Source organism: Ranitomeya imitator, chromosome 1 (genome assembly GCF_032444005.1).
Source record: "Ranitomeya imitator isolate aRanImi1 chromosome 1, aRanImi1.pri, whole genome shotgun sequence".
Classification (NCBI taxonomy): Eukaryota; Metazoa; Chordata; class Amphibia; order Anura; family Dendrobatidae; genus Ranitomeya; species Ranitomeya imitator.
This window is the reverse complement of record NC_091282.1, coordinates 427019761-427091849: the sequence shown is the minus strand read 5'-3', so window position 1 is coordinate 427091849 and position 72089 is coordinate 427019761. Positions and strand designations below refer to the sequence as shown.

The 72089-nt window shown below is 42.8% G+C and overlaps 1 protein-coding gene and 1 long non-coding RNA gene across 2 annotated transcripts; one reads left to right on the top strand and one right to left on the bottom strand.

Annotated features, from left to right (window-relative positions):
* Positions 1 to 15430: 15430 nt before the first annotated feature.
* Positions 15431 to 57364, top strand: LOC138675258 (annexin A1-like). Its single transcript, XM_069763323.1, has 13 exons — positions 15431 to 15568; positions 20199 to 20279; positions 20432 to 20519; positions 21684 to 21778; positions 23755 to 23868; positions 24370 to 24460; positions 27439 to 27518; positions 27844 to 27900; positions 32016 to 32109; positions 42185 to 42280; positions 47496 to 47554; positions 51353 to 51475; positions 57110 to 57364. Exons 2-13 carry the CDS (start codon positions 20214 to 20216, stop codon positions 57164 to 57166), a joined length of 1020 nt encoding a protein of 339 aa, XP_069619424.1. The 5' UTR covers positions 15431 to 15568; positions 20199 to 20213; the 3' UTR covers positions 57167 to 57364.
* LOC138675262 (uncharacterized) lies at positions 37777 to 38436 on the bottom strand. The gene is made up of 4 exons (XR_011320654.1): positions 38319 to 38436; positions 38178 to 38230; positions 38045 to 38104; positions 37777 to 37905 (listed from the first exon to the last, which is right to left on the bottom strand). It is a non-coding gene; the product is annotated as an uncharacterized lncRNA (long non-coding RNA).
* Positions 57365 to 72089: the final 14725 nt, after the last annotated feature.

Here is a 72089-nt window from a genome sequence, read left to right as displayed (position 1 = left end):
TATTATGGGGGGTAACAATAAGGAGGTACTGTTAGTCATCAGAGCAGCACTATGACCCTTTTCTTCTTCATCTACCACAATGGATAAGTGGAGGAAAAATTATTGGGGAATATGCCCCAGAAACGACCAGCCATAGATATCTAAGACAGGTCCTGGCTGGAAGAAGTCAAAGTGGTCTATGCTGGATGAAGAAAAAAAGGTGAAAATAACTTGCTTTTATTATAGATGTCACCGGTGAATCACTGGACTCAACTGTACACTTATATTACACTTTCACTATACACTATATATTATCTACAAAACTGTGCATAATGTTACAGGTGATCACTGCCTGTTTTGCATACTTATACTATATACACTATCTACCGAGTGGAGAACTTTTATCCCCATTAGAATGCAGCAACATGTTTGACTGCTGCTCCATTAATTTCCACTGGGACTGCTATGCTCTATGCTCAGCTTTATCCAGCAGCCCCATAGGCAATGAATGAAGTGGCAGTCAGGCAGACATGGAAGATGACAAAAAAACAGTAGATGCTTGTTCTGCATGGGAAACCTTGACACCATAGTTTGGGCCCATCTTAATCTTTGCTATACTTTCTTTGTATGGCACTGCTTACACTTTAGCTGTTTTTATTAAGAACTTTACCACTATTACTAAGATACCGTTACAGATTTATTCATAAGTAGCTGAAGAGCTCGGCGTTGCCTGGGCATAGTAAATATCTGTGGTTAGTTATAGCACCTCACTTCTCTTATTTTCCCATCACGCCTCTCATTTTCCCAATCACATCTTTCATTTTCCCCCTCACATCTCTCATTTTCTCCCTCACACCTCTCATTTTCTCCCTCCCTCCTCTCATTCCCCCCTAACACTCGTCATTTCGACCTCACATCTGTCATTTTCCGATCACTCCACTATTTCCCTCACTCCTCTCATTTTGCACTTACACCTTTTCATTTTCACCTCACACCTCTCATTTTCATCTCAGTATATACATGTTTGTCATCTCCCTTGTATATAGTATACACCTGTATGTCATCTCCTGTATATAGTATATACCTGTATGTCATCTCCCCTGTATATAGTATATACCTGCTGTGTGTCATCTCCCCTATATATAGTATATACCTGTATGTCATCTCCTCCTATATATAGTATATACCTGTATGTCATCTCCTCCTATATATAGAATATACCTGTATGTCATCTCCTTCTCTATATAGTATATATCTGTGTGTCATCTCTCCTGTATATAGTATATATCTGTGTGTCATCTCCCCTGTATATAGTATATACCTGTGTGTCATCTCCTACTGTATTAGACCTTGTTCACACGTTATTTGCTCAGTATTTTTACCTCAGTATTTGTAACCTAAATTGGCAGCCTGATAAATCCCCAGCCAACGGGAAGCCCTAACCCTGGCAGTATATATTAGCTCACATATACACATAATAGACAGGTCATGTGACTGACAGCTGCCGTATTTCCTATATGGTACATTTGTTGCTCTTGTAGTTTGTCTGCTTATTAATCTGATTATTATTTTTGAAGGATAATACCAGACTTGTGTGTGTTTTAGGGCGAGTTTCGTTAGTCAGGTTGTGTGTGTTGAGTTGCATGTGGCGACATGCATGTAGCGACTTTTGTGAGATGAGTTTTGTGTGGCAACATGCGTGTAGCAACTTTTTGTGTGTCGAGTTGCATGTGACAGGTTAGTGTAGCAAGTTGTGTGCAGCAAGTTTTGCGCATGGCGAGTTTTGCGCATGGCGAGTTTTATGTGTGGTGCCTTTTGAGTATGTGCAAGTTTTGTGTGAGGCAAATTTGCATGTGTTGCAACTTTTGTGCATGTGGCAATTTTTCCGCGTGTGCAAGTTTTGCGTGTGGCGAGTTTTCCATAAGGTGAGTTTTGCACTTGTGGCGAGTTTTACGTGAGCCTAGTTTTTGCATGTGGCGAGCTTTGCGCGTGGCGAGTTTTGAGCGGCGACTTTTGTGTTTCGACTTTTATGTGGCGAGGTTGATGTATGTGTGGTGAAATGTGTGCTGAGGGTAATATGTGTTCAAGCCCGTGGTAGTGTGTGGCGCATTTTGTGTGTGTGTTCATATCCCCGTGTGTGTTGAGTATCACATGTCGGGGCCCCACCTTAGCAACTGTACAGTATATACTCTTTGGCGCCATCGCTCTCATTCTTTAAGTCCCCCTTGTTCACATCTGGCAGCTGTCAATTTGCCTCCAACACTTTTACTTTCACTTTTCCCCATTATGTAGATAGGGGCAAAATTGTTTGGTGAATTGGAAAGCGCGGGGTTAAAATTTCACCTCACACCATAGCCTATGACGCTCTCAGGGTCCAGACGTGTGACTGTGCAAAATTTTGTGGCTGTAGCTGCGACGCCTCCAACACTTTTCCTTTCACTTTTTTCCCCATTATGTAGATAGGGGCAAAATTGTTTGGTGAATTGGAAAGCGCGGGGTTAAAATTTCGCCTCACAACATAGCCTATGACGCTCTCGGGGTCCAGACGTGTGACTGTGCAAAATTTTGTGGCTGTAGCTGCGACGGTGCAGATGCCAATCCCGGACATACACACACACACACACACACACACACACACACACACACACACACATACACACATTCAGCTTTATATACAGTATTAGATCTGCCAATACTAAACATTACCTTGATCTTTTAATAAATGTGATTTCACAATTTATTAGTACAACCCCTGGCAAAAATTATGGAATCATCGACCTTGGAGGATGTTCATCCAGTTGTTTTATTTTGTAGAAAAAAAGCAGGTCACAGACATGGCACAAAACTAAAGTCATTTAAAAAGGCGACTTTCTGGCTTTAAGAAACACTAAAAGAAATCAAGTACAAAAATGTGGAAGTCAGTAATGGTTACTTTTTTTAAACAAGTGTAGGGAAAAAATTATGGAATCACTCAATTCTGAGGAAAAAAATTATTGAATCACCCTGTAAATTTTCATACCCAAAATAACACCTGCATCAAATTGTATCTGCTCGTTAGTCTGCATCTAAAAAGGAGTGATCACACCTTGGAGAGCTGTTGCACCAAGTGGAATGACATGAATCATGGCTCCAACACGAGAGATGTCAATTGAAACAAAGGAGAGGATTATCAAACTCTTAAAAGAGGGCAAATCATTACGCAATGTTGCAAAAGATGTTGGTTGTTCACAGTCAGCTGTGTCTAATATCTGGACCAAATACAAACAACAGGGAAAGGTTGTTAAAGGCAAACATACTGGTAGACCAAGGAAAACATCAAAGCGTCAAAACTGGAAACTTATAGCAATATGTCTCCAAAACAGGAAATGCACAACAAAACAAATGAGGAACGAATGGGTGAAAACTGGAGTCAACGTCTGTGACCGAACTGTAAGAAACTGTCTAAAGGGAATGGGATATACATACAGAAAAGCTAAACGAAAGCCATCATTAACTCCTAAACAGAAAAAAGCAAGGTTACAATGGGCTAAGGAAAAGCAATCGTGGACTGTGGATGACTGGATGAAAGTCATATTCAGTGATGAATCGCGAATCTGCATTGGGCAAGGTGATGATGCTGCAACCTTGGTTTGGTGCCGTTCCAATGAGATTTATAAAGATGACTGCCTGAAGAGAACATGCAAATTTCCAGTCATTGATGATATGGGACTGCATGTCAGGTAAAGGCACTGGGGAGATGGCTGTCATTACATCTTCAATAAATGCACAAGTTTATGTTGATATTTTGGACACTTTTCTTACCCCATCAATTGAAAGGATGTTTGGGGATGATGAAATCATTTTTCAAGATGATAATGTATCCTGCCATAGAGCAAAAACTGTGAAAACATTCCTTGAAAAAAGACACATATGGTCAATGTCATGGCCTGCAAATAGTCCGGATCTCAATCCAATTGAAAATCTTTGGTGGAAGTTGAAGAAAATGGTCCATGACAAGGCTCCAACCTGCAAAGCTGATCTGGAAACAGCAATCAGAGAAAGTTGGAGCCAGATTGATGAAGAGTACTGTTTGACACTCATTAAGTCCATGCCTCAGAGACTGCAAGCTGTTAGAAAAGCCAGAGGTGGTGCAACAAAATACTAGTGATGTGTTGGAGTGTTTTTTTGTTTGCTTGTTTTTCATGATTCCATAATTTTTTCCTCAGAATTGAGTGATTCCATATTTTTTTCCCTATGCTTGGTTAAAAAAAGTAACCATTACTGACTACCACATTTTTTGTTCTTGATTTTTTTTTAGTGTTTCTTAGAGCCAGAAAGTTGCCATTTGAAATGACTTTAGTTTTGTGCCATGTCTTTGATCTGCTTTCTTTCTACAAAATTAAACAACTGAATGAACATCCTCCAAGGCCGGTGATTCCATAATTTTTGCCAGGGGTTGTACATGATGCTGCACTAAAATTACCCCTTAGACTTCAGTCCAGAGCCTCTCACTTAGCCAAATCAGTTCTCATGCTTCGCACTGACGAGGGCCAACAGTCTGAAACACCATGTCTGCGAATTGAGATACTGATTTGGCATTTTATCCTAAGTCATATTGCAAGACTCGTTAAAGGGTTGATTGTGACTTGTAGGATCACTGCAGGTGGCGCTATAGGGTTCAATTCCACTTTTTCGCTGAAGAGGCAATTTGCACACTAAAATTCATAACTTACGAGAGGCTAGAAATTCTAAAGGAATTTTACCTTTTATTGTAGAGATCTCTGATTTTTCTGCAATGCTTGCTTTTGAACAAGTCGCAGCCTGAATCAGACATACCAACATTTTCTCATAAATGGTGAAGATGTTTTGAAAGGGATGTAACTAACCTTATGTAAACACAGAGACAATGTACGTAGCATTTTTAGAACTTAGTAACTTGGAGTTACAGGTCAGCAATACAACCTCTGGCAGCTTCAGTGGGCTAGTGAATTCTTCAAGTCTAACCTGATTCTCTACTTTTTGTACAGTGCCTTGGAAAAGTATTCATACCCCATGAATGTTTGCACATTTTTTTTATCATTACTTCCACAGACTTAAATGTATTTTATAGGGATTTTATGTGATATACCAACACAAAGTAGAAAGTATTTGTGAAGTGTAAAGGAAATGATACATGGTTTTCTAATTAGTGTAAAAATATCAACCTGAAAATTGTGCTGTGCATTTGTATTCGGCTCTCTGGAGTTAATACTTTGCAGGATAACCTTTTTCTACAAGTATTTTGGGAATGTCTCTACCAGCTTTGTACATCTATGGGCTGATTTTTTTTGCAAATTCTTCTCTACAAACCAGCTGTAGCTCAGTGAGATTGGGTGGAGACTTCTGTGAAAAACAATTTCCAAGTCTTGCCACAGATTCTCAATGGGACTTAGGTCTGGACTGAGACTGGGCCGTTTATACATAGGAATATGCTTTTATCTAAAACATTCCTTTCCATTGTAGCTCTGGCAGTATGTTTAGGGTAATTGTCCTTCTAGAAGGTGAACTTATGCCTCAGTCTCAAGTCTTTTGCAGCCTCTAACATATTTTCTCTAGGAATTCCTTGTATTTAACCTGAGCTGTAGATCTCTGCAGCTCTTCCAGAGTGACCATGGGCCTTTTGGCTGCTTTGCTAATTAGTGCTCTCCATGCTTGGGATGTCAGTTTAGGTGGTAGTCTGCAGCCATGCCATACTCCTTCCATTTTGGATGATGGATTGAACAGTGCTCTGTGACCTATCTGGAGCAAGGACTACTTTTTTTTTATAACCTCACCCTGCTTTTCTCTTCTCCACAATTTAAACTCTGATATGTCTGGTTTGTTCCTTGGTTTTCATGATGCTGTTTGATCCCTAATGTTCTCAAACAAACCTCTGAAGTCTTCACACAACAGCTTTAGTTATACTGAGGATAAATTATGCACATATGGGATCATTTTACTAATTATGTGACTTCTAAAGGCAATTGGTCACTCAGGATGTTATTTAGGGGTATCAGACTACAGGGGTCTGAATGAAAATGCATAGCACAATGTTCAGATTTAGGTGTTTAAAATAATTATAAAACCATGTATCATTTCCCATATCACATAAAATCCTCCAAAAATGCATTTAAGTTTGTGGAAGTAACGGTGAAAAAGTGCAAAAGTTGATGGGGTGTGAATACTTTTTCAAGTTACTATACATAATATGACGCACCCACCAGGGCCCTGGGGTTACTGGAATTGGACCAGACAGTTCTAAGGGAGAGGTCACGGGGCCGTAATCCGTTTTCATGGCCCTGGCCGTGTCTAAAAATGGAGGATAATTATGTGGTGGTTGGTCGTGACGCCACCCGTGGTGTTTGGCAACGGGGGGTCGACGCTGTGGTTTAGGTCCACTGGGGCTCCAGGGCAAATATATTTGATTGTTCGGACGGTGGTGAACTTTGAAGTGCAGAGAATAAGTGAAGGACACAGAGAGGTGCAGTTTTCTTTACCTTTTACTTGAAAGTAGATGCAATCAGGGGTACCAATTACAGATGACGGATTGAGTCTGGCTTGCCTGGAGGCTTTCAGGGGATCCACCCTGCCAGGTTGGGGACTTTCTTTCTGCGGTCTCCTTTAGGGTCCATGCTGCTTGTAGCTAAGCTGTGGCCCTCTCCTGTGTGATTGAGTCACCCACCAGGGCAATGGAGATACTCGGTACCAGGTCCGGTCGTACTTAAAGGGGATGTCAACTCCTGGGTTGCGACATGATGATTTCTAACCAGTATGGCAGACAGCATGAGCCTATTTCACGGGCACAGTCCTTTTCACTGTCAGCCCCGAGCTTGGTCTGCTACCGTTTAAACCTATAATGCTACAGTCCAGGTTCTCATATTTATATATCTAGAACTATACAGCATGATGGAAGCAACAAAATTTGAAAAAGTAATAAACTTTATTTAAATATTTCAAACGATAATATCATGTTATCAATAAATATGTGAGAATCGCAAAAGACAGAAAAACAGAAGACAAAAACAACCAAAGTAGCAAACTCCAGGATAGAACCCACACCACGCTGAATTATATAATGTATAAGAGGCCTCAATCTGAAATTCTATATACAGTATATATACACACATAGATGCAGCCATGGCTTTTAAGTCATTATAGACTTGGTATAGAGATTTAAACAAGGTATAAATGGACTAGGGTAATAAACTATATTCAGAAAGAGTGACTACCTAGTTCAAACTCTATCCCAAAAGAGTAAATAGATTTTGAATTTAGCATATTAACTTACTATACCTGTAGCCATGGTTGATCTATAGAGGGTGGGTAAGTCCTGCTGCTGTGCAGCCAGGCGCCTCGACGCGCGTTTCACCCAATGAGCTTTGTCAGGCGCCTCCTGCAATTCTACTCTGCCAATCTTGATTGTCACCTCATTATATCCCATCTGAGGCAAGGGCTGACCATTGCTGGCTAGGATGACAAGGTCTTTATCTGGGCTGTGAGCAATGTGTAAATCAACCCAGTAACGCTTAAAGAGGACATATGACATCATTGTCACCTGGGAGCCGATATCCAGTAAGGCATTCATTGGGAAGCCATCAATCACAACGGGCAGGACTGTCTCAAAAGGGGTCTGGGGAAAGGATGCTGCCTCCTGCTGGTATGTAATTGCTGGTCACCTAGAGGGCTCTGTACTGCTAGGATTCCGTTCATGCAGCACCCGGATAACCCTGTCCTTAAAGTGTGCAAAGTCCAGTTCAAGATTTTGTAGGGCCATTAGATGCAGCTGTGTCCTTTGATTGATAGACTTGAGTCCCTCTTTAAACTGCTCCATTAGTAATCTATCTTCAACTTACACGCTGTCAGGGTCAACCTGCTTTATGTCCCGCAGCGCCTCCTGAAGATTAAGAGTCCCGTATACTGTCTTGCACCCAAAGAATCTCATTTTTATCTCTGCTGCTGTGTGGGTGTCCTTCAGTCTGGCCAAGATTTGTTTGACATTTCCTCTATTGGGGTCCGGCCAGGACTTTACTTCCCTCTGGGCTGCACCAGTTAACTGGCCAATGAGGATACTGACATTTTGACTTTCTGACAGGGAGTACACTTTGAACAAGCTACATAGTCGTTCCTTGAAATCACTCAGGGTGTGCAACTCCCCTGAGTAGTGTGGTAACCAGGCCGCTCCTGGTATATATGGCATTGATAACGGCATTATGGGTACAGCGGCTGCCGCTGAATCTCCACCCAAGTTGGGCATTTTCTTCCCCCCTCAGTGAACCTCAGCCAAGCTCCGTTTTCCTTTACCGTTGTCAGCAGCTGCCCTCCGACGGGTTGGATTGAGCTCCTCCTGGTCTCCAAGTCAGGACTTCCTGCTTTTCACTCTTTCACAATCGAGCGCAGCTCCAGCTTCACTTCGCCCAATGACGTCATGATGACATGCTTCATGTTCTTTTTCAGGCTTTTCCCACGACGGCACGCCCCTCTTTGCTTGCGCGCACTGTGTGACACAGTTATAGCTGTGATTTGAAAGCTCATTAAAGTCTCTGGCAGACAATTTATGTCTGGCTCCGAAAATCCTGTTCATGACGCCAAAATGAAGCATCCGCCAGGGCCGTGGGGTACCCAGAATGGGACCGGACTGTTCTATGGGGGAGGTCACGGCGCCGTGTTCCGTTTCCGTGGGCCTGGCTGTGTCATAAAATGGAGGACAATTATGTGGTGTTTGGTCATGACACCACCAATGGTGTTTGCCAATGGGGGGCAGACACGGCAGTTTAGGTCCACTGGGGCTGATGGTGACGCAGAAAAGATGGTTCAGCTCCCTACAAAGTAGAGAGGGGCCCCAGGGCAAATATATTTGATTGTTCAGATGGTGGTGAACGTTGAGGTGCAGAGAATAAGTAAAGGACACAGAGAGGTGAAGTTTTCTTTACCTTTTACTTGAAAGTAGATGCAATCTGGGGTACCAATTACAGATGACGGATTGAGTCTGGCTTGCCTGGAGGCTTTCAGAGGATCCACCCTGCCAGGTGGGGTTAGGAATTTTCCTTCTATGCTCTCTTTTAGGGTTCACTGTTGCTTGTAGCAAATCTGCGGCCCTCACCTGCTTGATGATTTCTAACCTGTATGGCAGACAGCGTGAGCCTATTTCATGAGCACTGTCCTTTTCACTGTCAGCCCCATGCTCTTGGTCTGCTACCGTGCCTTCAGCTGTTTGGTGTGGCCAGGGAACTTGCAGTCCCCTGCCCTCCAGATTCGTCTGTCAGAGCATACAGCACCCGCCCTGCCAAGGACTCTGGCATCCCTCTTTATCAGCACTCCGCTCTGGGGTCAGCTATACACAGTTTTTATTCCCTTGAGCTCTTGTCTCTGCTCCTGTCCCTTCCCTCTCCACAGACCAACTGCTAATTCTCGTCTCTCATTGTCTTGTCACCAGCTCCAGCTGGCTCTCATTTCCATGACAGCTCCCCTGTTTACTCTCTCAGCTGACTTCTTTCTGACTCACTAACACCACCCGCTGGCCAGAATTCATAAGGAAGCTCCCCTTTCTGGCCTGGAGCAGGATTTGACATGTACACTGTGCTACCTGGCATGGGGACCTTCCTTCTTGCCTCCAGGCATGACATCACCCTTTAGACGGAGGCGATGTCATTGTGGCAACCGGACTCTGGGGTGCCACAAATACCCTTGTAATGTGCTGACTAACTGTAATAAATAGCAGTTCTATTACTGTACAAGTTATAATGTAGTAACAAGATTTCTTAACATTGTATGAAAAATTAACTTGTGTTGGTGCCATTCCACGCCTCTAATTTCCAAATCTATTTTGTTGAAGTATGAGAAGAAACTATCACATGGAAATGGGGGGAATATTTAAAGGGAATCTGCCACCAGGTTTTGCCACTTAATTTGAGAGCAGCATAATGAAGAGACAGAGACTAGTAAACCTGCTGCCATATCATCCGCTATACTAATTATCCTGCCCCCACCACTGATTGACAAATGTTTGTGCATGGGCAGAAAGCTGCCAGTCATGTGGGCGGAGTTATATATAGCTCAGCATTCAGAGAACTGGTGGAGTTGCAACAAACAGCTCAGTTATTGATACCTCGCTGGAATCAGGATCTCTACCCCTACATTATGCTGCTCTGAAATAGAGTAGAAAAAACCTGCTAAGACTCCCTTTAAGGATTATGCATATGACAAGATCACATTCAAAGCCATAGTTTCAGTGCTGCAAGGCGCAAGTACTAACCACTGGATCACTGTATAAGCCTAATTGTGGTTGTCTGCTTTCAGAACTGAGGTTTCAGAGCTACTCCCAATGCTTAACCACTGAAACACTTACTTCTTTGGCAATCAGGGGTCATTTCTATCATGCTAGAAATACAAATCTTACATACATATATATATATATATATATATATATGTGTATATATATATATATATATATATATATATATATGTACACACACACACACATGTACAGTTGAAGCCAGAAGTTTACATACACTGTATAAAAAGACACATGCATGTTTTTCTTAGCATCTGATATCTTAATATCCATTTTAGGTCAATTGGGATTACCATAATTATTAATATTTGCCAGATGCCAGAATAATAAGAGAGAGAGATAATGTTTAAAGGCATTTTTATTACTTACTGCAAGTTAAAAGTTTGCATTCACTAAGATTACTTTGGCTTTAAACAATTCTGGACTGCCGATGTGATGATGTCATATGCTTGGAAGCTTCTGATTTTTCAGTTTTTTTTGGGGGGCAATATCTAAGTTACCATATATACTTGTGTATAAGCCGAGTTTTTCAGCACTTTTTTTGTGCTGAAAATGCCCCACTCAGCTTATACCCGAGTCATGGTCCCAGAAAGCCGGTGGGGGAGGGGAAACAGAAGGTCAGAGGCCGGAGCTGGCGGCTGTGGCTAAAGCCTGTGCTGCTGCTGTAATAGCGCAAAGTGCCAGCCGCAGCTGTCGGCTTCCAGCACTCATCATACTCACCTACTGACGCGCCCTCAGTGCTGGCACTGCATCTCCGTTCCGGCTGCCGGCGCCTGCAGCTCTTCCAGCTGAGCGATCACGTGACACCGCTCATTAAAGTAATGAATATGCATGCCTCTCCACTTCAACGGTCATGGCGTGCATATTCATTACCTTAATGAGCGGGGTCACTTGATTGCTCTGCAGGAAGAGCTGCTGGAAGCATAAACAAGATGAAGTGCCACCAAGGGTGCGCACGCAGGTAAATAGTATGTTTTTTTTAACAGGAATAATACATAGGGATAAAGGATAAAGCCATGCACACCAGGACAGGGACTTGGGAGCCATGCATACCAGCACAGAGACTTGGGAGCCATGCATGCCAGGACAGGGACTGGGGAGCCATGCACACCAGGACAGGGACTGGGGAGCCATGCACACCAGGACAGGGACTGGGGAGCCATGCACACCAGGACATGGACTTGGGAGCCATGCATACCAGGACAGGGACTTGGGAGCCATTCATGCCAGGACAGGGAGCTATGCACACCAGGACAGAAACTGGGGAGCCATGGACACCAGGACAGGGACTGGGGAGCCATGCATACAATGACAGGGACTGGGGAGCCATGCATACAAGGGCAGGGATGGGGAGCCATAAATACCATGATAGGGATGAGGGCACAATGCATACCCGGCTTATACACGAGTCAATAAGCTTACACAGTTTTCCTTGGTGAAAGTAGGTGCCTCGGCTTATACTCAGGTCGGCTTATACTTGAGTATATACAGTAATTAGAGACGCACCTGTGGATGTATTTTAATGCACACCTGAAACACACTGCTTCTTTGTGTAGCCGAAAGCATGTTGCGGGATGCAGTGACAGGCAGGAGAGAGAGCAAGGGTTAACAAACTTAACAATTTACTTAAACAGGGTATTAACTCCTCGCAGAGAGATAAACGGTTAAAGAATAGGTAGAAGAAACAACAAGAACGAAATATTGGCAGTCCAGTTATTAAATTTATTGTGTTCTTAATGCTCCTCTACCACAGATGATCCTGCAGGGGTTGTAGCACCGGTGACGGCCAGTAAGAGGTCCACAGAGGAAGTCCTTTGAACAATGATCCATCTTCTGGAGGCAGCGGTCAGTCTCCAGTACCTTCTGCTGAGCTCCTACTCCATCAACTTGTGAGGCCAGAGCAAACCAGGCCGCAGCACTCTCAGGATGGAGAATGGGCTGTCTTCCAGCAGATGGCAGGGTAGGCCGCAAACGAATGTCCAATACTCGACCGTCTCTCCTCCGCATGTGTGCAGTACTCACAGTCTCTGGGTGTGCGACACCTCTCTCTTTCTCGGCCCTGCTGGTCATCACGGAAGCTGACAGCTACAGGCTATCACAGCATCGGTGCTCAGTGGGCAGAACACACTGCTCACCCTGCTGCACGCTGTCTGTTTACGCCAAACCCCCGCCACTACATGCACTTTTTCTTTTATAGCACCCCTCCTACCCGGGTCATGAGGTCGGTACGGTCCCTCATTACTTCCCCCAGGCAACATGGGAGACAGCTTCAACAATTCCAGACCCGGCTCGATACAGGTACCCGCAGCTCGGTCATCCTCCTTACATAAGATCATGGGAAAGTCTCAAGTAATCAGCCAAGATATTAGGAAGAGAATTGTGGACTTGCATAAGTATGGCTCATCCTTGGGTACAATTTCAAGATACCTGAAGGTGCCTGGTTTAACTTTACAAACAATTATATGCAAATACAAAAAAGATGGGAATGTCCAGCCATCATACCGCTCAGGAAGGAGACGGGTTCTGTGTCCCAGAGATGAACGTGCTTTGGTCCGACATGTGCATATCATCCCAAGGAAAAAAGCAAAAGACCTTTCGAAGATGATGGCAGAAGCTGGTAAGATTGTGTCAATATCCAAAGAGAAACGGGTACTGTATTAACATGGGCTGAAATGCCACTCTGCCAGGAAGAAGCCATTACTCCAAAAGAAACATAAAAAGGCAGATTAATGCTTGCAAATGCACACAGGAACAAAGACTTACATTTTTGGAGACGTCTTGTGGTCTGATGAAACTAAAATTGAACTTTTTGGGTATAATGGCTATCATTACGTTTGGAGGAAAAAGGGAGAAGCTTGGAAGCCTATGAACACCATCCTGACTGTGAAACATGGGGGTGGCAGTGAGTCGCCCGCCTGGGCAGTGGGGTACTCAGTACCGGTTCCGGTTGCACTTAAAGTGGATGTCACAGTGACTGCGACTGGGCGCTCACTTAAAAGGGGAAAGTTCTTTTAATGGGAATTTGGTAATAAAGTCTATTCGTGATGCCACCTGTGGTTCTTGGTCAGAGGGGACCGACGCTGCTTAAATGGGTCCTCTGGGGTGATGCTGTTGCAGCAAGATTGTTACACTTCCCACAGGTGAAGCGGGGTCCCCAGGGCTCCCAAGGTGTATGGGCAAGGATGGTTTATGCCAGCAAATAAGTGGAGGGCACAGAGTTGTAAAGACTTTATCTGGTTTATTGACAGTAGCAGTCCATAATCCAAGGCATGGTCCGGCCGGCCTGGAGGCAATAGAGAATCCCTCCCCCAGATGAGGTCCATAAGCCTTCCTACTAGTGCTAATATGCCGGGTCCCTGCCTGTAGCTTGCTGGCAAAATCCTCTCTCTCCTGTTCTGAGACAGGTACCTGTATGGTGGGCAGCTTGAGCCATTTTATAGGGTTTCTATCAAGACCTGGGCTCTTCAGGTGATGCTTCGCCTCCAGGCGTGGTATGGGCAAATAACATAGAGTGCTATGCCCTCCGGTTCTGCTATGTGTCCTAGAGCACAACACAGCCTCGGGCTCCCGGTGCCTGGTTCCTGCACTTCGGCTCTGAGGGCGCCCGATCACAGTTCCTCTCTAAGCCCCTTGCTTTCTCCACTGTGCCTATTTCCTCAATAGCTCCACTACATTCAACCCCTCGGGTTCACATCCTTCCCTGGAGCTGCAACTCAGCCCTGGCTGCATGGCTCCGCTGTCTGCTCTCTGTTCCAGACTTCCTTCTCTCTCCTCTCCCTCCAACAGACTGCTCTCTTTGGTCTCCCTGGACCAACTGACTAACTCCTCCTCCAAGAATATATCTATCTAAGGGAAGCTCCCCTGAATCCGAGTCATGAGCTTCCCCTTCTGGCCTGGAGTTAGAATATGTTGTGTGTAGGTGCATTACCTGGTAAAGAGAATCCTCCTTGCCTCCAAGCTTGATATTGCCCTACCCAAAAGGAAGGCAACATCACTGTGACAACCGGTTACCTGGGGTGTTACACTAGCATCATGTTGTGGGGTTGTTTTGCTTCAGGAGGAACTGTTGCACTTCACAAAATAGAAAGCATCATGAGAAAAGTAGATTATGTGGCAATACTGAAGCAACATCTCAAGACATCAGCCAGGAAGTTAAAGGGAACCTGTCACCTGAATTTGGCGGGACTGGTTTTGGGTCATATGGGCGGAGTTTTCGGGTGTTTGATTCACCCTTTCCTTAACCGCTGGCTGCATGCTGGCTGCAATATTGGATTGAAGTTCATTCTCTGTCCTCCATAGTACACGCCTGCACAAGGCAAGATTACTTTGCGCAGGCGTGTACTATGGAGGACAGAGAATGAACTTCAATCCAATATTGCAGCCAGCATGCAGCCAGCGGGTAAGGAAAGGGTGAATCAAACACCCAAAAACTCCGCCCATATGACCCAAAACCAGTCCCGCCAAATTCAGGTGACAGAGTCCCTTTAAAGCTTGGGCTGAAATGGGTCTTCCAAATGGACAATGACCCAAAGCATATTGCCAAAATGGTAACAAAGTGGCTAAAGGATAACAAAGTCAATGTTTTTGGAGTGGCCATCACAAAGCCTTCATCTCAATCCTACTGAAAATGTATGGGTAAAGCTGAAAAGGCAAATGCGCGCAAGGCGACCTACAAACCTGGATCAGTTACACCAGTTTTATCTGGAGGAATGGGCCCAAATTCCGACCAACTATTGTGAGAAGCTTGTGGAAGGATATCCCAAACGTTTGACCAAAGTCATTCAGTTTAAGGGCAATGGTACCAAATACTAATGAATTATATGTAAACTTTAGACTTTGCAGTATGTAATAAAAATGCCTTAAAACATTCTGTCTCTCATTATTCTGGCATTTGGCAAATATTAATAATTATGGTAATCCTGATTGACCTAAAACAGGAAAGGTTTATTTTGATTTCATGTCAGATATTAAGGAAAACATGCATATGTGTCTTTTTATATAGTGTATGTAAACTTCTGGTTTCAACTGAACATATATAAAGTCTTCCACATGTGAACAACTGTATAAAGTGTTTCTAAACCACAGTTAAGTTTGCCAGAGGCAAGGGTGGCATGATGTATTTGGATTTGAGGGAGGTCTTTACATGTCATCTTCACAACCAGCAGCCAATCCTGGTGTTACAGAAAATATCCTTGAGTTGCTAGGTGTGGTTTTGAAACGTCCTTATAAAAATCAGAAGCCCAAGGCTGCATTCTTCTGCTTAGCATTTGTGAGTCGGCTCTGCAGACAGTCTCTTCATCCGTAAGTTTTTACTTTGTTTTTCTTTTTATACATCTTTTCTGCTTTTCTTATCTTTCTTTTCTTTTCTTCTAGAGCTAAAAACAGAGTAAGAGCAAAGCTATCTGCGTGTGTTAAACATGTTGTAATGATCTGTGAGACGCACTAGAAGAGTATAACGAGTAGGAATTTAGAATAGTTTAGTACAGTTCATTTCCTATTTCTGTGGTTTCATTCTTAACCATGGAAACATATTGGGAAGGAAATCCAAACTGTGAGTCACACGTAACCTCCGGCCTTAAACTGTACAAAAACATTTTAATGCTTTATTTCCAGGCATTCTCTAAATCTGTATAATTAGTCTGTATATAAAGCTGTATGCCTGCATGTATTGAGTTAATGCTATAAAAGCAAACTTTAAAAGGAGACTTTCTTCTATTCTTATGAAACTGGTTTTTCAAGTTCAGGACAACTTTCGTCATGTCTGCATTTGTAATAAGGGTATGGCTAGGAGTGTTTTTCATCCTAAGGCTGGGTTCACATTGCGTTAAGTGCAGTCCGCTGACGGCATCCGTTACATAGCGGCACTAACGCTATGTAACGGATCCGTTAGCGCACCCATTGACTGCCATTATGCAGCGCATCGCTAACGCATGTCATAATCGGCATGCGTTAGTGATGTGCTGTTATTCTGTGACGGACCTCGGACGCAGTCTGCAGCGATTTTGGGTCCATCCCCAATAGCACAGATAGAGCATCTGCGCTATCGCGATCGCATAAACGCGATCTTTTTCGTCACTTGCGTTAACGCAGTCCGTTTAATGTATACGTTGAACAGACTGCACTAACGCAATGTGAACCTACCATCCTACATTTTACTTATAAAAGTACTGAATTGTTTGAAAACTGTGGAAAATGCTAATAATTAAATACATTTCTGAAGGGAATAACCAGAAAGCCTTCTGCCGCCAAGAGTGTACTACTTCTGGAGGTCAGAAGAGGGTGACACACAGGATTTCTCCAATTTGAACCCTTATAACATTCCTCCCTACTTGCTAATACAGTGACAATTCTTTTTCTCAGATTACATGATTACATGCAGCTATAAAGTCAGAAATCAAACTTTTGACTTCTACAGGAGTGTTCTGTGCTTGCTGTATGTCCTGTGTATAGAAGGGGCAAGAGGGAAGAGATGACCAGTCTTCCCTTCATCTACTGCTGCTAGGGTGATCCTGTTTTACTTTGCTGCCCTTACAAAATAATTTTGTGGTGTACCACCAATGGCAGCAGACCACGTGGCCGATTTGCGGCCCATGAACCAGGGTGGGGAGGGGGGGGGTGGGGTGGGGTGCTGTTTTGAAAAACTATTGCAAATTTAATTTTGCCGTATTCCCAGCTCCACCAAATTGGACAGAACTGGGATAGGTCACAGAGGGGGCAAAAACGCTACAGATCATCTAATTCCAGATGAGCTGTGGTGTTACCTACACCATAAATCTTACCCCAGTCAGGGGCTGGAGACTGGAGTAAGATTTCTGGTGTTGCACAAGAAAGCATGCACTACTGGCCATAAACTGCAGACTCGTAGAGAGCTGTTGACCCCTTCATAAATTCGGAGCATCTGATGCCACGACCCCCCTACTCCCATCATCAAGACCAGCGAGAAAACCATTGGTCTTCAAGAATCGGAGCCTGAATGTTTTTATTATCATACTGTAATACATTTTATCCTCAAAATACTGAAATACAACAATATATAAAAATGAAAATCAAATACACTCTGACATATTTAATACACCCTCTGCCAATCAGGGTGTGGCATCCATTCGCTGGTATAGTGAAATCTCTTCACATTTCTTTTACTCCTGCATAGCATAACAATCTCCTACTACACAGTTGTTTGGGTTGCCAACCATAAATTTATGGACTGTTCATTGAAAACAGGCGTTTTTCTGCAGTAACTTGCAAAAAAAAGAAAACTGTACATGATTAAATTTTTTTTTACATACGTATACGTGCTAAAAAGGCTGAGTGATAATAGATTATCTTCGATGTGCTCTAATACTATGTTCGAATCCCCGCGGCTACATGTCTCGTGGCTGTTCGACAGACGCAACCCATGCAGGGATTGCCTATTTGTTAGGCAATCTGTGTATGTGTTGCAACTCTCGAATAGCCGTGAGACATGCAGCCGCGGGACTCGAACATAGTATTAGAGCACACCGAAGATACCCTATTAGCATTCGAGCATGGTCAGATATCACTTTATCCGCCCAAGCTCGCTCATCACTGCTGACCACCAATCACTACTGAGTCCGCCATGGGAGTCCACATTTGAAGACTCTGTTTCTAAGTTCCACCGAACCAGGGTTTGTCCTTCTGTATGAATGAAAGTGGCAGAGGGTGGCTATGTTACACCGTGCCTGTGTCAGCGTAGGCCCTTGCCTGTATCTATAGTGTATAGTATAGAGTCTACATTATACGCTATTCAGTACAGATTTTTGCAACACTTTTTAAAGAAAAAAGCTGAAGTTAGATGTTAGCTGGTTATCTGACATGCTTTTCTTTTCTCATGATGCATATTTTGGGTCAGTGAGCCTTTTTTGCAAAATGCATCATCCTCATGGCCTTCTCGATTTCTTGTCCAAAAAAGAGTTCTTCTAAACTTCCAAGATGGACTTTTATTTTAGAATAAGTCTATGTATTTAATTAGCTCCTAGCCTGCTGCGGAAATGTTAGTAACAGGAAATGAGTCACATTATGCATTGCAGCTTTATAAGGAAAACGTAACATTTTACTCATGTGGGATGAGAGATTTAGAGCCACCTAGTTACGGTGTATTGCCAGGTATACAAATGTGGCCACTTTTTAAATCTGTTGGTAAGCGTAATACATTTTCATGTTTGGAGAGTTGCTAATGTTTCAGTAGCGACGTACATATCACTAAGATCAGAAAAGCGAAAGTGGTAAGTCAAGGATTCATTACAAGGAGGGTCTGATTTCCTGTGCATTGAGAATAAGATAATTAAAAAGACCACCACTGCTGAAAGGTATAGCTCATAGGTCTTATCAGCATGTTGCTTTAATCTTTACTTTCCAGGTCCCCATTGGCCTTTTTCACCCATGTTCACTATAGAACACTCTGAGCCACAGTTATCCCATAACTAGAGATGAGTGAATATGTTTGGCTCCCTCCTTATTCGGCAACCTTTAGCGCTTACCGAATAAGCTGCAGAGGGACGCCGGATACCTGGAGTGCTCCAGCTGATCAGCTGTTTGGCGCCAGAGCTGCATGTGTCGCGGCTGTGTGACAGCTACAGTACATGCATGGAGAGCCTGTGTGTTGTGACTGTCACCCAGCCGCATCACATGCAGCTGTAGCACTGGACCCTGATTATTGGGAGCGCTCCAGGTATCCGGGTTCCCTCTGCAGGTTATTCTTTTAAGCTCTATAGCTTGCCGAATAATTAGGGAGCCGAACATATTCGCTGATCTCTACCCATAACATAACCAATTAAAGAGCCCCATTTTACAAAAGTGAACACAGGCTACTGGCATGCCATCTCTATCTATAACTGTCAGTTGCGGTGAACCCACATAACTTCCATCCATAATGCCTCTGTTATGATGTCAGAACCAGTTTCTGTATAGTGTGCCCTGAACATTGCTGAACACAACACATTAATAGACAAATCTGCTATGGCAAGAAGATAAGGTGAGTCTAAAAGCACATGATGACTGTTCAAACCAAGCGCAAGGGCTCGGTGCTCTTTTAGTGTTGCCAAAACGTTCAGTGCTCTTTCCCACCTACCTGTTTTCCATCTATGGCCACCTCCTCTTCCTTGATTGACAGCTCTGATTTTGCAGGAGACAGAAAAGGGTGGAGATAGATGGTAAACAAGTACATGGGACGGTGCATTGAACCACTTGCCCATGCCATTCCGATCGTCTTTTAATGGCTTCCGGTTTCCAAAGAGGTCAAGCGGTTAAAAGAAGAGACCTGACAATTCTTGATGCATCTTTAGCTCAAGACTCTCTTTACAATAGAAGTCAATGGAAAGATGCCCGGGTATCTTATTGAGCGTTTTGTCAATGCTTTTGCCTCAAACGCCAATAATGGTTTCTTCATTGTTGAGTGGAGTTTAAAAAAATGTGTAGTAAACTCCAACACAAAAGTCTGCCCGCCCCCCCCCCCCAAAAAAAAAAAAATGCTTGGTAAAAAGCTAACAAACCTCTGCCGACTGTAAAAAATAATGAAAAATGCTCAGGAAACTACAAAAAAGTGCTAGAAAAGACACTTTGGGTTTACAAAATGCCAAAGAAAAGGAGCGATTCCTGAAGTGTTTTGCTCTAGAAAAACTGAGGTTTTTGGCCACCTGGAAAAAATGTTGCGTGAACATAATAATAATAATAATCTTTATTTGTATGGTGCCAACATATACCGCAGCGCTTTATTATTATTTATTATATTATTATTATTATTAGCCATATATGTGAACATACTTTAACAGTTGTAAGCAAATCACTGCATACTAAGTAAAAGTTTGAACCGTTCCAAAGACCAATGTAGAATCAGTTCACCGTCTCTAAGGCTTGCATCCAACTATTTTTTTTCATTGCACAATAATTTTTCTCTTTTTTTCCTACTTTGCAGAGCCTCATCTACACCATGTCTTTTGTGCAAGAGTTCCTTCGTCAGGCCTTTTACCTGGATGAGAATGCTGAGCATGCAACCGTAATTATACTCAGAACATTTTCTATAGCCCTGCACTTCAGTTATTGCTTTTCTGACGTGTAATAAATAGTAATAGTTGTATTTGCTAACACAATGGTTTGCTTTGTTTTGGCTCAATATGTGTCTTATAATGGATAATTTTTACTTTTTAGCAAAAAGCTAGTGGGGGACTTCAGGCGGCTCCAACATATGACGCAACCGCAGATGCTACAGCCATAGACAGGGCCATCAAAGCTAAAGGTAGACCTGGGGCTTCTTACCCTCATTGCTACTGGCGGTGTAGAAATGTAATAATAAAGTTGTCCTAATGAAAATAAGGATAAATCAAGCATCTTCAAAACTGTAATTGTGTTATAGTGATTATATTTTATCATATCAAAACATTATGTTGATTAGTCTTAAAGGGTTTGTCCGAGTATTGTCCTTCTCAATCACTATGTTTCCTCCAAATAAAATTATAACAGCTATAGTCAATTCCAGTACCGGCACTATGCCAGTGGCGCCAGCAGTGGTTTGTGTGACATTGTTATGTGACCATTGAGTGGCTGCTTTACTCTCCCTTCCTTCAGGCAAATCAGACATCAAAGGAAGTGTGAGAGGAGTCGTAGCTCTGCTCTCCTCTGGATGTCAGTTATGTCTAAAGGAGAGGAGAGAAGTGAGAGTTGATTGGCCTCAGGGATTGCGTGACATAACATTGTCACACCAGCCCTTAGAGAGCCAGTGCCGACACTGCTGGAAAGGTGCTGGCACTGGAGGTAAGTATGAGGGCATGTTCAGTGTTTGGTCAGTATTTTACCTCAGTATTTGTGGTAACGTGTTTCTATTATACTTTTCCTCTGTTCCCCTCTTGGTTTTAGCTTACAAATACTGAGGTAAAATATTGACCAAATACTGAAAGTATGATTGTCTCCTGAGTGTTATTATTGTACTTCAGTGAAACATAGTGTTTGAGAAAGGGTTATCCAAGTAGTAAGCAACTCCTTTGAGAATGCTTGGAAACACAGGTGATATACTACTATTTAAAACTTGAATTGACCGGTATACGTCATTAACTAATCTTTTTTCTCACAAAGTCATATGGCAAAATCTTTTATGTGCCCCAGAAACACACAGAGGTGCAGCATAGCCCCATCACAGAATATAGGTGGTGAATTGCATATCCACACAACACACATCTGTGTACACATATAAGCTACTATTGTAAATCTCCAGTTGCTAAAAAATGTTATAAACCAATTACATTAAGTCCTTAAGTTAGTTTCCCTAAATGATGGGTCATATATACTGTACATATTGGCCCAACGATGTATTACAGTCAAAGGCTGTATATATGATATTTATTAAAGAAGGCGGCAAGTCAAAACTTACTTCAATTTTCATCTTTGGAATTTTTTCTTTTGAAAGGTGTCGATGAAGCAACTATAACTAATATTTTGACAAAGAGAAATAACGCCCAGCGCCAGGCCATTAAGGCAGCCTACAAGAGCTCCACTGGAAAGGTCAGTATAGTAAGATACCTCCAAAAGTCCACCTCTGTGAGAAGGGCATGTATAATAATCTAGATAAGATGTTCAGTCAGGATATAAAGGGACTGGAAAATCTATATATTTTCTTTGTGGTGATCACCAATCTAAATGACTAGCGCAGCAATTAAGGCTACTTTCACACTAGCGTCGGACTCGGCCCGACGCACTGCGACCGAGGTTCTGATGCTAGCAGTGAATGCGCCGCACAACGGAGGCAGTGGATGCATTTTTCCTGCGCATCCACTGCCCCATTGTAAGGTGCGGGGAGGTGGGGGCGGAGTTCCGGCCGCGTATGCGCGGTCGGAAAAAGCGGTCCGTCGGCAGCATAAAACCTTACATGTAATGTTTTCTGCTCCCAGCGGTCCGCCACAACACGGCGCAACTGTCGTACGACGGTTGCGACGTGTGTCAATGCGCCGCAATGCGTCGCTAATGTTAATCTATGGGGCAAAAACGCATCCTGCAAACAACTTTGCAGGATGCGTTTTTCCCATAAGTGACGCATTGCGACGTATTGCAAAAAACGCTAGTGTGAAAGTAGCCTTAGCTGGTACTCGCTAAGAAATTTCACTGTCATATACAGTAGCAGTAAGATTAAGAAATAATTGCATCTATCAGGGTCAGGAAAAGTAGTCCAAGTAGCCATGACTGATCCACAGAGGCAAAAAAATGAAGACACGGCATAATGACAAACGAATGGTGATGTCAATTTGTTAGGATGAATTCCAAGAAAAATACAATGGTGTTTTTAGAGAAATTGATTTGTTTTAATTTATATGATAGTTAGTCATTAGACAGATATATCAGGAGAGCTGACATGTCCCTGACAAAAATATACTATCCAGCTACATACCATATCTATTTATACATTATTATAAAGAGGATAATTCTTTACTAGTACACATTGCAAAAAGTTATTTTCAGAAATATAATTTTTGCAAATCATTGAAAGTTGTCTGATATATATCATATCTAAGCCACATTGGAACATTAGTGATTTGACTTTTACTCAGGACATCTTGGCTTAAGGTGAACCTGGCCACTGATCATGGGCAGCATGTATTAGGCATTGACTATATGATCACATCCAGATATGTTTGACTCTGAAACGAAGTGACATTTCAGAGAAAAACATACTTTAATAGCAGCCATGATGTAGATTAGTCAAATACAAAGGTCCCCAGCTGCTTCTCCCTGCCCACTACCCTGGATTGACAGGTATCTGCCTTCATGTGTAGCAGAGACCATGTTAACCCAGGCTAGTAGGTAGGGAGAAGCCCCAGGGGACCCGCCTGTCTCACTAGTTCCCAGTGCTGCTCCATCTCTGGCAGCTGTAAAATTATGTTTTTTTCTGAAATGCCATATAGTTTCAGAGTCAAACATGTATGATCTCAGCCAATGCCTGAAACATGCTGCCCATGGATTGGGCCGCATGTGTCAACTGTTAAGATCTCTTTAAAGTCAGTGCGTTGCTTCATCTGCAGGTAGCTTGTCAAAGGTGGAGCTAAGCAAATTCATATATAGTGGTTAGAAAAAAAAAGATAGTATACCTAGCAATCTGTTCATTTAAATCAGCTTTTTTAAAAACTAAGAAACCAAGTCGGTAGTTCAGTAGGTGGTCCCTCTTAATGACTGACAGTTATCCCTGCAATCTCACACAAGGAAGGCTGTCAATTATTACACGTCTCCTCCTCCAACCTGAACATTTATGGCATTTTGATAAACGTATGACATAAATGTCCAATAAATGTAGATTCCATCTATCATAAGAACAATGAATGAAGTTTGCCACAAACACTCCCATTGAAATGGCCACACATTATCACACTTGCAAACTAGTTTCTATAGAAGCTCCGGTAGGAATTAATGGAGAAAGTCACAGATGTAAAAATAAATGTAAAAAAATATGCTAAAGCTTGTATGTCATTGTTACTTTTATGTTTTTCAAGCCTCTAGAGGATGCTTTGAAGAAGGCCCTTTCTGGTCACTATGAGGAGGTTGTTTTGGCTCTGCTGAAAACGCCAGCTGAATTTGACGCTCAGGAACTTAAACATGCCACCAAGGTACATTACAGATGAGAAAATATTGACTATTTCTTTGGTTACAGTGTCATTGTGTATGCAGTACAGCGGTGTAGACACTCGCATTCCCGGCGGTCACCTGAGGTTGTTATGATATGTGATCCCAGCGTCCAATCATTGCTGGTGTTACTGTCCTTTCCTTTGGACGTATCAGTAATCAAGAGGGAGTGAGAGCTGCGACAGGGCACTCACTTTCTCTTGATTACTAATACATCTGAAGGCTGGGAAGGTAAAAGCAGCAATGATTGGGCACTGGGCTCACGTGTCATAACAATCTCCGGTGACCACCGGGAATGTGAGTTTCTACAATGCTGCAGCAGGAATGACACCGCCACGCAAAATGAGTATAAATGTTTTCAATTTCTTAGAACCAAATATGTGTAATGACATAAGGTTGTCAAATTAGTGGACAACTCCTTTAAACCCATAATTCATCTAGGTTTGGCATCCACGTAACCAATTTTATACTTTCAATCTCTAAAGGGGCTCGGAACTGATGAGGATGCTCTTATTGAAATCTTAGCATCAAGAACAAACAAGGAGCTCAGAGAAATCAACAGAGTTTACAAAGAATGTAAGTAATGGAAATGATGAACTCAATCTTTAGGGTTCTTTATGATCCTTAATATTAGTTGCTGTCATGCTCCGGGTTATATCCTCCAATTAGATGAATTAATCATTTTCAAAATTCTTCATTGTGTTATGAAGAATAATGGTCCCAATCTAATATTATCCCTTGAAAAATACTTCATAAGACCACATTTTAAACATAGGAATCATTTTGGGGCTGTATATTTTAAAAATATTATTTGAAAGCTAGAAATGGTTCACAGGTGTGTTTCACTACTATGACATTGATGGCCGTTTCATAGGATAGGCTGTCAATATCATAATGGTGCGGTCTTACACTCAACACCTGCGCGATCAGCTCTTCTCATATCCGTGGTGGATGGAACTATACTGTTGCATTAACTGCTGAGTACTGCAGGTCATCTCCAAATTCATTTGAATATTATCTGATCTGGTGGTGTTCAGCTGTGCAACTGTTAATATTTGGTCATTGCTGGAGCTCAGAACATCTGATCAGTGAAGGTTCTGGAGCGCCCCCAGACACAGGGCCACGCGTTTCGGTACCGGGCCTCTCTGGTTCGGTTCTGAGGCTGTCATGGTGGCTAGACCCGGTCCGCGACCCTGCTAAGGAGCGTCCAATGAGTGTAGTATTGCAGTCTGTCAGGGGTTCGTGACGCCACCTGTGGTGTTCGGTCAGGGTGACCGACGCTGCTATGGGGTCCACTGGGGTGATGGAATGGCAGCTGGATGGTATACATTCCCACAGGTGAAGTATGTCCCCAGGGCTTCCCAGTAAGGTGGATGGTGATGGTGTGAGGTACAGTCAATAACGAGGATACAAGGTTGCAGTCTCTTTACCTCTTTACTGAAGGCTTCAAGATCCTCTATCCAGAGTACGTTTAACAGGGCTAGCAGAGACCGGCCGGTCCGATGGGCACATCCAGAGTTTCCTTCACAGATGGAAATCGTTGCCTACCACTAGCGCCTGTGTGTTGTAGTCCTATCCTGCTGAGCATTCGGAATAGTCCTCACAACTGCTGTTCTCGTTCGTTCGTTATCTACAGCTCTCTCTCGTTCTTTGGTTCCAGATGTTACTAGTTTCTAACATCCCCCAGGTATGTTATGGCTAGGACGCGAGCCGCATGACGGGAAGGCTTGGAGGTCTTCCGGGACCCTAGAGACGCCTCTCTCCCAATGTTGCCCCCTATGTCTTCGTAGGTGTAGAAGGTAGACAGCCAACCTATGACTGACTGTCCAGCGGAGTTTGAAGTAAAGCCTGAAGTCAGTTACTCCTACGGTGTTCCGGCCACCGACTATGCGCCTCAGTAAGATGTTGCATTTCTCTCTCTCGGCACGACTCTTATGCTTGATCTCGTTTACACGGTTCCACAATATCCTTCCCTTCGTGTCTCTTTCTTAGGATACCGCCGCAGGGTGTGCAGGCACGGTTCCGTCACGTTCTGTTCTGTTCGCTAGGCACCTGCTAGGTTCCCACGCCTGACAGGGACCCCCATGTGCCTTCTCCCTGCAACACCCCCTGCCACGGGATGTTGCCTGGTTCCAACCCAGTCAGCTTCTGACTAACTTCCTCCCCAGCCCCTAGTTTTACCAGTGTGAGGAGTGGCCCAATAAATAAAGCCTTTTTCTCCCCCTAGTGGCCGGAGTGTGAAGTGTAATGTGTTCTGGTGATACCTGGTCAGGAGAACTCCTTAGTGCCATCAGACGTACCGCTGCTCCCCTTAGCGGCAGAGCGCCATACTGCAACGACCAGGTCTCTGGGGCGCTGCAGTTCCAGTTGTCAGATCCCTAGTGACCTGATATTGATGGGCATGACCTATAGGTTGAAGACTCCTACTACGAATAGGCCAGCAATATCATAGTATCATAGTAGTTAAACACCCTTCTATTGAATGGATTGGCTGGTCTCTCTTATAATGAAAGGCTATCAACATCTATTTAGAACCAGTAGTAGTAGTGAGCATATGGAATGCACTATTACAAAAGACATATACTATATCATAAATTAAAAATGGGCTTGCCGAAATGAAGAATTTTTCAAGGTATTAAATGTAGGTTTTTATTAACCAACATGTCTCTGCACTGGACTGGCACCTCAAGGTAAAAAACAAATCTGCAGCAAAGAAAAAGTGGTTGCATCAAAACTCCTACACCAAGTAAGCTAAGTATTACATCACTGTAATCAGGGTCTTTGCCGTTATATGCCATTATATTATGCTGGCATTTTGGTGCCATATGCAGATGAAGCCAATGGCGCCCCATCCTGCCCAAAATCAAAAGAATGGGTCAGAGACTAAGATGACAGGACCCTCAACGCACCTTCCCTTTGCCCACCGATGGGTTAGATAACAAGCTCTGATGACCAGTTCCACTAAAATTCTTACCTTTTTCACCCCAAAATACCAGCAAAAGTAAAAAAGCAGTATATTTTAGGGATGTGACTTAACAGGGAGTGCAATTTCAAACTTAGATATAGAATCAATTATTATTTGCGGACCATTTTTGCAATACTGTCGAAAAATATTGATATTCATCCCTGACGTCCTATATTTGAAATGTCAAGCCCAAGGATAGTCATGGAAACAAATATAGCTTAAGTATAGTGGGGGCCGTTCAGTTTCAATTAAGGTGTCCAGTATTTGGAAGATACCCTAACAGAAAATAAGCAGATCCCACTACAGATTAAGGGATACGTTTGATGTTTTTTTGCGTCTGCCATCGGACAAATACATCTTTCATAAAACCGTGGTTTTGGTGATGTATTCATGTAGTGATGATTAGTGATGAGCGAGTGTGCTTGGCAAGGTGTTATCCGATCACGCCCGTGTGCTTCGGCATGCTTTAATATTATGTTCGAGTCGCCTTGGCTGCATGTCTCGCGGCTCTTTGACAGCTGCAATATATGTAAGGATCGCTTAACAATTGTGTAGCTCCTAATAGCAAATATTCATCTTTATGTTACAGTATACAAGAACGATCTGGCAAAGGACATAACTTCTGATACATCTGGAGATTTCCAAAAAGCATTGCTTGCACTCGCAAAGGTATGTGTGTACGGTATATTTAGTAAGATCTGCATGGCGTACAGGATAAGGGCGTACAGACCCTAGATTCAGGCTATGTTTCTGCTGTCGGGCCTTTAGAGGGAGGTAGCCCAGCTGTGTACATCTATTACGCTGTATAAGTGTACATCTAAATGGCATGGATGCTTACAGTAGTCAGAAGATGCAGTGTAAACCCAGCCCTATCAGGAATCATACACAAATGACTTTTATATGGCTATATTAGATTTATTAGAGAATGTTTTGATTATTACTGTACCCCTAGTTTAGATATAACGCTGGTGTATAATCTGTACATGTATTGTAGGGTGACCGCAGTGAAGATACTCGGGTGAATGATGAGCTGGTGGATAATGATGCCAGGGTAAGTAAATCCTTTTTCATTTTTCTGTATGTCGGCGCTAATAGGATGTAGCTCTGGTAGTTACAGAGCTGGCAATATTAAGCCCCGGGTTGTGTCAATGGTAGAAGTTAAATAAAATGAGTTAATTACTGTAGTGATGAGCGAGTATACTCGTTACTCGAGATTTCTGAGTATGCTCACTTGCCTCGCCTCAATCTTGCCTTGCGCAGGCGTGTACTATGGAGGACAGAGAATGAACTTCAATCCAATATTGCGGCCAGCATGCAGCCAGCGGGTAAGGAAAGGGTGAATCAAACACCCGAAAACCCCGCCCCTATGGCTGAAAATTGTTCCCTCCAAATTCAGGTGACAGTGTCCCTTTAACAGACATATGTAAAAGGGACCAGAAAATACCTTCCTAAATTCAGCTGGAATGGAATGATAGGGTTAATTCTGCACTCAATCAGTAGACAAAGATGGAAGAGAAGAGCGGTATCCAGGAATGTGATTTATTTGTCAATGCGATTCCAAGTTCCAAACTTCTACATCAGAACAAACCACAGTTTCCTGATGAAGAAGTTTAGAACTTCGAAACACGTTGACAAATAAATCACATTCCTGGATACCGCTCTTCTCTTCCATCTTTGTCTACCGATAGTGCAGAATTAACCCTATCATTCCATTTCAGTTATTACCTCAGCTGCCTTGAGCCTTTTAGTGGTTGTGGTCACCATTCCAGGTGAGTACCATTCTCACTCAGATAAAACCCTATAGCGCTTATTGTTCTTCCAGTTTTTTCTACCTCCATCTTGATTCAGCAATACATACTGTGGTATAAAGTTCCCACTACATCTTACCATGTAACTACACTGCCACCTACAGGACAAACATAAAACATACAAGCCAACGCAATGGAGTTGTGTAGTTTAAAAAAAATTGCATACTGCTACCGTTTTTAAGAACTGATTTATGCACAATAATATGAAAGATGTACTTGCAAGTGCTCATACATTTTCAGACTACTGACGCTCTATTGTACACAGTGCTAGATGCGATTTACACCTCATTTGTTATGTACTATACCAGCATTTGGCAGGAAAATCTCCCATAACATTGCATAACCCAATAAAAAAAATTATCAACTTAACCATATTACCTAAAAAATGACCCATCACATTAAATGTCATGGATAAATAATGGCCAAGACCTTTATTATAATTAAACTTACAACTAAGATATAAAACAGTTTCATTAACCTCTTAGTGACCGAGCCAATTTTTACCTTAATGACCACGCCAATTTTTACAATTCTGACCACTGTCACTTTATGAGGTAATAACTCTGGAACGCTTCAGCGGATCCCACTGGTTCTGAGAATATTTTTTCATGACATATTGTACTTCATGATAGTGGTAAATCTTCGATTTGCCTTGCATTTATTTATGAAAAGAACGGAAATTTGGTAAAAAATTTTGAAAATTTTACAATTTTCAAACTTTTAATTTGTGTGCCCTTAAATCAGAGAGTCGTGTCACACAAAATAGTTAATAGATAATATTTCCCGCATGTCGACTTTACATCAGCACAATTTTGGAAACATAATTTTTTATGTTGTTAGGACGTTATAAGGGTTAAAAATTACCAGCGATTTCTCGTTTTTCCAACAAAATTTACAAAGCCATTTATTTTAGGGACCACATCATATTTGAAGTGACTTTGGGGGGTCAATATGGCAGAAAATACCCAAAAGTGACACCATTCTAAAAACTGCACCCCTCAAGGTGACCAAAACCACATTCAAGAAGTTTATTAAACATTCAGGAAGGAAAAAAATAAACAAAACTTTTTCACAAAAAAATTAACGTTAAACCCAAACTTTTTTATTTTCACAAGGGTATCAGGACAAAATGGACCACTAAGTTTGATGTGCAATTTGTCCTGAGTACGCCAATACCCCGTATGTGAGGGTAAGTCACTGTTTGGGCACATGACAGGGCTCAGAAGGGAGGGAGCATTGTTTGACTTTTTGAATGTAAAATTGGCTGGAATCGATGGCGGACATGATGTCGCATTTGGAGACCCCCTGATGTGCCTAAACAGTGGAAACCCCCAATTCTAACCACAACCTTAACCCCAACCCTACAGTAACCCCAACACAACAGTAACCCCAACACCATAACCGTAACCCCAATACAACTGTAACCCCAACTTTACCATCTAACTGAAACATAACCCTAACTCCAACACAACCCTAACCCCAACCACAGCTATAACCCCAACCCACTAACTCCACCCCCAAATATGTCCTGATGTTGGCACTAGCCAGCCTCACAACTTAGTATTTCATTGCACATGCCGCAGTGTTCAGTACAGAACGCTGTGTGCACATGTTCGCAGACTAAGAAAACATTTAAAGACTGGCAGCCGTTAAAACGCAGCTGCCGGCCCATAGACTAGAGAAAATGTCATTGTGGGCTGTAAATGGCCAGTGGGCCTGAGGTTCCCCACTCTTGCCCTAGAGTATGCTAGATAAATATATGCCAAAAAGGATGTGTTGGGGTTCCACAATGTATGATACTTGATAGGTATGAAACATATGCTATATACATAAATAATTAGGCACTCTAGACATGGTAACACAAGCCCCAAACATAAAAACCTTAAAGGTCATTCATTCAATAAATAGCAAACTCCAGAAATGTGGACTGACTCGGCCACCATGTTTATTAATGAGGTAACCCAATAATAAATAACATGGAAAAATATGGATCACTCTTTAATCAATTAAACAATTCAATAACTAAACCATGAATCGATTACCAAGTCCATCCAGCGTAGCTGAGTGACATACCCCCCCTTTAACAAACATCATGGCAATGATGATAAAAAAAAAAAATTGGTGAGGGATAGCACTAATCTTTCTTCAAGACTGACACGGACACCTGCAGTACTAGATATTTATCAGTATTTATCAACCCCAAACCATTACCTGGTGCATTGACAAGTGTTAAGTAGACAGCTGTGAGCTGATATTAATAGCCTGGGAAGTTACATTTTTATTGCCCCCTTCCTAGACTATTAAGACCAGATCTCAGCTGTCTGCTTTCCCTCAGCTAGTTAATAAAAATCATTTCATTATTAGCTAAATACATGTACAGTAAGCTATGCATACTGCACTAATTTTATTTCTTAGCAACATCTTTTTATCTATGTATTCTATTATATTTGTTGGGTTTCCTATGAGATGATTTTTTTCTTGCCCCCACGAACTTGCACTGGCAAGTCTCGTCTGATATATGCGGCCACTTGCAGCATGCTATGATTTTTTACTCAGTCCGATCCGACCAGAGGAAAATAATCTCAGATAACACTGAATCAGCGAATAACATTAGTCAGAGTGCAATCTGATTTTTTTATAGGATGGCCCTAGTCCGATTTAGACGCAGATGACTATAAGCCCTAATAGAAACATGTCCCCACATCTGCATTTTTCACCCACTCTTTATTTTGGCTTCCAAATACTGATGTAAAATACTGAATACACTTCACATGTGGCCTTACGGTATATTCACACAGTTTTCTCCAAACAGACAAACCTGATGTGGTTTTCAACAAAAATCCATGTCAGGAATCCAGGTGTTTTGGATCAGGTTTTCAAGTCTGATGAGGCTTTTGAAGTGCTTTTTAATGCAGTCTAGTAGTACGTGCTCACGACATTTTTAATTTTTAACAGACCCTTTGTTTTCTATCACAAAACGGCTTCAGGAAAAAACTCGAAATGGCTCTGCTACCAAGTTCGCTTACATTTTCATGGTGGCTTCGCCAGCATTTTCTTCCTATATCTTCTATAAAGAGTTGCTGGCTTCCAAATAAAGCCACCAGATGAATGAACAGGTTACTTCTTTTAACAGCTCCAGGGTTTTTGAACCCTAAAGAGGTTAAAAGGAGTGTCATTAGCCGGAACATGCGCACTGCAATGTAGTTTTGACATTGCTGTGCATTATGTCCATTTTTTGCAGCAATTCCACCTGAAAAAGACGTGATGTGAACATACCATAGATAGTTTGAAGACGTTTTAAAACTTTTTTTTTTTTGCAAGATTTTGACTTTTTACTTAATCTTCTTACTTTTCCTAGGCCCTGTATGATGCAGGTGAAAAGAAAAAAGGAACAGATGTTTCTGTGTTCATCAATATTCTTACAACCCGCAGTTCCAGCCACCTCCAGAAAGGTGAGTTTACTAGGATGAAGTAATCTGCTAGCAGAATTTTTATATAACTAGTTAAAGGGACACTGTCACCTGAATTTGGAGGGAACAATCTTCAGCCATGGAGGCGGGGTTTTCGGGTGTTTGATTCACCCTTTCCTTACCCGCTGGCTGCATGCTGGCTGCAATATTGGATTGAAGTTCATTGTCTGTCCTCCGTAGTACATGCCTGCACAAGGCAATCTTGCCTTGCGCAGGCGTGTCCTATGGAGGACAGAGAATGAACTTCAATCCAATATTGCAGCCAGCATGCAGCCAGCGGGTAAGGAAAGGGTGAATCAAACACCCGAAAACCCCGCCCCTATGGCAGAAAATTGTTCCCTCAAAATTCAGGTGACAGTGTCCCTTTAATAGTGATGAGCGAGTATACTCGTTACTCGAGATTTCCCACGCACGCTCGGGTGTCCTCCGAGTACTTGGATGTGCTCGGCGATTTTGTTTCTGTCTGCATAGCTGCATGATATTTCCTAACAAACAGTCAACCCCCACATGTGTTCAGGTTGTCTAGCAGCCGCAAATCATGCAGCTATGGTGGCACAAACTAAATCTCCAAGCACATCCAAATACTCGGAGATCATCCGAGCATGCTTGGGAAATCTCGAGTAACGAGAATACTCGCTTATCACTACTAGTTAACTACGGATCAAATGTAAAAAAAAGTAAAAGTTCATTCTTTTTTTCACATAGAAGTTTGTGTTTTATGCTTTTTGCCATGACTAAAAGTAGACACTTAGAAGTGTATAGTTTGCGTGTGTTTACATTTCGCAGACCTGATGTCAACTTTATGCTACTAAAAATATATTTCACCATACATGCTAATTGGGCTGTTTCTGCAACAAGTACATGGATTTTAGTGAATTACCGTATATACTCGAGTATAAGCCAACCCAAGTATAAGCCGAGACCCTTAATTTTGCCTCAAAAAACTGGGAAAACTTAATGACTCGAGTATAAGCCGAGGGTGGAAAATGCAGCAGCTAATGGTAAATGTCATAAATAAAAATAGATACCAATAAAAGTAAAATTCATTGAGACATCAGTAGGTAAAGTGTTTTTGAATATCCATATTGAATCAGGAGCCCATATAATGCTCCATACAGTTTATGATGGGCTCCATAAGATGCTCCATATTAAAATATGCCCCATATAATGCTGCACAAATGTTGATTATGACCCCATAAGATGCTCCATAGAGACATTTGCCCCATATAATGCTGCACAAATGCTGATTATGACCCCATAAGATGCTCCATACAGACATTTGCCCCATATAATGCTGCACAAATGCTGATTATGGCCCCATAAGATCCTCCATAGACACATTTGCCCCATATAATGCTGCACAAATGCTGATTATGGCCCCATAAGATGCTCCATACAGACATTTGCCCCATAATTTACAATGCTGCACAAATGCTGATTATGGCCCCATAAGATGCTCCATAGAGATATTTGCCCCCATATAATGCTGCACAAATGCTGATTATGGCCCCATAGGATGCTCCATACAGACATTTGCCCCATACATTGCTGCACAAATGCTGATTAAGGCCCCATAAGATGCTCCATAGAGATATTTGCCCCCATATAATGCTGCACATGGCCCCATAAGATGCTCCGTAGAAATATTTGCCCCATATAACTCTGCACATGGCCCCATAAGATACTCCATACAGATATTTGCCCCATATAATGCTGCACATGGCCCCATAAGATGCTCCATAGAGATATTTGCCCCCATATAATGCTGCACATGGCCCCATAGGATGCTCCATAGAGATATTTGCCCCCATATAATGCTGCACATGGCCCCATAAGATGCTCCATAGAGATATTTGCCCCATATGCTGTTGCTGCAATAAAAAAAAAAATCACATACTCACCTCTCGTTGCTTAGGCCCCCCGGCACTTGCTATAGTCATCTGTCCGCGTTCCACCGTCGGCGCCACTGTGTCTTCCCCTTCGTCTGCTGTTCAGGCAGAGGGCGGCGCGCACTAATTGTGTCATCACGCCCTCTGACCTGAGCGTCACTGAAGAGGACGCGGAAGACGGAGCGGCGCCGACGATGGAACGTGGGAGAGGTGAATGTGCCCCCGTTATACTCACCTGCTCCTGGCGCGGTCCCTGCAGGTCCCTGGTTCTCCAGGTGCTGACAGCTTCTTCCTGTATTGAGCGGTCACATGGTACCGCTCATTACAGTAATGAATATGCGGCTCAACCCCAATGGGAGTGGAGTCAGGTCCATATTCATTACTGTAATGAGCGGTACCAGGTGACCGCTCAATAAAGGAAGGAGCTGCTGGCGCCTGGAGAACCAGGAACCTGCAGGGACTGCGCCAGGAGCAGGTGAGTATTATTAGACAGCTGCCGCTCCCCCTCCCCGGCCGACCCTGGGAATGACTTGAGTATAAGCCGAGAGGGGCAATTTCAGCCTCAAAAAATTAGTTGAAATTCTCGGCTTATACTCGAGTATATACGGTATATTGAGATGAATGGCACTGGCATCTCCAAAAAAAATCTGCTACTTAAGATAATACCTTAAAGTGATGCAAGTACTGTACATGTAATATAAGAAAAGTGTTCAATGTCAAGGACTTTTAGATCATATTTACACATGTCAAATTCATGACACTGTGGACACAAACCTCCTCAATAATCCCCAAAAGCAAGAACTGATTTCTTAAAATACATAGCTGGGATTCAGAACTAAACTAAAACATTCATTTTATTATGGATGGTTATGACATATCTCACTATAAAAGTATAAGAATACTAAGGTAGGCAACCCTGGTTATATCTGCAGGAGCCAGTCAAACATGAACCTCTAGTATTTTTTGTCCAAAATCAAGTTACCCTTAAATGGTTATTCTCAAGTTTGAAAGTTATCCATTCTCCTTGGGGATAGGAGATAACTTACCAACAGTTGTTGCCCCCAATAGTCATGGCCTCCAGCAATCCTGAAAACTGTGGATCTGAGGAGCCCTGGCTGAAAGGGAATGTGATCGATCATGTTTCCACAGCTCCATTCACTCTTAGGGTATGTTCACACGCTGCGGATCTGCAGCTGTTTTCCATGAGTTTACAGTACCATGTAAACCAATAGAAAACAAAATCCGCAGTGCACATGCTGCGGAAAAAAATGTGCGGAAATGCAGCGGTTTACATTCCACAGCATGTCAATTCTTTGTGAGGATTCCGCTGCGGTTTACACCTGCTTCATAATAGGAATCCGCAGGTGTAAAACCGCAGGTGGAATCCGCACAAAAACCACGGTAAATCTGCGGTAGTTCCGCAGTGCGGTTTACCTGTGGATTTACAAAAACAAGTGCGGAAAAATCCGCAGACATCCCACCTACATGTGAACATACCCTTGATGAGAGCACATGAAATAGCTGAGCTCTGTGCTTCCATTAGAATGCATGAAGCAGGAGTGCACATAATTAACCACTACTTCAATCAGCCTGGAAAAGCCCTGCTTCTCAGGATCTCTGGAGGGGACGCGGCGGTCAGACCCAGCGATCAGAAAGTTATTCTCTATTCAGAGGATAGGGGATAACTTTCAAACATGAGAATGTCCTTTAACACTGGATAGCTGTACTGCTATATGTCACTTGTGTGCAGTATTATCCCCATTGGGGGAACCAGATTGTATGAACTCTACTGAAAGGCCATATTAAAAGCATTTAAGTGGAACATTTCACTTTGCTAATAGTCTTGATTAGGGATGGGCGAACCTGAACGACTGTACCAAACACCTGGTGTCTGTGCACGGACCCCGAACATAGACTTTTCCCTGAAATCCCTGTTACTGTTCAGATTCAGGAGACCGAACTTCTGTCATTTCCCACGCTCATCATCAGTGCGACAGCTAAAGAAACACTGGCTCTGATCTGCGTTACTGCCGGTGATAGCGCTGCGGTTCCCATGATGTCACACATATGACAAACGTTTCTGACGGTTACAGGAGTCGGCTGATGAGAGTACTGCTCTCATCATCTTACATCTGGTCTCATTCATAGCAGCGAGAGCAGGCAAGGCTGATGAGAGTGCTCACCAGCTGGTGCCTGTGCAGTAAATAAAAAATAAATAAATGATAGGGAGTCTCTTCTATTCTTGGTAACCAGCACAGGTAAAACCAACGGCTGCGGGATACAGCCACTATCTGTCAGCTTTATCATGACTGGTTATCAAAAATATAGGTGTTCCATGCCTTTTTTTTTAAATAAAATTTTTTAAAAAATGGCGCAGAACCACCATATTTGACAACCAGCCAAGCTAAAGCAGACTGCTTGGGTCTGTCATTCTCAGACTGGGAAGGGGCCATGTATATTGGCCTTCCTCAGCCTAAAAATAACAGCCCGCCCCAGCAAAGCTCATTGTCAGCCTAAGGCTACTTTCACACTAGCGTCGTGCACTGCACGTCGCAATGCGTCGTTTAGGAGAAAAAACGCATCCTGCAAAATTGCTTGCAGGATGCGTTTTTTCTGCATTGACTAACATTATCGACGCATTGCAACACTTTGCCACACGTTGAAACCTTCGTACGACGGTTGCATCGTGTTGTGGTGGGCCGTCGGCACCAAAAAACGTTACATGTTTTTGCTGCGTTGTGTCTGCCATTTCCGACCACGCATGCGTGGAACTCCGCCCCCACCTCCCCGCATCTCACAATGGGGCAGCGGATGCGTTGAAAAACAGCATCTGCTTTATGCAGTTAATAGCCCTCTGTGTCTGTACTGCTACATACTTAGGCTGATAACTGGTTCATGCAGCTTTACATGAACACCCGAGCCTTACACTATGGCCGGTCCAAATAACTAAAGCAATTGTTACCATCCACCTCTCGTGTCTCCCCTTTTCCTCATAGTTTGTAAGCTTGCGAGCAGGGCCGTCATTCCTCCTGGTATCTGTTTTGAACTGTATTTCTGTTATGCTGTAATGTCTATTGTCTGTACAAGTCTCCTCTATAATTTGTAAAGCGCTGCGGAATATGTTGGCGCTATATAAATAAAAATTATTATTATTATTATTATATCTGCTGCCCCCGTTGTGCAGCGCTTCCACAGTATGCGTCGGTGCGCCGCAACGTCGCATTGCGACGTGCAGTGCACGACGCTAGTCTGAAAGTAGCCTAACCTGCCCTCGCTGCTATGACCGAGACCAGGTGTAGGATGATGAGAGTACAACTTTCATCAGCCAACGCCTGTGAACGGCGGTATCCTTTTTAATGCCAGTCATCTTCATGACAGAATGGGAACCGAAGCGCTCCTACAGGTAGTAACTTGAAACGTTACCGCCTATCAGAGCCGGTGTTTCTTGTGCTTTCACACAAATGACAGCGTGGGAAACATTGGATGTTCGGGCCCCCCATTCATTTGAATGGCGTTCGGATTCCAGTTAGTGAAATTTAGATTCACCGCACTCTCTCAGGATAATGATGAAAAAGGTTGTGCCAATTTATTAAAGTATAATGGGAGCGTAACAGAATATTGCAGTATATGCGATTAACAACGTTTCGGCTCCACCAGAGCCTTTGTCACGTATTCGCTGTGGAAAAAAGAAATATGCAACACAGAAATAAAATAAATAACATAAATAAAATAAATAAAATAACAAAACAATACATAATAATACATTGTAAATGCGATTGGTTGTCCTAAACGTCAAGGATAAGGAGGGAGGTGCCCACCAACACAAACGTATAAGGACGTCCATAGAAAAGCTGACCAGGGAATCAAATGTCTGGGTAAGTTGTGTATCCTGTGGGTAGGGATGATACAATCAGTGCCAGCATAGAAGGATACAGACATAATTGGAGAGAGGCAGTGCGTTGCAACATACCACATAGGAGAAACATCATAAAAGGTCAAGTCAATCCCACAATAGCATAAATGATTACCTTATTTCAGGCACAAGATAGTGTACAGATGGGGGAAATTAGGAGAATCCCAGTGGTGAGCTGCAGGGAACAGTGATATAGAATTAGATGGTATAAGGTAAAGACATAGCGCTCCTAGGAACTGATAAAATACCTTGGATACTGCACTCAGTACTCTAAATGAGGCTCCCTTCGGATATTGTGGACCTGATAGAGGCAAACAGTATGTATGTAATATACCTGTAGATGTCTAATATGCGCCTAGAGAAACTGAAACCTGTTGTACGATGTTTACCTGTAATATCGGCATTAAGAGCGGCGCTCCCGCGCTGTGCTCAGTAGCAGCGTGTGTCAGGTCTGTGGCAGGGACGGCGTGTGTTAGTTAAGACACCGCCGAACCGGAAGTGAGTAGCGCAAACCGGAAGTGACGTAACGCTATTGTGTGGAGCCTCAGTGTGCATATGCAGCTGCTGTTGTGGCAACCTTGTAACTAGGTGCCGCTCGTAGCTCAGGTTAGGAGGCTGTATGGTGCAGTTACAAGCAGTATAGGCATGTATAGAGACCCGGAGGTTAAGAAATAGTAATGTAAAGCTCGGTATCTAACACCACTGGGGGAAAAAAAAGAAATTAAGGACTGACTATTATATGTAAAAAATGCTATTACATACTAAATACTCCAGGGGAACAAAAGGCAAAACAGAATACAATGGGGTCGGGGGTGGGGTTGGGGGCGGGGGGCGGGCTGAGGTGACTCACCTATACTAGATTTAGTGGATGCTGTGCAGTCATATGTTAACGGGTCTGAAAAGAAAGGAAGGTAAAATAATTAGAGAATATAACAAGGCTCATATTAACCAATCGATCTCCCTATTGAGCCCTTTGGGGGCCAATGTGTCAAGTTTATAAATCCAATGGGTTTCACGTGCTTTGAGAAGTTTAACATGATCGCCTCCTCTTCTGGGGCGAGGGACATGCTCAATCACTTGGAATTTGAGCTGTGCTACAGTATGTCTGGATTTGGAGAAATGCTCTGGTAGTGGTAACCAGTTCTTTTCGCACCTAATGGTAGATTTATGGCTAGCAATTCTGTCCCTGATGTGTTGTGTGGTTTCTCCTATGTATAGGAGGCCACATGGACATTTGATTAGATACACGACAAAATTGGAGTCACATGTATGGAATCCGCGTACTGGATAGGATTTTCCTGTTCTTGGGTGGGTTATGGTGTCAGATTTAATGACATTCGAGCAGGACGCACAATTTAAACAAGGAAAGGTGCCATTTCGTCGGGTGCCTAGTAATCTCTGTGTGGCAGTGGGTCGCTTACCACCAACGTCAGCTCTTACGAGTTTGTCCTTGATGTTGGGTGGTCTTTTGTTGCACATTAGGACTGGTTCCTTGAACGGAGAAATGGTCGGGTATGATTTGGTTAGAAGGGGCCAGTGTCTCCTGATAATAGATTGAACTTTGGGTACCAACGGATGGAACACATGTACAAACGGAACCCTTTCTCGTGTAGTACTAGGGGGCCGAGGTGATGGAGGTGAAAGGATACGTGCTTTCTCCTTTGTAAGAAGTTTAGAAGGGTAACCTCGTGTTAGAAATTTGGAGGTCATGGTATCCAATCTATCATTGAGTGTTATGGGATCAGAGACAATGCGAGCTACCCTATTAAGCTGAGACCGTGGCAGGCTATCCTTTAATGAGCGTGGATGGCAGCTAGTATACTGTAAAAAACTATTGCAGTCAGTTGGTTTGCAATAAACATCAGTGGAGAGATTTCCATTGATATCCTTGATGACTTTGGTGTCCAGAAAGGGTACTGAGTTGGCATTATAGTGGATAGTGAACTGGAGTTCTGGGAGAATCGAGTTAAGGTACAAATGAAAGGATTGTAATGTATCTGAAGTACCTGTCCAGATGAGAAAAATATCATCAATGTAGCGATGATAGCATAAAACATGTTGTATGTACAATCCGTTAGTGAACACATGTATTTTTTCAAAATGGTTCATAAACGCGTTAGCGTAGGCTGGCGCAACGTTCGAACCCATTGCGGTCCCGCACTTCTGGATGTAGAAGGTATCCTCAAATAGGAAGTAGTTGTCATATAATACTAGTGTGAGTAGGTCTAAACAGAATTGGATCCCCTCCTCTGATATCGAAGATTGACCTAATAGGTCTTTAGTTGCCTCAATGCCTTTCGTATGCTGGATTGATGTAGAGAGACTATTAACATCTAGTGTAACAAGGATACTCTCAGGTGGCACTTTGTTAAGTCGTTTGATAATATTAAGAAAGTGACCGGTGTCTAGGAGAAAGGATTGGGTGGATTTAATCAGAGGTGTCAGGATCCTCTCCAGAAAAACTGACAGGGGAGACAGAACAGAATCCGTTGAAGCTACTATAGGGCGGCCTGGGGGGTTGAGTAGTGATTTGTGAATCTTTGGTAACACATAAAAGACCGGTGTTATCGGATGGGGATTAGTAAGGAAGGTTGCTGTTTTTTGATCGATGCTATGTTGAGACAAGTAAGTGTCAATGATACTCTTGATCTTGCGACTAATGGCTGCAACCGGATCCCTGGGTATGATTTCATAGGTATTAGTATCTGCTAATTGACGATAAATCTCACCCATGTATTGTGTACGATTCATCACTATGATTGCTCCCCCTTTGTCCGCTGGTTTCACTATAATAGAATTGTTAGAGTGAAGGGAGGACAGAGCCTGTTTTTCCGTAGAAGACAGGTTGGAGTGAGGAGGAAACAGACCAAGACGTTGTTGGTGTATAAGAGAATCTACTTCCTGATCTACAAGAGAAATAAATGTTTCTGTAGCATGATAAGTCCTAGGAGGGCAGAAGTTGCTACAATTACGAAGACCCAGGGTAGTGATAGACAACGCCGGTGGCGTGCCATCATCCCTTGAGGGCATTGGAGTACGTACATTGTCCATATTGAGTCCAAAGTGGAACTCCGCCCCCACCTCCCCGCATCTCACAATGGGGCAGCGGATGCGTTGAAAAACAGCATCTGCTTTATGCAGTTAATAGCCCTCTGTGTCTGTACTGCTACATACTTAGGCTGATAACTGGTTCATGCAGCTTTACATGAACACCCGAGCCTTACACTATGGCCGGTCCAAATAACTAAAGCAATTGTTACCATCCACCTCTCGTGTCTCCCCTTTTCCTCATAGTTTGTAAGCTTGCGAGCAGGGCCCTCATTCCTCCTGGTATCTGTTTTGAACTGTATTTCTGTTATGCTGTAATGTCTATTGTCTGTACAAGTCCCCTCTATAATTTGTAAAGCGCTGCGGAATATGTTGGCGCTATATAAATAAAAATTATTATTATTATTATTATTATATCTGCTGCCCCCGTTGTGCGGCGCTTCCACAGTACGCGTCGGTGCGCCGCAACGTCGCATTGCGACGTGCAGTGCACGACGCTAGTCTGAAAGTAGCCTAACCTGCCCTCGCTGCTATGACCGAGACCAGGTGTAGGATGATGAGAGTACAACTTTCATCAGCCAACGCCTGTGAACGGCGGTATCCTTTTTAATGCCAGTCATCTTCATGACAGAATGGGAACCGAAGCGCTCCTACAGGTAGTAACTTGAAACGTTACCGCCTATCAGAGCCGGTGTTTCTTGTGCTTTCACACAAATGACAGCGTGGGAAACATTGGATGTTCGGGCCCCCCATTCATTTGAATGGTGTTCGGATTCCAGTTAGGGTACCAGAAACAAACTTTTTAAAAATGTTTAGCCGAACCCATCGGACCCAAACATCCACAGGTTCACCCACCACTAGTCTTTTTAGAAATTTTAAAATTAACACTTTTATGTTTACAACCTAAGATGGTATATTGGTCAATATTTTGTGTCAGTATTTAGCATCAGTATTTGTAAGTCAAAATCAGCTGGGATCTCAAGGATATGTTATCAGATTAACTGATTCACCTGAAATGAAATGAAATGGAAAATGCAAAAGAAACTCTGATTTGCATTCTGTGGGTTAAATTAATAAATCTAATGTTGATAGGTTTACATTTTTATTATATTCTGTCTCAATGGAAGATTTTCAATATCTGTGCTCTATATGGTGTTATTTGATGCATTTCTTTCATCTGTTTCAATTGAGAATGTTTAAATTGCAGTATTTCAGAAGTACACAAAATACAGCAAACATGATGTGAACAAAGCATTGGACCTGGAGCTAAAAGGAGACATTGAAAGCTGCCTTACAGCCGTTGGTATGTACTGAAGGGTGATCTACTAGGATAAAATATTGTAATCACAATTGATGACTAAATGCGGTTATTCAGCTTTTTATGCATAGCGCATGGTGGGAAAAAGAGCTGGAGTGACACAGGCTTCAGATCTACTGCCTCTTTTGCATATCAATTCAAACACTGATTTCATGTCACAGTGTAGATTCCAGATGTACAGTAAACCATACCTGACCCTATACTTTCCTCACAAAAACAACCCTAGTTGTAGCCCCAACACAATACTATATTCTCAAGTAAAAGTGACCAAAGCTAATGATTAACTGATAATGATTTACTTAGTTTTTTCTCCACAGTGATACGCAACATAAATCCCAAGTACCTGCATAATAGTTGCACATTTATGCAATTCTCCATTGAATTTGGTTTCACAAAGTGTGGGCCAAAAATGAGAACCAGTACAGTATAATCATCAATACAGAAATACACATACCATTATGTCTGCCGCATAGAAGTACCTATAATATTGTACCTACAACCCGCAAAAATGTCTATCCAAATCAGAAATCACAAGGCAATTACTACTACAACAGTGGCAATATCAAAGTGCTAAGCCGTAGTGCTCAATTATACACAATGTTTATCTCCTTCATGGTCATGCATTGCTGTCTACTCATCTAACATCAGGCTCTGAAAACATAAAAAGCAATACGCTATGCTTTGCTCTTATTTAGACAAACCCTAAAATTGCACTTTTCAACTTTATTCTGAAACTGGAAATGTTTAAAATACCAGATTTGTAAAAAAATGTGAGAATGTTCCGTGTAACCAAACACTGAAGGCAATATGTCAGTAGACCCACCCACCTATCTACAGTACACGGGCATGTAGGTCATGGGAAGCTGAATTAAATGATACCTTGTTATGTGCTATCTGATTTATTATTCCAGAGAAATACCCATTTTTCTCATATGTAAATGAGCTGTTAAGATCTATGGATCAGACACTGATCTCCCTGGTAATCTGCCTCCAAAGCTTATTGTAAATGAATGGATGTGTTACCAGTGTGAGACATGTAATGACTGACAGTTATAATCACACTGAGCAAAACTGATCTTAGTCTACCATAATTATAAATACTTCTGCAGCTGCAGTTGTCCTCTTATAGTGCTGTCAGTTCTATTCTGACTCACGTCAGTGCTGCTTCTCAGCTGAGAAAGGTATGTGCTCATGATGGCAGCTGATCTTGACAGATGAGTTAGTCTTGAGCTCTGTTACTTCAGCGTGCAGCCATCCTGACATACAGTGAAGGAAGTAATTATTTGATTCCATGCTAATTTTGTAAGTTTGCCCACTGACAAAGACATGAACAGTCTATAATTTTAAGGGTAGGTTAATTTTAACATTGAGAAATAGAAGATCAAAAATAAAATCCAGAAATCACATTGTATAAATTATATAAATTTATTTGCATTTTGCAGTGAGCAATAAGTATTTGATCCCCTACAAACCATTAAGAGTTCTGGCTCCTACAGACCTGTTAGACGCTCCTAATCAACTTGTCACCGGCATTAAAGACAGCTGTTTTACATAGTCACCTTTATAAAAGGCTTATGTCCAAGACCAAAGAGCTTTCTAAAGATGTCAGGGACAAGATCATAGACCTGCATAAAGCTGGATTGGCTACAAAACCATAAGCAAGACGCTGGGTGAGAAGGAGACAACTGTTGGTACAATAGTAAGAAAATGAAAGAAATACAAAATGACTGTCAATCGACATCAATCTGGGGAACCATGCAAAATCTCACCTTGTGGGGTATCCTTGATCAAGAGGAAGGTGAGAGATCAGCCTAAAACTACAGAGGGTAAACTTTAACAGTTTTACTCTACTCACCTGGGAAAGGCGGTCCGGGGTGATCCGGTTCGATGGGTGTTGCAGGTCTGGGTCCGGTGCCTCCCATCTTCTTGAGATGCCACCCTCCTGATGCTTCATTGCTCCACAGCATCGCGCTCCTGTGCAGGTGTACTTATCTGCAGTAAAGTCCTGCTGTGCACAAGCGCTGGGAAAGGTTGAGGCCTTATGGAGGGAGTTGAAGCTCCGAGTTGCCAGGCAAGAGCATCAAAATCTTATTGATTTAGAGATGATCTGCAAAGAGGAGTGGACCAAAATTCCTCCTGATATGTGCGCAAACCTCATCATCAACTACAAAAACGTCTGACTGCTGTGCTTGCCAACAAGTGTTTTGCCATCAAGTATTAAGTATTATTTGCCAGAGGGATCAAATACTTATTTCTCACTGCAAAATGCAAATAAATTTATATAATTTATACAACGTGATTTTCTGGATTTTATTTTTGATATTCTATCTCTCAATGTTAGAATTAACCTACCTTTAAAATTATAGACTGTTTGTGTCTTTGTCAGTGGGCAAACCTACAAAATCAGCAGGGGATCAAATACTTATTTCCCTCAATGTATGTATGGTATCCGTGAATAAACAAATGCCAAATGAGACTCGGACATGTGAAGGGGGCCTAAAGCATAGAGCTTACTAGACTAGTGGTGCACACGTACTTTACCTATACGTAACTGGCCACTCTTAGACTGCAATTTGGCCGGTAACGTATGCAGCAAGATGTACACTGAAGAATGAAATATCCATTCGTTCTTGTGAACTGAAGAGGTTTTTATAAAAAATTTACATTGCTGAGTTTCTTATAAGCACTTTGCAATTTTAACCATTAAATAACTTCGGACAACCCCTTTAAACACCATATCATACAAGGCAGTGCCATTAACTCCTTCCTGACATGCGCCGTATAAATACCGCTCTGTGGGAGCTGAGTTCCTGCAAAGAGAAGTATATAGATGGTGCAGGCTCATGCTGAGTGCCGCCACAATCAAATGCGTATGTCAGCTCTGTATGAGAGCTGACATCTGGCACCAACGCCCACAATTGGCGCTATCACCGATTGCGGACGTTTTAACCTTTGTGATGCCACTGTCAATAATGACAGCAACATTGTGGGGAACTGCATAGAGAGGATGCAATCGCATTGTACCGATGGTCTCTGTGGTGACCCCGAGCTGATAGATGGCCGCGGGGTCACCCAGGGACGGTGATCTGTCAACTCATACTCGTAGTACGAGCTGACATGCCTCCTCCCTGCATGTCAGTCGCTAATCTAATGCTCTGCAATGCTAAAGTACTGCAGAGTAGTAGATCAGCGATCTATCAGTGTGAAAATGTAAAATCTGGGGTTAAAACTAAATTGGTAGTAAAAATGTAATTATTTTTTCTTCACTGCCCAAGGGTATAAAATTCAGTGACGCACCTGTGTTGTCAATATGATCATTTCCCCCCTAGATTAATTCATTGAAAGGTGTAGTTTGTAAAATGGTTTCACTTATTGGGCTTCTGCTGTTCTGGCACCTACGAGGCTCTACCAATGTGACATGGCCCCCTCTAAACAGTCTTCATTGTATCATTGTACTGTATATTAGCTTTCTGACGGGGCACTCTGCCTTTCAGCATGTGGTGGATTTTAATTGCAGCAGGGTCCTTCCTACCCATAAAATCAGACTTGAAAGAGAGGTATTCACATCTACCCAGGATTTCATACTTCAGTCTTAGAGAGGTATTCACATTAGACACGTTAGGACCCATCAGTTTTGAGACCACTTTGTTGTTGGTTGCTGGGCATGCATGAATTGCCCAAATTATGTGCTAAGCGTCTCATTTTTTCCTAGTATCCAGAAGCAGTATTGCTATTCATATTTCATATATTTCACATTGACTTTCTTTAGCACTACAGAGTGCATCTTTTTTGGTTATTGTATATGAAGGTAGCTGCTCCTAGTTGGCACCTGTTCACATTAGCTTGGAAGTGCCATTCAGCCTTTTTGTCATTGTACAACAAATTTTGGTGTCCACTTTTTTTCTGTTACCCTTGGGAAAATAAAAACATTTGGGTTAAAAGTTAATTTTTTGTAAAAAAAAAAGTTAAATGTTCATTTTTTCCTTCCACATTCCACTAAATCCTGTGCAGCAACTGAAGGGCTAATAAACTTCTTGAATGTGGTTTTTAGCACCTTGAAGGGTCCAGTTTTTTGATTGGTGCCACTTTGGTGTATTTTCTGCCATATAAGGCTCTCAAAGTCATCTCAAATGTGATGTTGTCCATAAAAAAAAGTGGTTTTGTAAATTTTGTTAAAAAAATTAGAAATCGCTGGTCAACTTTTAACTCTTATGACTTACTAACAAAAAAATATGTGCTGATGTAAAGTAGAAAGTTGTGTGAAATTGTTATTTATTAAATATTTTGTGTGACAAAACTCTCTGATTTAAGGGCATAAAAATTAAAAGCTTAAAAAATTGCTAAATGTTCCACCTTTTTGCCAACTTTCTGATATTTTCACAAATAAATGTAAGTTGTATCAAACAAATTTTACCACTATCATAAAGTTCAATATATCATGAACTATACCACAAAAAGTGACACTGGTCAAAAATGTAAAATTTGGCCTGGTCAAGAAGATGTAAACAGGCTTCGAGGTGAAGTGGTTAATGGGAATTTGTCTGCAGATTTTTGCTACCTCATCTGGAGCAGCCTGACGTTGGCAATGAAAAGCTAAATCAAACAATGTATCACTTAGAAGTTCTGCGCCCAGTAAACTGATACAATCAGAGTTTTTCGATTTAACATGAAGCAGAGCTTAGGAATCTAACCCCGCCCACACCAGGCTCACAGTGTACAAAGTCCATCGACAGTGAAATACTCATCACAGGGTGAGGGGGCGGTGCCGGACTAACCCACTTTGACAAGTGACACATCCTTGAATTTTGTGTTTCAGCCTCTATCTCCTGCTGTCTTCAGCCGAAATAGCAAAAGCTTGCTGACATATTCCAATTAACAAAATTTAAAGGAAAACATAATATATTAGCAGCAGCTACAGTTGTATACAATAAATACTTTAATTCGAGGGGGTTAAAGTCATTGTTATACTTTTCTCGACCATATGAAAATGTGTTTTCTCATCGAAGCAACTTTTAAGCACATATAAGCTCATAAATCAATATTGGTGCTTATTGCAACTAAAGAAAAATAAATGTTGTTGTTCAGTTTTTCTTCTTGCCTTTAGAAATTTTTTGAACACCGACTGCTAATTTCTTGCAATAGGAATGCAATCAAATAATAAAGTATCATAAAATGTATAACCTGTTTCTTTATTTTACAGTGAAATGTGCCACAAGCAGAGCTGCTTTCTTTGCGGAAAAGCTAAACCTATCAATGAAGGTATACCATAGCTGTTTTAGACTGTAAAGAAAATATTTATTTTAGCCCCTTCATGACATGTGTCTTACTAGCACGTGTCCAGTCCCTCCATTTGATGAGGGCTCCAGTGCTGAGCCTACCTCTTTCCTGGCACATGTCAGCTGTTTTGAACAGCTGACATGTGCCCCTAACAGACGCAGGTAGAATTGTGGTCCATCCATGGCTGTTATCCTGTTAAATGCCGCTGTCAATCGCTGATAGCGGCATTTAATGTGACCGCGCTGGAAGCGTGTCACTAGTCACGCCCATCGGCTCCCGTGTCACATGACCGCAGGTCCCAAATGTGTTAACATGACAACCCGGTGTCTACAAGAGACTTCTGTGGTTGTCATTGCTTGATTGTTATGATCACCGCCCAGCTGTTAGTGCTCATAGCAAGTGAGAAGCAGAGGCGACCATACAACTGCAGCTTCTAGTCTTCCATGGAAACTATTGAGGCATGGAAAAAGTACAAAAAAAATGTTTTTTTTTTTAATATAAAAAAATAAAAAAGATATGAAAGTTCAAATCACCCCCATTTGCCCCATTTAAAATAAAACAGATTAAAAAAAAATAAAAAATGCACATATTTGGTATTGCCGTGTTCACAACCGCCCTGTCTATAAAACTATAAAAATAATTTACCTGATTGGTAAACAGCGTAGCAAAAAAGTCAAAATGCCAGAATTACGTTCTTTTGGTCGCCACAACTTTGCATCAAAATGTAATAATGGGCAATCAAAAGATCGTATCCACACCAAAATGGTTTTATTAAAAACATTAGCTCGGCTGGGAAAAAATAAGCCCGCACCCAGCCCCATATGATGAAAAATGGAGACGCTACGGGTCTCGGGAAATGACACCGATTTTTTTTTAAACAAATTTTGGATTTTTTTTAGCCATTTACCGTATATACTCGAGTATAAGCCGAGATTTTCAGCCCAAATTTTTGGGCTGAAAGTGCCCCCCTCGGCTTATACTCGAGTCACGGCAGCGGTGGGGTCGGCGGGTGAGGGGCTGAGGGCGCTGGGGTATACTTACCTAGTCCCAGCGATCCTCGCGCTGTCCCTGCCGTCCCACGGGCTTCGGCGCTGCAGTTTCTTCCCCTCTTCAGCGGTCACGTGGGACCGCTCATTACAGAAATGAATAAGCGGCTCCACCTCCCATAGGGGCGGAGCCGCTTATTCATTTCTCTAATCAGCGGTGCCGGTGACCGCTGATAGAGAAAGAAGCTGCGGCACCGAAGACAGGAGGGGACAGCGCGAGGATCGCCAGGACTAGGTGAGTATAGCATATTCACCTGTCCTCGTTCCAGCCGCCGGGCGCCGATCCATCTTCCCGGCCGGCGCCTCCATCTTCCCGGCGTCTCTGCTCTCTGACTGTTCAGGCAGAGGGCGCGATGACGCATACAGTGTGCGCGGCGCCCTCTGCCTGATCAGTCAGAGCAGAGACGCCGGGAAGATGGAGGCGCCGGAACGAGACGCCGGGAGCTGCAATCAAGGGAGGTGAGTATGTGTTTTTTTTTCTTTATTGCGGCAGCGGCGGCACAAATTTATGTGGAACATCTATGGGGCACAGTGAACGGTGCAGAGCACCGTATATGGCACAGCACAGCTATGGGGCACAGTGAACGGTGCAGGGCACCGTATATGGCACATCTATGGGGCACAGTGAACGGTGCAGAGCACCGTATATGGCACAGCACAGCTATGTATGGGGCACAGTGAACGGTGCAGAGCACCGTATATGGCACAGCACAGCTATGGGGCACAGTGAACGGTGCAGAGCACCGTATATGGCACAGCACAGCTATGGGGCACAGTGAACGGTGCAGAGCACCGTATATGGCACAGCACAGCTATGTATGGGGCACAGTGAACGGTGCAGAGCACCGTATATGGCACAGCACAGCTATGTATGGGGCACAGTGAACGGTGCAGAGCACCGTATATGGCACAGCACAGCTATGGGGCACAGTGAACGGTGCAGAGCACCGTATATGGCACATCTATGGGGCACAATGAACGGTGCAGAGCACCGTATATGGCACAGCTAGGGGGCACAATGAACGGTGCAGAGCACTATATGGTTCACACCTATGGGGAAATATGAACGGTGCAGAGCACTATATGGCACAGCTATGGGGAAATAATGATCTATTTTTATTTTTGAAATTCACCGGTAAATGCTGCATTTCCACCCTAGGCTTATACTCGAGTCAATAAGTTTTCCCAGTTTTTTGTGGCAAAATTAGGGGGGTCGGCTTATACTCGGGTCGGCTTATACTCGAGTATATACGGTAAATAAAAGATAACCTAGACATGTTTGGTGTCTACGAACTCACACTTTTTTTGCAATTTCACCGCACTTGGAATTTTTTTCCCGTTTTCGAGTACACAATACGGTAAAACCAATGGTGTTCAAAAGTATAACTTGTCTCACAAAAAACAAGCTCTCACATGGCCATATTGACAAAAAAATAAAAAAAAGTTATGGCTCTGGGAAGAATGGGAGCGAAAAATGAAAGCGCAAAAATGAAAAAGGCGTGAAGGTTTTAATAAGCCTATTGGAATATATTGTAAATTTGAATTATACTTGTTCCCATATAGCAAAAATATGGGTGATTACATCTGCATATTCTTTTTGCTGGTCTCTATATTCAAGTAGTTATCCACCATGGTGTAACAATCACCTGCCGCTATGGATGCCTCACGCTGACTACTTCTGCTTGTCCGCGGTTCACACTTTCAGACAAACATCAGACCAGCAGAAGTAGTAAGAGTGCAGCTACCCAATAGTGATGGCTGGAAGGCTCACGTAGTATAACCGTGTCATATGAGCAACGGGGCAAACTGAAATGCTGAAATGGCACCAGTATGGGAGGTTTGTATATGGTCTTTATACTTTATAAGAGAGATTACTTCCTTTAAAAATGGTTTGTCCAAGTAGTGGACTACCCTTTCAAGACATACAGCTTGTGAAAATTTAGACTGAGAAGAAGAAAAAAGAAAGGGGGTGCAGAGGCAAAGCCTACATTGTGCAAAAGTGGCCACGTTCCAAGACCAAGGAGTATAGTGGTCGGCATTTCTATGGTGGTGAAAATGGGGACATGATTTAGTAGCACCTATTAAAGGTATATTCCAGCTCACTTTCACATAGAGAGGTGATATGACAGTGATATAACTACTGATATAATTTCTGGGTCATGTGGGCGGTCGTGTGCACCTGTCTATCCTGCAGTAATGCAACTCAAGCCTTAAATTCGAATGAATATGATGAGTGTATGATTCTTGCTGATTGCGCAAGTAACTCGCCAGATATCAGTCGATGGGATATGACCAGCCCAACTCATCTCTGGATGGGCGAGTGAACAATGTGAGAATATCCCTTTAACAACAAAATGTTCTTCTTTGTGTAGCTTGTTAGTGGAGCTCTCCTGTCCTCAGAATGGCAGCTGATGTAGGAGCATGTGATGAGACATGTCCATCCTTCGTCTCCAACTCAAAAACAGCTTTATTGTATGCAGAATATTTTGATAGCTAGGAGGCTGATGGACAGGTCTGGTCACATGCTCCTCCACCAGCAGCCATTTTGAGATCAGGATAGCTGAAGTCTGTGAGAAAGGCTGCAGTAGCAAACACAGGAGGAAAACGTGAATTACTTACATATTAGTAAGTGAAGCAAAATCATTTTCTGACCTGGATAGAATTTGCATCTATTACATTAAATGGTTTGATATTGTGTTCACATGAGAAGTTATATGCGTCTTCTTTTCAACAGGGCTCTGGAACTAAGGACAAAGCTCTGATTCGAGTTATGGTTTCCCGCTCAGAAATAGACATGAATGAAATCAAGGCCCACTACAAGAGAATGTATGGGAAAACTCTGCATCAGGCAATTTTGGTAAGTATAATAATGTAAAGAAGAACCCAACTCTTGGTATGGAGATATTTGTTAGATGCTAAAGATGATAAGCGAATAATGTGGTCTGATTTGCCACTTACTCCAGAACTTTAGACTTACCAGTCTATACACTACAATGGGATAATCGATTTCTTTTTTTCTTTACATATATTGCAAAATGTATTGTAAGAACATTATGAACCTATTTTCAAGTGGGTAGAGATCTATAATGCTTTACCCATACATTTTAAAGCTCTTTAAGAATTGTCTCTTTCAGATGCCCTGGTGCATTGGCAATCGGGATAATGGTGCTTGAGGTTGATGTCAGCTGTGAGTTGTTCAAAAACAAGCCCTGGTGTTAGTAATAGAGAGTTGTCTATCAGAAAACCCCATTACTAACCCCGTAATAAGAAAGAAATACACACAAAAAATACTTGTTGGCAGTAAAAACTCCCCCACACTTTCCATGGTTCACCAGTTTATTAAAGGGAACCTGTCACCCCCAAAATCGATGGTGAGGTAAGCCCACCGGCATCAGGGGCTTATCTACAGCATTCTGTAATGCTGTAGATAAGCCGCCGATGTTACCTGAAAGAGGAGAAAAAGACGTTAGATTATACTCACGCAGGGGCAGTCCTGCTCCGATGGGTGTCTCAGGTCCGGTACAGCGCCTCCCATCTTCATTCCATGACGTCCTCTTCTGGTCTTCACGCCGCGGCTCCGGCGCAGGCGTACTTTGTCTGCCCTGTTGAGGGCAGAGCAAAGTACTGCAGTGCACAGGCGCCGGGCCTTTCTGACCTTTCCGGCGCCTGCGCACTGCAGTACTTTCCTCTGCCCTCAACAGGGCAGACAAAGTACGCCTGCGCCGGAGCCGCGGCGTGAAGACCAGAAGAGGACGTCATGCGGACCTGAGACACCCATTTGACCAGACCACAGCGGGACCGCCCCTGGGTGAGTATAATCTAATGTCTTTTTCTACTCTTACAGGTAACATTGGCGGCTTATCTACAGCATTACAGAATGCTGTAGATAAGCCCCTGATGACGGTGAGCTTACCTCACCATCGATTTTGGGGGTGACAGGTTCCCTTTAAAAAAGAAAAAAAATCCCACACAGCTCAGATGTAGTCCTTTGACAGATTCACCAGACTACATCGAATTCAAAGTGCAGCGAATCCACCATGCAAAACCTATTGAGCCTCGGTCTGATGCTCCATAGGCTCCATAGGCTTTGCAAACAACCACTTCCATGTCACGCAGAACTACACGAGACTCTGAAGAGCAATGACATTGGTAACATTACCGCTCTTCAGATGTTCCAGGTCGCACTGCACTATGAGTGACCCAGCGACTGTGAGCGGTAATGTTACTGACATCACAGCTTTTCAGTGTCGCCTGGTTTCTTGCAGTGCTGGGTGACCCGGAAGTGATTGTTTTCAAAGCTTATGAACCATCAGAACGAGGCTACATAGGTTTTGTACGGAAGATTCGTGGGACTTTGAAAGATTTGCTGGACTTTGTCAGATTCACAGGACTACATCTGACCTGCGTGGTATATTATTTTCTTTTTTTAATAAAGTGGTGAACCAGGAAAAGTGTAGTGGGAGTACTTATTTTAAAAAAGTATTTTTTGTGTTTCTTTTTTTATTACTGAGTTGGCAATGATAGACACCTCTCTGTTATTAGCACCAGGGCTTGATGTCAGCTGTGTTTTTGACCACTTCACAGCTGACATCAGCCCCAAGCACCATTACCCTGATTGCCAATGCAGCAGGGTGTCGGGAAAAACCAAAGCGAAGTTCCAGATTGGAGCATGTCCTGTGATATTCCACTCCTGAGGCAGCTGCAGGCTTGTATTTTAAGGCCGAGAAGGGCCTAATAACAATAACCTAATCAATAGCTTGGGAAGGTCTAATACATGTAAAATAAGCCCTATTTGCAAGGCACAAATATGATGGATATCTATCTATCTATCTATCTATCTATCTATCTATCTATCTATCTATCTATCTATCCATCTATCTATCTATCTATCTATCTATCTATCCCATATCTATCTATCCCATATCTATCTATCTATCTATTTATCTATCTATCTATTTATCTATCTATCTATCTATCTATCTATCTATCTATCTATCTATCCATCTATCTATCTATCTATCCCATATCTATCTATCCCATATCTATCTATCCCATATCTATCTATCTATCTATCTATTTATCTATCTATCTATCTATCTATCTATCTATCTATCTATCTATCTATTTCATATCTATCTATCTATCTATCCCATTTCTATCTATCTATCTATCTATCCCATTTCTATCTATCTATCTATCTATCTATCTATCTATCTATCTATCTATCTATCTATCTATCTATTCCATATCTATCTATCTATCTATCTATCTATCTATCTATCTATCTATCTATCTATCTATCTATCTATCCCATTTCTATCTATCTATCTATCTATCCCATTTCTATCTATCTATCTATCTATCTATCTATCTATCTATCTATCTATCTATCTATCTATCTATCTATCTATCTATCATGTATTACCTTTGCACATCTTTAACACAAAAACAGGAATTTCTTGAATGCATTGGATTCCCATACATGTCACAAGACGGCATACGGATTTCACATGGATGTCATACAGATGTCACACATTTGGTGCACACGTACACAAGAATGGTACACATGGATAGTACACATGTACACACAGATGGCCAAAAGAAAACCACATAACTAGTAAATATGGTCCGTCTCATGCATGCGTTTTTTTAAACAGACGTGTGAAGAGGGTCTAACATACTGCAGTCGCTGTCAATTCTTATGGTTATTTGCCTCCCACGCGACCTGCTAAAAATCAAAACCTACCTACAGGTTGTAATAGAAAAAACAAGCCTTCTCTAAAAGTTATATTCTTTTTCTGGACATGTTGCAGAAAAACTTTTTAAATTTGATATCGCTGTAACAATTCTGATCTGAAAAATTATTCTTCCAGACTATTTTTTTACCTTCCAATGAATGCCATAAAAATAAAACCCAAAAAACAGTGGCCGAGTTGCATTTTTTCACCATTTCACAGCACTTGTAATTTTTCCACACATTTTCCAAAATATTATATTTTTAAAATGAATTGTGTCATTCAAAACTACAGTACAACTCGTCTCACAAAAGTCAAAGCCCTCTAACAGCTATATTGACAGAATAGAAAGTTATAACTCTTGGAGGAAGGGGAGGAAATAACTAAAAAGCCAAATTGAAAAGTTACCCAACTCTTTGGGCTCAAGGGTCTCCCGACTGGCCAAGGGTCTCCGGACTGGAGCACGATAGCTTAATCTATTTTTTTGAGACTGTCACTCTCGGGTTGGGAGACCCGTGGCCGTCCGTGCGTTGTGGTCTGTGATCGGAATGAGAACCACAGACTTTTGAATGACTCCAATCAGGTAAAAGTGGTGTTCAGCATTTTTTTTAAATTGCCCAAAAGTGAATGTGTTAAAATATCAAAATAATAATTACTGACCTTATAAATACCCTGCCACACCAATGCTTCTTTACTGATTGTTATTGACTGTAATAATAATAACAAGCCACAAATTCAGACTAGATCACTTCAGTCAATTATTGACCTCACCACCAGTCTCGTGCCGTACATGCAGGCACCAGCAATGAGGCCAGTGAATGAATGCGGTGGTCTCACGTGCACATATGACACTTATTCATTGGGGAAGTAAAAAAAGATAGGTGGTACTACCAGAGTGGCAGGGGACAAGTATAAGTTATTTATACGTTATTTTGATATTTTATCACATCTCCTGCATTGATAAAATCAATTGATTAGTTCAGAACAACACCTTTAACATCTATCAGTTCCTATAAATACTGATGTAAAATACTGACCAAATACTGCTAGTGTGACGGCAGCCTTACTTGTAAAAATCTATTAAGAAATACAGAAAAAGAGATACCTACAATTATAAAGGGCAGTGGAATTTCACTCTTTTTGTATCTGAAACGTACAGTATTTGCATTTCTTAAACTATTACACAAGAATAGTGATGAGCGAATATATTCGAATATATTCGAGAATCTTTTCCAAAAGACTACTGGAAAAATTAAACTGGGGGCTGGATCCGCCAAGAATACTCCATCCGTATGCCCTGTTTCTTATGTTTCACGAGTCCATTTAAGAAAAAAAAAAAAAACACAAAACTTCTAGGATCGGCCGATTTCACTCGACCCGACTTTTGAAAAAGTCGGGTTTCGTGAAACCTGACCCGATCCTATAAAAGTAAAGGTTGCTCAACCCTAGCGTGAGCACCAGTCCTGGCAGTGATAATATCCTGGTGATAAATTCTTCATTGAAAGTAAACAGCACACAGTCTGATAAGTGACACATTGCTGAATTCAGTGTTGTAAGCCTTACATCTTACTGTTCTCAGATTACATAGCAAAACCTGCTGACAGATCCTGTTTCAGAAATGCTACATCTGTATTTTCCTTTCTAATAGTTTCACTTTAATGGGGTCATGCCCTAAGCTATTTTATGGATCTTTGTGTTACATATCAACATTAGATTTTTATAAGCTCATATTGTACCTCTGTGTGTAAATCCAGTGTTAAAGTGAATCTGTCACTTGATTCTTGCTGCCAAAACTATAGGTGGGATGCATACAGTAGAGCGTTGCTGCACAATTACTGCCAGGTAAATATTCTTTTAAACACTCCAGCGTCTGAGAGAAAATATAATTTAAAGGGAACCTGTCACCTGAATTTGGCGGGACTGGCTTTGGGTCATATGGGCGTGGTTTTGGGGTGTTTGATTCACCCTTTCCTTACCCGCTGGCTGCATGCTGGCCGCGATATTGGATTGAAGTTCATGCTGTGTCCTCCGTAGTACACGCCTGCGCAAGGCAAGATTACCTTGTGCAGGCATGTACTATGGAAAGACACAGCATGAACTTCAACCCAATATTGTGGCCAGCATGCAGCCAGCGGGTAAGGAAAGGGTGAATCAAACACCCCAAAACCACGCCCATATGACCACAAACCTGTCCCGCCAAATTCAGGTGACAGGTTCCCTTTAAAAATCCAGCCCTGGACCATAGCCAAAAAACAGACTAGTCCAACTCTGCCCCCCGGCCATCTCTTCCCAGCACTGCTGAAAGTAATTGACAGGTCTCTTGCATAGTGAGAGACCTATCAATCACCTCTAGTGGTGCCTGGAAGAGTTGGCCGGGGGACAGAGTTGGACTAGTCTGTTTTTTGGCTATGGTCCAGGGCCGGATCTTTAAAGTATATTTTCTCTGAAACTCCAGAACTTTTCAGAGAAAAATATACTTGGCTGCAATTGTGCATCAAGGCCCGGATTTAGCCTGTGCATGGTTTGGGCAGCAAGAATCAGGTGACAAGTTCACTTCAACCACCAAAATTGAATTTTGACAATCTCCACTTTATTGTTTTATAGCATGATCAAGTGGCACATGGAAACACCATGCAATATAATACATAACTGTAGTGACTCCATGTGCATGCAGGATGTATATGGCATGTACTTGACACGTCCGTCTCTATTTATTTTTTTCAATTTGCATTAAATTATTGTCTGTTTATTTGCAGGATGACACCAAAGGAGATTATGAAACCATTTTGTTGGCTCTGTGTGGAGGTGATTAGACAGGATCTAATGACAATTTAAGAGTACGAAAAATGAGCTTAAGTAGAAAACTATAGGCATCAATATCTCAAAGCAATATGACATTCCAATACGACTGTGTATGAGCTATGTTTTATAACATGGTTTAATATTACATAATTTTGTACCAAACTGCTTTTTGTCAATCCAATAAAAAAATTTGTAAAAAATGAAAAAAACATGTGCACAGAAGTAATTTTTTTATTAAACTGAATGAAATCGAGATACAAAAATTCACAGATACATAAAAATATTGAATATTATTAAAAATATGACTTTTTATCTTGATCCAGCTAAATGCAAATAGAAGTAAAGAGGCTGTTCAGAATAGATTTACCTATAAGGTTTGTTAATAGTAAAAAACAAACTGTGCTTTAATTAAGGTATCCTGCTCCTGTCCAGCTCCCCAGGGTCCTGGCCGCTACTCCGGGTGTTGGTTGTTATCTGCAGTGCTGATATCACATCAACAGGGCTGCAAACAATAACTGACCTCTGTGGCATAGCCAGTGTAGACATGATGCCAGCACTGCAAACTATAACTGAGCTCAGTGGTGTAGTCGATGTAGACATTATGCCAGCGCTGCAAACAATAACTGACCTCTGTGGCGTAGCCATTGTAGACATGATGTCAGCGCTGCAAACAATAACTGAGCTCAGTGGTATAGCCGATGTCGACGTGATGCCAGCGCTGCAAACAATAAATGAGCTCAGTGGCATAGCTGATGTAGACATGATGCCAGCGCTGCAAACAATAACTGAACTCAGTGGTGTAGTTGATGTAGACATGATTCCAGCACTGCAAACAATAAATGAGCTCAGTGGCATAGCTGATGTAGACATGATGCCAGCGCTGCAAACAATAACTGAACTCAGTGGTGTAGTTGATGTAGACATGATGCCAGCGCTGCAAACAATAACTGACCTCTGTGGCATAGCCAGTGTAGACATGATGCCAGCACTGCAAACAATAACTGAGCTCATTGGTGTAGTCGATGTAGACATGATGCCAGCGCTGCAAACAATAACTGACCACTGTGGCGTAGCCAATGTAGACATGATGCCAGCGCTGCAAACAATAACTGACCACTGTGGCGTAGCCAATGTAGACATGATGCCAGCGCTGCAAACAATAACTGACCACTGTGGCGTAGCCATTGTAGACATGATGCCAGTGCTGCAAACAATAACTGAGCTCAGTGGTGTAGTCGATGTAGACATGATGCCAGCGCTGCAAACAATAACTGACCACTGTGGCGTAGCCAATGTAGACATGATGCCAGCGCTGCAAACAATAACTGACCACTGTGGCGTAGCCAATGTAGACATGATGCCAGCGCTGCAAACAATAACTGACCACTGTGGCGTAGCCATTGTAGACATGATGCCAGTGCTGCAAACAATAACTGAGCTCAGTGGTGTAGTCGATGTAGACATGATGCCAGCGCTGCAAACAATAAATGAGCTCAGTGGCATAGCCGATGTAGACATGATGCCAGCGCTGCAAACAATAACTGACAGCTGTGGAGCAACCGATGTAAACATGATGCCAGTGCTGCAAACAATAACTGACCTCTGTGGCGGAGCAATTGTAGACATGATTCCAGCACTGCAAACAAGAAATGAGCTCCGTGGCATAGCCGATGTATACATGATGCCAGCGCTGCAAACAATAACTGACCTCTGTGGCATAGCCATTGTAGACATGATTCCAGCACTGCAAACAATAAATGAGCTCAGTGGCATAGCCGATGTAGACATGATGCCAGTGCTGCAAACCGTAACTGACCTCTGTGGCGTAGCCATTGTAGACATGATGCCAGCACTACAAACAATAAATGAGCTCAGTGGCATAGCTGATGTAGACATGATGCCAGCACTGCAAACAATAACTGAACTCAGTGGTGTAGTCGATGTAGACATGATGCCAGCGCTGCAAACAATAACTGACCTCTGTGGCGTAGCCATTGTAGACATGATGCCAGCACTGCAAACAATAAATGATGATAAATCCAATGAAGATAAAGAAAGGCAGCACTCACCAATCCTTCCAAGTCAGGTATCTTTATTGATTTGTGATAAAAATCTTCACGGCCTGGGGTACAGGTGTAAAGAGTGTGTCAGGCCTGCCGCACTCTTTACACCTGTACCCCCAGCCGTGAAGATTTTTATCACAAATCAATAAAGATACCTGACTTGGAAGGATCGGTGAGTGCTGCCTTTCTTTATCTTCATTGGATTTATCGGCATGTGTTGTCGGCAAGAGCACCCGAGGTCCGGCGGTTGTATCTCCACAATAGGCGTGAAGGCTCAGCTGTGATTACAGGAGGTGGTGCGGTCTACTGCATTTCTATTAGACTGTTCTTCAAACAATAAATGAGCTCAGTGGCATAGCCGAAGTAGACATGATGCCAGCGCTGCAAACAATAAATGAGCTCAGTGGCATAGCTGATGTAGACATGATGCCAGCGCTGCAAACAATAACTGATCTCTGTGGCGGAGCCATTGTAGACATGATGCCAGCACTGCAAACAATAATTGAGCTCCATGGCATAGTCATTGTAGACATGATGCCAGCACTGCAAATAATAACTGAACTCAGTGGTGTAGTCGATGTAGACATGATGCCAGTGCTGCACACAATAACTGAGATCAGTGTGCCAATGTAGACATGATGTCAGCGCTACAAACAATAACTGAGCATTGGGGCATAGCCGATGTAGACATGATATCAGTGGCGCAGCTGAAGTAGACGTGATGCCAGCGCTGCAAACAATACCTGAACTCTGTGGTGTAGCTTTTTGGAAGTGCATTTGAACAGCAAGGTTGATTGCTGTTGAGGGGAACTAGAAAAAAAAAAATCTATAAATCTTCAGCAGAGCGAGTGTGAGCGAGCTGAGTGTGATCTGAGCGTAAGTGTGGACGGAGGTAAGTGTGACTTGTGATTCAGTGACTTTGGAGTCAGGGAGTTTTCAGGGGAGGAATTACTGAATTGCTGTCTGATTTTTATTAATACTTTGTATTTGTTTTTATTTTTTTTTATTGAACTGTTCTGTCTGGTGCAATCCCCATTAGGAAATGTGCTCCACTCTTGTTAATGCCATCCAGTGCACATCTTGCCACATGTATGCAGTCCTTCAGCAGCCGATCGAGGGTGCATACTGCTGTGCGAGATGTGAGCACGTTGTGCATTTGGAAACCCAGATTCTGACTCTAAATGTGCAGCTGGCAACACTGAGATCCATAGACAATATGGAGAGGAGTCTTCTGCTCACGGAGCAGACGCTCAATGGGACAGATGAGGGGGGGGATGGTGGGATGGAGCTGCAGGACAATGAAGTAGCAAGCTGGGTGACAGTTAGGAAGCGGGGTAGAGGGAAGAGTGCCAGGGAGGCTAGTCCTGATCTGGAACACCCCAATAAGTTTGCTAAGTTGGCAGATGAGGGGGGTGCCAGTACAGGGGTAGCACTGCTGCAGCCAGGCATGTTCTCTGAAAGCCGGAGGAGTGACTGCTCCAGTAAGGAGGGAAATAGGAGAGCAGGGCAGGCCAGACAGGTGCTGGTAGTGGGCGACTCAATTATTAGGGGAACAGATAGGGCAATCTGTCACAAAGACAGGGATCGTCGAACGGTGTGCTGCCTACCTGGCGCTCGAGTCCGACACATCGCTGATCGGGTGGACAGATTATTGGGAGGGGCTGGTGAGGACCCAGCGGTCATGGTGCACATTGGCACTAATGACAAAGTTAGAGGTAGGTGGAAGGTCCTTAAAGATGATTTCAGGGAATTAGGCTGCAAGCTGAAAGCAAGGACCTCCAACGTGGTATTTTCCGAAATACTGCCGGTACCACGTGCCACGCCAGAGAGGCAACGGGAGATTAGGGAGGTTAATAAGTGGCTCAAGAATTGGTGTAGGAAAGAGGGGTTTGGGTTCCTGCAGAACTGGGCCGACTTCTCAGTTGGCTACAGGCTCTACGCTAGGGACGGGCTGCACCTCAATGGGGAGGGTGCAGCTGTGCTGGGGGAGAGAATGGCTAGAAGGTTGGAGGAGTGTTTAAACTAGGAATTGGGGGGGAGGGTATTCATTTTATAGGAGGGGAAGATAGTGCAGACAGAGACCTGGGCACAAATAAGGAAGTTGGGGGTGGCGGTGGCATGGGGGGTGGGGTCAGAACAGTTAATAATTTAAGAAATAGAAGTACAGAGAGGAACATAAAGTGCATGTATACTAATGCCAGAAGCCTCGCCAACAAAATGGACGAATTAGAACTAATGTTGTTGGAGCATAATTATGACATGGTGGGGATATCTGAAACGTGGCTGGATGAGAGCCATGACTGGGCTGTTAACTTGCAGGGCTATAGCCTGTTCAGAAATGACCGTACAGATAAGCGAGGTTGAGGGGTGTGTCTATATGTAAAATCATCCTTAAAACCCATCCTGCACGATAATATAGGTGAATTTAATGAAAATGTAGAATCCCTGTGGGTGGAGATAAGGGGAGGGGGAAAAAATAATAAATTACTGATAGGGGTTTGTTATAAATCTCCAAAAATAATGGAAGCAATGGAGAATATCCTCGTAAAGCAAATAGATGAAGCTGCGACTCAAGGAGAAGTCATTATTATGGGGGACTTCAACTACCCTGAAATAGATTGGGGAACAGAAACCTGCAGTTCCAGCAAAGGTAATCGGTTTTTGACAATTATGAGAGACAATTACCTTTCACAACTGGTTCAGGACCCAACAAGAAGGGGGGCACTGCTAGACCTAATATTAACCAACAGGCCAGACCGCATATCAAATATAAGGGTTGGGGGTCACTTGGGAAATAGCGATCACAAAATAATAAGTTTTCATGTATCCTTTTTAAAGATGTGTAGTAGAGGGGTTACAAGGACACTAAACTTCAGGAGGGCAAATTTCCAACGGATGAGAGAGGATCTTGGTGCAATTAACTGGGACGATATCCTGAGACACAAAAATACACAGAGAAAATGGGAGACGTTTATTAGCATCCTGGATAGGACCTGTGCACAGTAAATACCGTATGGGAATAAACATACTAGAAATAGGAGGAAACCAATATGGCTAAATCGAGCTGTAAGGGGCGCAATAAGTGACAAAAAGAAAGCATTTAGAGAATTAAAGGAAGTAGGTAGTGATGAGGCATTAAATAAATACAGAAAATTAAATAAATTCTGTAAAAAGCAAATCAAGGCAGCAAAGATTGAGACAGAGAGACTCATTGCCAGAGAGAGTAAAAATAATCCTAAAATATTCTTTAACTACATAAATAGTAAGAAACTAAAAAATGATAGTGTTGGCCCCCTTAAAAATAGTCTGGGTGAGATGGTGGATGAGGATGAGGAAAAAGCCAATATGCTAAATGACTTTTTTTCATCAGTATTTACACAAGAAAATCCCATGGCAGACAAAATGTCTAGTGATAAAAATTCCCAATTAAATGTCACCTGCTTAACCCAGCAGGATGTGCGGCGGCGTCTAAAAATCACTAAAATTGACAAATCTCCGGGCCCGGATGGGATACACCCTCGAGTAATGCAGGAATTAAGTACAGTCATTGATAGACCATTATTTTTAATCTTTAAAGACTCCATAATAACAGGGTCTGTGCCACAGGACTGGCGTATAGCAAATGTGGTGCCAATATTCAAAAAGGGAACAAAAACTGAACTCGGAAATTATAGGCCAGTAAGCTTAACCTCTACTGTGGGTAAAATCCTGGAGGGCATTCTAAGGGTCGCTATACTGGAGTATCTGAAGAGGAATAACCTCATGACCCAGTATCAGCACGGGTTTACTAGGGACCGTTCATGTCAGACTAATTTGATCAGTTTCTATGAAGAGGTAAGTTCCGGATTGGACCAAGGGAACCCAGTGGATGTAGTGTATATGGACTTTTCAAAAGCTTTTGATATGGTGCCACACAAAAGGTTGATACATAAAATGAGAATAATGGGGATAGGGGAAAATATGTGCAAGTGGGTTGAGAGCTGGCTCAGGGATAGGAAACAAAGGGTGGTTATTAATGGAGCACACTCGGACTGGGTAGCGGTTAGCAGTGGGGTACCACAGGGGTCAGTATTGGGCCCTCTTCTTTTTAACATATTTATTAATGACCTTGTAGGGGGCATTCAGAGTAGAATTTCAATATTTGCAGATGACACTAAACTCTGCAGGGTAATCAATACAGAGGAGGACAATTTTATATTACAGGATGATTTATGTAAACTAGAAGCTTGGGCTGATAAATGGCAAATGAGCTTTAATGGGGATAAATGTAAGGTCATGCACTTGGGTAGAAGTAATAAGATGTATAATTATGTGCTTAATTCTAAAACTCTGGGCAAAACCGTCAATGAAAAAGACCTGGGTGTATGGGTGGATGACAAACTTAAATTCAGTGGCCAGTGTCAGGCAGCTGCTACAAAGGCAAATAAAATAATGGGATGCATTAAAAGAGGCATAGATGCTCATGAGGAGAATATAATTTTACCTCTATACAAGTCACTAGTTCGACCACACTTAGAATACTGTGCACAGTTCTGGTCTCCGGTGTATAAGAAAGACATAGCTGAACTGGAGCGGGTGCAGAGAAGAGCGACCAAGGTTTTTAGAGGACTGGGGGGTCTGCAATACCAAGATAGGTTATTACACTTGGGGCTATTTAGTTTGGAAAAACGAAGACTAAGGGGTGATCTTATTTTAATGTATAAATATATGAGGGGACAGTACAAAGACCTTTCTGATTTAATCATAGACCTGAAACAGGGACAAGGGGGCATCCTCTGCGGTTGGAGGAAAAAAGGTTTAAGCATAATAACAGATGCGGATTCTTTACTGTAAGAGCAGTGAGACTATGGAACTCTCTGCCGTATGATGTTGTAATGAGTGATTCATTACTTAAATTTAAGAGGGGACTGGATACCTTTCTGGAAAAGTATAATGTTACAGGGTATATACACTAGATTCCTTGATAGGGCGTTGATCCAGGGAACTAGTCTGATTGCCGTATGTGGAGTCGGGAAGGAATTTTTTTCCCCAATGTGGAGCTTACTCTTTGCCACATGTTTTTTTTTTGCCTTCCTCTGGATCAACATGTTAGGGCATGTTAGGTTAGGCTATGGGTTGAACTAGATGGACATATAGTCTTCCTTCAACCTTAATAACTATGTAACTATGTAACTATGCAACTATGTAGCTGATATAGACATGATACTAGAGCTGCAAACAATAACTGAGATCAGTGGCGTAGTCGATGTAGACATGATGCCAGCGCTGCAAACAATTATTGACCTCTGTGGAGCAACCGATGTAAACATGATGTCAGTGGCGCAGCTGAAGTAGACATTGATGCCAGTGCTGCAAACAATACCTGAACTCTGTGGCATAGCCAATGTAGACATGATACTAGAGATGCAAACAGTAACTGAGTTCAGTGGCGTAGCCGATGTAGACATGATGCCAGCGCTGCAAACAATAATTGACCTCTGTGGAGCAACCGATGTAAACATGATGCCAGCGCTGCAAACAATACCTGAACTCTGTCGCGTAGCAAATGTAGACATGATACCAGAGCTGCAAACAATAACTGAGCTAAGTAGCATAGTCGATGTAGACATGATGTCAGCGCCGCAGACAACAGACATCTGAATCTGTGGCAGAGACTCAGCGCTTTACCTGAGCATGGTAAGTAAATACATTTTGTCAAAAAAAAGTAACAAGAAAACTGTGCTTTAGTGTAATTAGCAATTATTATGGATGAGTGAGTAGTGAAATATTCGGACTCACTATACTCGTACCGAGTATACCTTAATACTCGGGTATTAATTGTCATGGGCTCCCATGCAATTTTCTCTGCCAGAGAGGGAAAGCCAGTGAACATACAGTAAACCATTGCAGAACAGTTAGATTTTTATATGTCTCTCTCTAATAATGTTAGTAGTGTGTGTGTGTGTGTGTGTGTAAAATTTGGGAGCTGTAGGGGTTAAATTAAAGGATTAAGTCACGGAAAAAACTGGCGTGGGCTCCCGCGCAATCTTCTCCACCAGAGAGGGAAAGCCAGTGCCTGAGGGCAGATATTAATAGCCTAGAGAGGGACCATGGTTATTGGCCCCCCTAGCTAAAAAACACATCTGCCCCCAGCCACCCCAGAAAAGGCGCATCTGTAAAATGCTCCTATTCCGGCACTTAACCTCTCTCTTCCGACTGCCCTGTATCATTGGCATATGGGGTAATAAAGGGTTAATGTCACCTTGCTATTGTAGGGTGACATTAGGCCTGGTTAATAATGGGGAGGTGTCAATAAGACACCTATCCATTATTAACCCAATAGTATGAAAGGGTTAAAAATACACACACACATTAAGAATAAAGTATTTTAATGAAAGAATCAAACACACAGGTTTTAACGTCTTTATTTCACACTCAATTCAAGCCCTCGTTCTTCTGTAAAAAAAAATACAAGATAAAAAAGCAACAATGTCCCATACATGTCCGCCGTACAGTCAAGTCCCACGCTGTAATCCATATCTCGGGGAATTTACATTTACAACTGGGAGCGCTGCTAATGCGGCCGCTCCCAGCTGTAAATGACTGGGGAATGAACGAAATGCAGGGAACGGAGCTTCGGTGACTAGCGGAGCCGTCAATGAAGCTGCGCCTCCTTGTGGCGGGCGTACTTTGTCTGCACTGTTGAGGGCAGAGCAAAGTACTGCAGTGCGCAGGCAATGGGCCTCTCTGACCTTTCCCAGAGCCTGCGCACTGCAGTACTTTGCTCTGCCCTCAATAGTGTAGACAAAGTACGCCTTCGCAGTAGCCGGGGCAGGAAGAAAAGAAGAGGATGTCATCGTATGAAGATGGGAGGTGCTGGACCCCCACCGCGACGCCCATCTGGCTGGACTGCACCGGGACCGCCCCTAGGTGAGTATAATCTAACTCTTTTTTCTTATCTTTCAGGTTACATCAGGGGCTTATCTACAGAATTACAGAATGCTGTAGATAAGCCGTAGATGCCGGTGGCCTTAGCTGATAGGTGAATTTTGGGGTTGCAGATTCCCTTTAAAATACTTTATTCTTAATGTGTGTGTATTTTTAACCCTTTCATACTATTGGATTAATAATGGATATGTGTCTTATTGACATCTCTCCCTTATTTACCAGGCTTAATGTCACCCTACAATAGCAAGGTGATATTAACCCCTTTATTACCCCATATGCCAATGCCACAGGTCAGTGGGAAGAGAGAGGCTAAGTGCTGGAATAGGCGCATCTTACAGGATGGCTGGGGGCAGATGTTTTTAGCCGGGGGGGGGGGCAATAACTATGGTCCCTCTCTAGGCTATTAATATTTGCCTTCAGTCACTGGCTTTCCCTCTCTGGCGGAGAAAATTGCGCGGGAGCCCACGCCAGTTTTTTCATTGACTTAATCCTTTCATTTAACCCCTACAGGTCCCAAATTTTACACACACACACTACTAACATTATTAGTGAGGGACATATAAAAATCTAACTGTTCTGCAATGGTTTACTGTATGTTAAACCATGTCTCATATCCTGTCGTGTTCTGCAATGATTTTACAGAAACAGACAATTGAATTATCGGCTATTCTGCTACCTAACCCTTTATGAAATATAAATATATATTTATATACCGCATACACTCGAGTATAAGCCGACCTGAGTATAAAACTGGGAAAACTTAATCACTTGAGTATAAGCCTAGGGTCGGAAATGCAGCAGCTACTGGTAAATTTCAAAATAAAAATAGATACTAATAAAAGTAAAATAAATTGAGACATCAGTAGGTGAAGTGTTTTTGAATATCCATATTGAATCAGGAGCCTCATATAATGCTCCATACAGTTCATGATGGGCCCCATAAGATGATCCATACAAAATGCGCCACATATAATGCTCAATAAAGTTCATGATGGGCCCCATAAGAAGCCACATATAAAAATATGCCCCATATAAAGGTTAATAATGGCCCCATAAGATGCTCCATAGAAGCATTTGCCCCATACGATGCTGCATAAAGGTTGAATATGGCCCCATAAGATGCTCCGTAGAATCATTTGCCCCATACAATGCTGCACAAAGCTTGATGGCCCAATAAGATGCTCCATAGATTATGCCCCATACAATGCTACACAAATGTTGATGGCTTCATAAGATGCTCCATAGATTATGCCCCATATAATGCTGCTGATGCTGAGGTTAAAAAAAAATCACGTACTCACCTCTCATCGCTCAGGCCCCCAGCACTTGCGATTTTCAACTGTCCCTGTTCCACCGCCAGGTGCCGCTCTGTCTTCTTACTCTCTGACTGTTCAGGCAGAGGGCGGCGCACACACTAAACACGTCATCGCGCCCTCTAACCTGAACAGTCACAGCCAGAGGACGTAGAAGATGGAGCAGCGCGTAGTGGTGGAATGGGGACAGGTGAATATCGTGCAATGCTGAGCATCCCCGTTATACTCACCTGCTCCAGGCGCGGTCCCTGCTTCTCACTGACAGATGGTCTCTGGGCATCGGCAGCTTGTTCCGGTGTTCAGCTGTTATTGGTACCGCTCAATAAAGTAATGAATATGCGTCCATATTCATTACTTTAATGAGCAGTACCAAGTGACCGCTGAACACAGGAAGAGCTGCAGGCGCCCGGAGACCATCAGACATGCAGAGACGCGCCAGGAGCAGGTAAGTATGATTTGACATCCGCCGCTCCCCCTCCCCTGCCAACCCCCTGGGACAATGACTTGAGTATAAACCGAGAGGGGCACTTTCAGCCTAAAAAAATGGGCTCAAAATCTCAGCTTATACTCGAGTATATACGGCATATACCGTATTTGTGTCAATGACATATATATATATATATATATATATATATATATATATATATATACAGTATATACACCTATACTATGCTAGATGGAAGATCCTAATAGTGCTAGGTGAGTGGTGAAATGCACGCTATTTTCCGAGTACCTCGAGTACTTCCTTACTAGCCGAGTACCGAATACCCATGATTATACTCGCTCATCCCTAGCAATTATCAAACAAATGTTCATCATGGGACGCTATTACAGTGTAGAACTTTAATACAAATAGTGCAGAAGTTCTATGCTAATCATATAAAAGCTGCAATATATCATTTGGTTCTTGTTACATCTATAGCTGCAGCCAGAGAAATGCATGTGTAAAGTATGATGCCTTTTGTCAAAATAGCCTCCACAAATGTGACAACTGGGGAGGCAGCTTTCCATTGTAATTTCATATTACAAGGTGCATTGGTTTGTATTAGTAGATTAAATAGGGTACATCAGATTTTTGTGTGTGTGTTTCTACCATCATGCTCCTTGAGGACACCTATTTCAATAATTGCACAATGCTACTATGACACAATGATACAATAATCACCTACAAAATGAATGATGAAGCGCACACACCTATAACAATAAATATCAATTATGGAGAAGGCTGGAAATTTAGGGCTTGGAGCGTTGATCACAAAGTTGTTAAATGAATAATTATTCAGTATTTCACATAGTAGGCGGAAATTAGAGCCTAAAGCTAGTTTCACACAAATATTAGGTCAGTGTATATTTGCACCCATTTTATAGCTGTGATTTCCGGCCCAACCCCATGTCTGATGACAAGGATCAATGAAGCTGTCAGTTAAGGTCTTAACCCAAGGGTTGGGCTGGGATTTTCAGCAATAATATTAGTAGAAAAAATTGCACTTGTATTATGCATGCATGCATGAAACTAGCCTTAAGGTTTCATCCCCCCTTGTTTTGCACATCTGCATATGTATTAAACCCTTACCACCATATGACGAACTGACACATCAATGACGGCTTGCACATCGAGCCCACATCTTTCCAAACACGATGGCTGATTTAATCAGCCATTTTTTGCCTCAAATATCCACGGGTGGAGTGACAGTCCACGGCTATTAACTTGTTAAATCCTGGAGAGCGTCATTTCTCTCATCCATCTGTGCACCAGTCATGGGATCGTGGGTCGCCAATGGGTTCTCATGACAGTGGAGAGTCTGCTGATCTCCCACGCCTGTTATTATGAATCTTCTGAGAACAGCAGCCCGTGGATGGCATTCATAGGAGATCATAATTTCAGCAATACATAGCAGTGCTGATGCATTGCTATGTATAGCATAAGCGATCAGACAATTGCAGCTTAGAGTCGCCTAAGGGGACTATTAATTGCAGCAAAGAAATGAAGGAAAAAGTTTTTAAAAATATGAAAAAAATAACAAAGCCCCTTTTGCCTCATTAAAAATAAAACAATTAGAAAAAAAACAAAAACACATTTTTGATATTTCTGCATTCAGAAATATCAGATCTGTCAAAATATAAAATAAATTAATTTTGATCGGTCAACAGAAGAAAGTAAAGGCCGGAGCAGAGCCGTCCCCCACCCCCCCGGTGTGGGCAGAGGCCAGCATGACAATGGGTTGGAGTAGGTGGGGGCATTGGTTAGTGGGATGGTACCGTATAGGGTCATTTATATGGCCAGGTTATGGGTGGGGTCCCTCTCAGTTCCCACTCTCTGGAGTCGGGTTTGGTCATCCCACACACACAGCTTATCACCCCTCACACACAGTTTACCATGTCTGATGTGTAGCAGGTTCTGGAGAGCCTCAGGGCTGCAGAGCTGTAGTAGCCTCCTGGTTTGCTGGAGAGGCAGGTAGCTGGCATCATCAGTAGGGTAGCAGGTACAGCGATGGAGGATTCCCCACGCGAGCGACGTCCCCGTCGGGTGAGGCCTGCAGAGCAGCTATCGCCGGATGTAGCTCCCGGGATCCAGTGTAGGCGTAGGAGCCCCTCCAGGGACCCTCCAGGCCAGGCACCCATCAGGAAGCGTGCCAGTAGTCCCCGGTCTGGGAGGATTCCTACTGCCAGGCGGGGTCAGGTGGTGGTGAGCAGGCCTTCGCCTCAAAGTGTGTTGGGGTGGAGTTGGCGCGTGCCAGGCATCGTGGGACGAGTGACATCATCGGGGTTGCCATGACAATGCTCCTGTGGGGCAGCCCATCTCTTCTGCACTGATTGACAAGGGGATTAGTCAGGAGGATTCAGTGGTGGGCTCTATGTTTCTGTTTTCAGGATTATCAGCCTTTTAATTTCCCTCGGCGGGGTGTTCCCTTCTCCTGCTGGAGCATCTATGGGGGCCTCCCCCCTTTGCTGAGAAGCAGATCAGACAGCGGGCTGGGGGCTGCCGGGTCCACAGCGTAGACACAGCTTGCTGGTTCTGGATGTCTGACAGGATCCCCCCTTTCCAGCATGTCTTGACGTCCCAGTGTATCAGCATGTACGGGGGCACCGTGCTTCGGACATCAGGAGCATGAAGGTGCAGCGAGTTGGGTCAGCACAGTGGACGGATGTCGAGATTCTTAATTTCCGGCTGGAGGGGTCACAGCTCCCTCTCTGCCCACTGAGTATTACTCCATGTCTTGTCTGTTTCCTCAGATTTTGATGTCTCATGGGTTGTGTGGGGCAGGTAGTTGAGCCAGGGGGTGTAAGCGACGGGGATGGGGTTCGGACAGATTTGGCTAGTCTGGGAGTTAGGGATATTCTTGAAAATGTAAGGGATTTGCTCACTCATTTGGAATGGGGAGCTGCAGCGCCTGGGCATGTAGGAGCGTGGGTTGGTCCACAGGCTAGTGGCTACGTTTTGCTGAGTAGGGAGGTGGCTGGTAGGCTTTCTGATCCCATGTCGGTGTCAGTGCAGATGGAAAAGGAGGAGTCTAGGATTCATTTAGATGACAGGGTGCATGGGGAAGTTTTTGTCTGTTTTGAGGGTCCGTTGGGGGCTCATCTTAAAAAGGAAGTTAGGAAAAAAATCTGGAAGGATGAATATGTTGAGATTTTTTCCCTACTTCTGCGTGAGAAGTTTAATTTAGATAAAAGCAAGAAGGATGACAGTAAGGCCGGGGTCACACTTGCGACGAGTCTCTGGCATCAATACCCAGAGCGTGCAGCTGCATGTATTTCTATGCAGCTGAACGCTCTGGTCCGAGTGCCGACGCCGTGCCTGGTATTGATGCGAGAGAGTCATGCGAGTTCCTCACATTGCTCTCGCAAGTGTGTCCCCGGCCAAAGAAGGAGGATGAGGAGTGTTATGAGAGGCAATTCAGTACCACAATGAACATAGCGGTCAGAGCACATACAGTGATCTGACAATAACCCAAAATCATAGAACGAGCTCTGAGATGTGGGAACTCTGCAGACCGCAATCCCTAATCCTCTCCAAACAACACTAGAGGCAGCCGTGGATTGCGCCTAACTCTGCTTATGCAACTCGGCACAGCCTGAGAAACTAACTAGCCTGAAGATAGAAAATAAGCCTACCTTGCCTCAGAGAAATACCCCAAAGGAAAAGGCAGCCCCCCACATATAATGACTGTGAGTTAAGATGAAAAGACAAACGTAGAGATGAAATAGATTCAGCAAAGTGAGGCCCGACTTTCTTAACAGAGCGAGGATAGGAAAGATAACTTTGCGGTCTACACAAAACCCTAAAGAAAACAACGCAAAGGGGGCAAAAAGACCCTCCGTACCGAACTAACGGCACGGAGGTACACCCTTTGCGTCCCAGAGCTTCCAGCAACAAATTAGACAAGCTGGACAGAAAAAATAGCAAACAAATAGCAAAGAAGAACTTAGCTATGCAGAGCAGCAGGCCACAGGAATGATCCAGGGAAAAACAAGTCCAACACTGGAACATTGACAGGAAGCCAGGATCAAAGCATTAGGTGGAGTTAAGTAGAGAAGCACCTAACGACCTCACCAGATCACCTGAGGGAGGAAACTCAGAAGCCGCAGTACCACTTTCCTCCACAAACGGAAGCTCCCAGAGAGAATCA

What these genes read in the sequence shown, in the direction of transcription:
- LOC138675258 (XM_069763323.1), top strand. Translation starts at nt 20,214, where the DNA reads ATGTCTTTTGTGCAAGAGTTCCTTCGTCAGGCCTTTTACCTGGATGAG. An exon ending in CAACAGAGTTTACAAAGAAT is followed by an intron (nt 24,461 to 27,438) that starts GTAAGTAATGGA and finishes TTTATGTTACAG; the next exon opens with TATACAAGAACGATCTGGCA. An exon ending in TTCCAGCCACCTCCAGAAAG is followed by an intron (nt 32,110 to 42,184) that starts GTGAGTTTACTA and finishes TTTAAATTGCAG; the next exon opens with TATTTCAGAAGTACACAAAA.